General features: G+C 32.9%; 3 protein-coding genes across 9 annotated transcripts; all 3 read right to left on the bottom strand.

Moving 5' to 3' along the window:
* Positions 1 to 2,819: 2,819 nt before the first annotated feature.
* Positions 2,820 to 3,467, bottom strand: LOC123684921 (fungal protease inhibitor-1-like). Its single transcript, XM_045624438.1, has 2 exons — positions 3,175 to 3,467; positions 2,820 to 3,097 (listed from the first exon to the last, which is right to left on the bottom strand). Exons 1-2 carry the CDS (start codon positions 3,362 to 3,364, stop codon positions 2,991 to 2,993), a joined length of 297 nt encoding a protein of 98 aa, XP_045480394.1. The 5' UTR covers positions 3,365 to 3,467; the 3' UTR covers positions 2,820 to 2,990.
* Positions 3,468 to 6,997: 3,530 nt separating this feature from the next.
* On the bottom strand, positions 6,998 to 7,594 carry LOC123684920. Its single transcript, XM_045624437.1, has 2 exons — positions 7,299 to 7,594; positions 6,998 to 7,219 (listed from the first exon to the last, which is right to left on the bottom strand). The coding sequence occupies exons 1-2, from the start codon at positions 7,486 to 7,488 to the stop codon at positions 7,119 to 7,121; spliced, it is 291 nt and encodes a 96-aa protein (XP_045480393.1). The 5' UTR covers positions 7,489 to 7,594; the 3' UTR covers positions 6,998 to 7,118.
* Positions 7,595 to 9,763: 2,169 nt separating this feature from the next.
* On the bottom strand, positions 9,764 to 45,237 carry LOC123684918. 7 transcript variants are annotated; one of them, XM_045624429.1, is made up of 8 exons: positions 45,112 to 45,237; positions 27,870 to 27,999; positions 24,580 to 24,714; positions 21,615 to 21,854; positions 18,118 to 18,333; positions 12,786 to 12,887; positions 10,779 to 10,964; positions 9,764 to 10,563 (listed from the first exon to the last, which is right to left on the bottom strand). In XM_045624429.1, exons 2-8 carry the CDS (start codon positions 27,969 to 27,971, stop codon positions 10,498 to 10,500), a joined length of 1,047 nt encoding a protein of 348 aa, XP_045480385.1. In that variant the 5' UTR covers positions 27,972 to 27,999; positions 45,112 to 45,237; the 3' UTR covers positions 9,764 to 10,497. The 7 variants fall into 7 exon arrangements, with proteins under 7 accessions (XP_045480385.1, XP_045480386.1, XP_045480390.1 ...); XM_045624430.1 differs by lacking the exon at positions 45,112 to 45,237 and adding an exon at positions 33,482 to 33,664; XM_045624434.1 differs by lacking the exon at positions 45,112 to 45,237 and adding an exon at positions 31,298 to 31,320.
* Between the last annotated feature and the right edge of the window lie 7,070 nt (positions 45,238 to 52,307).

Genomic DNA, 52,307 nt, shown 5'->3' with positions numbered 1-52,307 from the left:
GGCCTGCATGAAATAAAGATATCAAGGTGATATAAAAACTGAAAGATGGTGATGAGAGTGGTCTGTATAACTGAAGAAATTAGACTACAACTACATGTTTCTTTTTAACCCTGAAAAAATAAGCTACCAACAATTTTGGAAAACTTTTCTGGACTTTTTGAATACCAAAGAATTTATCTTCAATTTGGCGTATAAACCATTGAAACCGATGAAGTATTACGGTTAACGAATTTCAGCAAAATTTTGGGTGAGCTAGCTTTTTTGCTGGTGAGTGTAAAAAATTGTGGATTAAAGTTTTACTGGCCCTATGCAGCGTTTTTTGTTCAAACGCCCTCGGAGGCGTTCATTCAGATCAGGAAGCAAAAATTCATATTCTGATATTGAGGTCCTTAGTAATTTTTCTCGTTGAATCGATTGAGCCCATCAGATTTTGCGTGCAAAAGGGTCTTATACAAGATAAGAGGCCCAACATTGATATTTCAAATGCACACCCATCTTTTTTATACCAGATTTCAAAGTTGGGCCTCTTATCTCATATAAGGTCCTTTCGCACCCAAAATCGGATGGGCTCAATCGATTCAATGAGGAAAAATTAATAAGCAACTCAGTATCAAAATATGAATTTTTACATCTTGATCTGAATGAACGCCCCCGGATTTTTGAACAAAAAACGCTGCATAGGGCCCAAAAATGGACGAAAAAATGTTGATTTCAATCAATTCGGATGTGAAATATCCCGCTGAATACGAATTTGCAATAAAAAAGATGGGTTTGTATTTGAAATTTCTTAATTGGGCCTCATATCTCTTATAAGGCCCTTTTGGGTCCGAAATCTGATGGGCCGGCCCATCGATTCCTCGGGCGAAATTACTAAAGACCCCAGCATCAGAATTCCTATTTTCCACCTGTGCGCGAAATAAATTCACCAGTTCCAGACTTCTGAACCACCCGGTATATATTGCAAACAAACTGAAAACTAATAATCACAACAAAATTATGGTATTAGTGTCGCCACCTTTTAGGTGCAACAGGAACTAATTCAGTTAGTTTCATACTCATTTGCAGAACTCTGTAATGAAGGACACGAAAGGAAGGATATTTTATAAATAGAAATCTTTAAATCACACTATGTCATAAACAGAATTCTATTTTTCAACGATTCCTTTACAATTTGAAAGAGGGCCTATATAAATTCATCAATTTTTTAATTGACATCACATGAAAACATAATTGGAAAATGGTATGTTAAAAATAAAGATTTATACTTTGGAGCATATTCCTCCTTTGCATTTCAACCCTTTTCTACATCCAGAAGTTGGTGGTCCACCACCACGGATAATAGGTGGACATCTCTCTCCTTCATCTAAAATTGAAAGCATGTATGAATTTATTAGCACGTGATTCACCGTCTTGGACCAGAAAAAGTAGAAATGCACTTACCTAAATAGGTGAAACAAATTTTGCAGCATCCGCAGGAACCGTTTCTAATTTCTTTGTTTGGTCCACAGCAAGTATCAGGAGTAGCGTTGTTACATCTCACAATATCGCAGGTATCTGGTCGACACACAATACTATCTACATGCTGAATAGCAGCCAGAGCAACAACAATAATTAGGATTAACTTGATCATTTCGGTTATTATGGGAAACACTTGAAAGAAATTTCTTTAAATAGGTCAAGAAATCATGTGTAATGACTCTTCTTATCTCTGTAACAGGTTTTGGAGTAATAAAGATACATTTCAGCAACCTTTTATCTACATGAATATATATGTCCAACAATTTATATTCACCATCATTAGCAGTGACGGGTCCAGTGGGAAGTAAAAGGGGTAATTACTCCTAAATCAATTATTTGCATTATTTCTTTCCTGAAAATGTAAAAGTACATAGTACAAGCCAATTGAAAACGAATGATTGCCTTAGAACGAAATTACGTACAGATAAATACAATAACTACACAAGGCCACAATCCAAAAAGAAGTCACAACTACAAGAAAGGTGACAGGGAGTTGCTTTCAGGTTTTTTAGATACCCTGAAAATATCGAAGACACTGTATGATGAAGTTGCCATGAATTATAGAAACTCCATTTTCACTTTGAATCATGCGGTTGATTTCACTTTATAAAATATTTGTATCTATTTTGAAGAGTATTCTAAAAACTTGTATAAAATGTATAAGTTCAGCACGTTCCACAAGGCCAATACAAAGAAAAAGTTTACATTAATTAAGACTTTCAAAGAGCAATCCCTATTTTCTACTTCGGAGGCAGTGTTCTGTTTTTTTATGTTTAGGAATGGAAATAGGGAATATTTCGATATTATACCATCTCAAAATATCGATCTTAAATTATTTCATTTGAAAAAACTGTCCGATTTTAGTCTAGATCTGCTAGATTACCATACTCGAAAGAGTAAATTTATCACAAGTTTTATTGTTTTTAGATTAACAATTAATTCAATGAAATTCAAAGCTTCCTCATAAAAAAGGAGTAAAAAATACGTTGCTAGCAAATTAGGTAAAGTAAACATGAGAGAAATACAAAATTACTGATTTTTTAATTTAACTATGTTCATAATGTATAAGTATTATTTAGTTGAAGACTTCAATTTGTTATATTTGTAATTTATGTCGTTTCAACATGAGTAAATAAACGTAAAATCCAAAAGATTCCTTTCGTTATAATACTGCAATTTATTACTTCAAGTATAATACTTTATATGTTCTGTTTTTCTATTAAAATTCTATTCTATTATTGGGAAAAAAATGATTTTATTAACATCGATAAAGAGATCTAAACAGCAATAATTATTTTTTGCATCAGGTATTGTTTTTATTTTATTTAGAGATGGAAAGTATTCTCAGAAATTCATAATTCCATTTCTCAATACGTTACAGTTCGAAAGAGGGCCTATGAAAATGTATAAATTTCATTAATGATTTCAAATGAAACCATAATTAGAATTTTGTATGTTAAAAATAGGGAGAATTAGACTTTGGAACATATTCCTCCTTTGCACTTCAACCCTTTTTTACATCCCGCAGTTGGTGGTGGACCTCCACGGACAATAGGTGGACAAAATCCCTCTCCTTCATCTGAAATTGAAAGCATGTATGAATTTATTAGCAAGTGATTCACCGTCTTGGATCAGAAAAAGTAGAAATGCACTTACCTAGATAGGTGAAACAAATTTTGCAGCACCCGCAAAAACCGTTTCTAATTTCTTTGTTTGGTCCACAGCAAGTTTCAGGAGTAGGGTTGTCACATCTAACATTGTCACAAGTATCTGGTAGACACACAATACTATCTACATGCTGAATAGCAGCCAGAGCAACAACAATAATCAGGATTAACTTGATCATTTCGGTTATTATGGGAAACACTTGAAAAAAATTTCTTTAAATAGGTCAAGAAATCGTGTGGAATGTCTCTACTTATCTCTTTAACAGGTTTTGGAATAATAAAGATACATTTCAGCAACCTTTTATCTACATGAATATATTTGTCCAACAATTTGTATTCACCGTCATTAGCAGTGACTGGCCCAGTGGGAAGTAAAGGGGGTAATTACTCCCAAATCAATTATTTGCATTATTTCGTTCCTGAAAATGTAAAAGGACACACCATTCCTGAAAATGTAAATGTTCATACAAGCCAATTGAAAACGAATGATTGCCTTAGAACGAAATTACGTACAGATAAATACAATAACTACACAAGGCCACACTCCAAAAAGAAGTCACAACTACGAGAAAGGTGACAGGGAGTTGCTTTCAGGTTTTTAGATACCCTGAAAATATCAAAGGCACTGTATGATGCCATGAATTATAGAAACTCCATGTTCACTTGGAATTATGGTTGATTTCTCTTTACAATATATTTGTATCTAATTTGAAGAGTATTCTAAAAACTTGTATAAAATTTATAAGTTCAGCACGTTCCACAAGGCCAATACACAGAAAAAGTTCACATTAATTAAGACTTTCAAAGAGCAATCCCTATTTTTCACTTCGAAGGCAGTGTTCTGTTTTTTTTTATGTTTAGTAATGAAAATAGGGAATATTTCGATATTCTACCATCTCTAAATATCAATCTTAAATTATTTCATTTGAAAAAACTGTCCGATTTTAGTCTACATCTACTAGATTGCCATAATCCAAAGAGCAAATTTATCACAAGTTTTATTGTTTTTAGATCAACAATTAATTCAATGAAATTCCTCATAAAAAAAGGGTAAAAAATACGTTGCTAGCAAATTAGGTAATGTAAAACATTAGAGAAATTCAAAATCACTGATTTTTTAATTTAACTATGTTCATAATGTATAAGTGTGATTTAGTTAAAGACTTCAATTTATTATTTTTGTAATTTATGTCATTTCGACATGAGTAAATAAACGTAAAATCCAAAAGATTCCTTTCGTTATAATACTGCAATTTATTACTTTAAGTATAATACTTTATGTTCTGTTTTTCTATTGATACTACATATTAGGAAAAAAAATCATTTTTTTAACATCGATAAAGAGATCTAAACAGCAATAATTATTTTTTGCATCAGGTACTGTTTTTATTTTTTTTAGAGATGGAAAGTATTTTCAGAAATTCAGAATTCCATTTCTCAATACGTTACAGTTCGAAAGAGGACCTATGAAAATGTATAAATTTCATTGATGACATCAAATGAAACCATAATTGTAATTTTGTATGTTAAAAATATGGAAAATTAGACTTTGGAACATATTGCTCCTTTGCACTTCAACCCTTTTTTACATCCAGAAGTTGGTGGTCCTCCTCCAAGCAAAATAGGTGGACATCTCTCTCCTTCATCTAAAATTGAAAGATTACATGAATTTAGTAGTAAGTTCGTCACCGTCTTGCACCAAAAAAAGTAGAAGTGCACTTACCCAAATAGGTGAAACAAATTTTGCAGCACCCGCAGAAACCATCTCTTATTTCTTTGTTGGGTCCACAACATGTTTCAGGAGAAACGTTGATACAATCTAACCTGCTGCAGATATCTGGTTCACACACAATACTATCTACATGCTGAATAGCAGCAAGAGCAACGATAAAAATTAGGATCAACTTGATCATTTTGATGAATTATGGAAAACGCTTGAAAAAGAATTCTTTAAATCGGTGAAAAAATCGTGTGGAATGGCTCAACTTATTTTTGTCACAGGTTTTGCAGTAATAAAGATACATTTCAGCGACCTTTTATCTACATTCTACATGAATATATTTGTCGAACTATTTATATTCGCCGTCATTAGCAATGGCGGGTCCAGGGATAGGGTACAGGGGGTAATTTACACCTTTCTCCTCAAATATTTCTATTTTTATAACCGCGAATCGGCTTTCAACGAAGAGTGAATGATTTCAATATGTGAAGAATGTTGTTTGTTTGAAAAATTATTGAAAAATGATTTTTTTCAATTATTTCCATGATGTTGAGGATTGATATATATTTTTATCTCCTTTTGGTGAATGTTGACATACCTACCAACCTATTGTATTTATTTTCATTATTCAGTATGTCTTTTGGAAATACATTTCATATTTTACTTTGGTCACATGAAATTTTTTATATCCATTTAATCCTTCAACTAAAACTTGTTGTAAAGTGAACATTTTAATGAATCTCACATATGAGCAATTTCAATTTTCTTCAGTGAAATTTTAATTCAGACGTTTGTCATGTGAATGCATCATTGAAGCCAATATTTCATAAAATAATTTAAATCAGACATATTTTTTTTTGTTAAAATTACATAACCTTTCATATGGCAAAGTTTGCCAGTGAGCTTATAAATCACCCTGCGCCTATAGGTATCTCCTTAAAATATTTTGCTCTTTTAATTTTCACAAATTTTAACTACGCCACTGAGTGTAAACATATACGTTGTTTGTTTGATTGTTTGTAAACAAATAGCACTTATTATGAGGACAATTCTATACTTCAAAGATAGGGATCATGGATTAAGGTCCTATAGATTAAGCGCGGTCCCAGGAGGAAGGTCAAGGGGGTCATCACTCCCTCCCCCCAAAATGGAACCACCTAACACTCAATATGCTTTTGAAGCAGACAATGTACGAAACGGTCCCATAAAAAAACTTGAAGCCCATAACGGTGACCCCCTCCAAAATTTAAGGCTAGGACCGCCCTTGCTATAGATCAAAAACTATGTTTCGATTGAACATTATATTTCGCACCACCTGCTAGCTTTGGGAGGGTACCTAAACAAGTGCCTCAGGCAATTGAAATGTATTTTTAATATCATAAAAGTTGGACTCTCAAACCGATTCTTGTAATTTTATTGATTTTTGAGTCAATACAAACCGATTCTTGTAATTTTATTGATTTTCGAGTCAATACAAATATCAGTTATGATTTGTTTCCAATACCTTCCATATAAGTCTTCAGGATCGCCAGAAACGGACTGATCCTAGCATTTTATTTGATTTTATTGATGTTGAATACCTATCAGCGAAATGCACCGTTTTTGAGTGCAGTACATTAACTTGATAAAACACAGTGACGACAATACATTCAAATTTAGCCTAGGAAATATGAAGAAGCGACCAGCACACTGGGTCGAATTGCCGCCCCTCAAATAGAGGCACCTAAAACGGTCGCTTCACTGTTTCACCCCTTACGCCGGCCCAGAGAAGAAATCAGGTGAAAGGACAATTTAAATAAAAAGCCGAAATTTTTTGGTAAAAACCAGAAAAACGAGATAATCCGTGCCACCATTGTGTTTCATCAAATCACTATAGAGTGCAGCATCATACAACGATACATTGAAAAAAGCCTTTTAGTTCACTCCAAGTATAGTACTTTCTTACCTATTCGTTAGTATTCAAATAAATGAAACAGATGCTCTATCTTGTAGTGAATCCCATTTGAAAATTACGGTACAAGTGTTCTCATTTTCTAGACCAGGTGTGTACTTTTAGTTTCATAATGCACTACAGATGTAATGAAAAACGTTCTATCTATCAACAGAATTTTATTTCTCAACAATTAAGTTATACAGTCTGAAAATGTATGCATTTCATTAATGAAATCATATGAAACCATGATTGGTGTTTGGTATGTTGAATATAAAGAATATTATTTGCAACATATTCCTCCTTTGCACTTCAACCCCTTTTTACATCCTGATGTTGGTGGTCCACCTCCATACAAAATGGGTGGACATTGCTCTCCTTCATCTAAAATTGAAACCATGTATGAATTTCCTAGTATGAGTGTTTCACCTTTTTGAACCAGAAAAAGTAGAAAAACACTTACCTAAATAGGTGAAACAAATTTTGCAACAGCCGCAGAAACCATCTCTTATTTCTTTGTTTGGTCCACAGCAATTTTCACGAGAAACGTCGATACATTTCACGAAATGGCAAGTATTTGGTTGACACACAATACTGTCTACATGCTGAATAGCAGCCAGAGCAACGATAAAAATTAGGATTAACTTGATCATTTCAGTGATTATGGAAAATACTTGAAAAAAATTTTCTTTAAATAGGTGGAAAAATCATGTAGAATTGCTCAATGTATCTCTCTATAACAGGTGTTGTTGTAATAAAAATAAATTTCAGCGACCTTTTATCTACATAAATATATTTGTTCAACAATTTATATTCATCGTCCTTAGTAATGAAATATTTGCATTATTTCGTTCCTGAATTAATGTTGAAACTTGAAACGATATATATGACCTGGAAGTTTCAATTGAAGCGGTATGTAGGTACTTTATCAGTGATTGTTATTTGTTTTTCCGCAACAATTTGCAAAATCCCTGAAAAGAATTTCAATAATTCTTATATAAATAAAGTTGCATCCGGGGTTCCAAGAATTAAAAAAAAAAATTGAAAAAAATAAAAATGATATTTTTCAAAGTTGAAACAAATATTCATTTCTTTCTTTATAGGTTGAAACATACCAACTTATTGAATCTGTGATATTTTTAACCAGAAGTTATTGTTTCTCGAACTCCGAGACTTAGGATAGCCGTAGGATTTATGATTTAGATTTCCTATCACATCAGCAATCAGCAAATAATGTCATAATTAATGAGGTTACTCTTTTCAACATATCGATACTTACATTAATGAGGAATCATCTGCAAATAAAATTATAAGAGGGGCAAATTATTTAGGAGGAATATAAATAAAAACGGTCCAAGAACTGCGCCATTTAGAACTTCAACATCGACCTCAATCTCATCAGAGTATCAATAAGTTATATTGACATATTTCGATTTGTTATATAACTTTTCAGGCAATTGAAGAAAATAACTCTCTTTCAGTGAGGTCAAGAAATAATCCATCTAATTTATCATAATAAAAACTTATTTTATGTGAGGCAAAATTTTTTGTGTGAACCATACGGTAAGTTCCTTTAAATTGCAAAAAAAAGGTCTGAAGAAACACATTTTCATAACATTAATACATTTTCATAACGTTAATACATTAATAATACATTTCATAACGTTAATACAATGTACTCTTTCCCTCTGCTGCATTTTTTATTTTTCTATCAAATATGTCATTTCATACTACTGCCTACTTTGATTTTCAGAAGAAAGATTTTGCATTATACAGACATGGAGCTGCTTTTACAGAAAGATAATATTTGGTGTCTTAGCTAGTATTCGAATAATTATCAACTTTATGTAAATTTGAAACTATTTGTTGTCATTTGCATTCAATTTGAATTTGCATTTTGGACATAATAGAGGAAAATTGATCTTGATTGACTTCGTGATTGACAGTCGTGCGTAATGTGTCTTTTTTCAGTATTTTTTATAAGTAGACTAAATTATAGTTGATTAATTTTGTCAGATTTGTATATTCTAATGATTCTTCACTGCAAATATTCGAGTATATCAAGTGTAGATTTTTAGTTAGTTATCACTAACACGCCTATTTCAGGTGTTAACCAATTATTCAGAACCTTTTTTCATCTTTGACACATTTCAAAGCACAACATCTCTCGATATTATACTTAATTATGGTGATGAAATTGAATATATTAATATACACATACATCAAATATATCACGAGAGATATATTTATACATATATCAGAGAACTTATTCTTTTGGATCATTATTTTCAAGGAATTTGAATTTACCTAAGTGACAATTCTTACATGTTATCGTATTCTGTTTTCAATAACATTAAGCACGATAGCTTTGAAGGACGAATAGAAATATGTCAAAGAGATTTCTCTTTATTTTACATAATTGAATGCCTGCATTTGTCAGTATTTATGTAGGAATAGTCCAGTGGTGTAAGAGTCTTAGTGAAATTATCCCCTATTTTTCTCAACTGAATGAAAACGTATCAAGATTCTTTATATGATCAACATCTTTCATAAAACAAAAATTAATTTTCATTGATTAGATAAGTACCAGAATAGGCATTCTTTGAAAAACCTCAATGGTGGACCAAATGGATTATCCTGATATAATTCTCCAGAGCAGAGAATCATTAATAAAAGTGGATTAATTTCACTGAACGCACACAGGGTGGACAATGCAATAAAGTCGCTTTGATGTCTGCGTCATGGAATTCATCTTAGTCCTCTGAATATTACTAGATCGTTTTTTAATATTCTCAAACGTTTTCGTCGGCGTCCCGAAATACTAGCTTATTAGAAGGTATTATATTCTTCTTTTTTATCTTCCTGTAAGATCTTTTTCATTCATGTAATCATGTTGTATTCGGCTTTTTGAGGAAAAAAAGACGATTATTAACGTAATAATTTTATTTTTTCGATAATTATTCTAGACAACGTACATGTAATTTATATCTCTTTCGAATCGATAACAATGTAAAACACCAAAACAAAAATTACAAATTTATATACACTACATACACTTAAAGAAACAGAATGAATCCAGCTTTCTAAGAACCCAAGATTGTTGTTGTCATTATTTACAAGACAATATTCAATTGAATTTTCTGATGAGCAAATGTTCAGGCCTTGAATCATTGACAATTTATAACCTACAGAACTTAAAATAAAATGTACTAAAATGGATAATTTGACTAACAAAGAATCATCAAAGTATTGGCAAGGAGCAATGTATAAAACGAAATAGAAATAGAAGGAATTTTACAGCTATTTACAAAGAAAAATTAAACTTAATTAAATAACAACAAATGAAGAGAATTGATAAATAAACCACGATCATCATGTACAGAATGATTTTCTACAATGCTGGTTTGTGCGAATTTTAATTGATGCTGAAGTCATAAGAGTTCGATTTAGAACAAGGGTTATAAAAGCAATACTTGTATTTGGTGAGATAGTAGAATGTTTTTATGCCTGAGTTAAGCGTTTCCTGTTTCGTTAAGTCAAATTCAAACTCCTCAAATGACTTCTTCATTCGATGGTAATTAAATTAACGGAATGGTGAACTGCAAGAATGGATGAATTTTCGAATGATCGGTGATTGTCTTCCATCAGTGAAACTTCTAGACTTAGATCAAAGCGGTGATGAGACGTGCTTTGAAGTTGACTAGTCTTTCACTGGTTTGGGCCAAACGCTGAAAAAAAAAAGAAATCGATTAATCATCGGGTATTTTTCACTTGTAAAATCATTAAAAAGAGTGCATTACAACCCGAGTTAAAAATGAGGTGAGAATTTATTTTTTTATCCATGAACTATTACAATGGTTTAAATTCAAAGAATTTAGCTTTAAGAATTCCGTCGAAGAATGTAAAACAAGAGGAGTTGGAGTGTAAGTTTGATTCAACTTACCAGGATCAAATCTTGTACTAGGTTGGCGATTCCTCTGTTAGCAATGACGAAGAGCCTTGTGATAGGTCCGGGTATTCCTTCGGTGTAACCGTCAGCACCTTTGGCAATATCAATTTCAGCAACACCTCCTACACCGGCATGACCACTGTCAGTTCCATCTTCAGTAGCTCCTGATCCTGCTACCAACTACAGAAAAAAAAAATCAATAAGAATATAATAAAGAAAATATCATATGCATATATTGTTTAATTTGAATGTATTTTATGTATTAGTTTATTAAGTATGTATGTATATACAGATTTACAAGTTTCGCTTCTTCAATATATTCAGATTAACATCTACAGATAAATTATATGGTATTCAATATCATTCGAAGTTCTGTTCCAAAGGTTATTCAAATTATTAGGTGTACAACTTTGCTTCCCACGTTTTGCAATATTGGCCAGCGATAGACAATATTTTGAATCATAAATAAAAACCATAAATAATAACCATAATAACCAGTTTTTTACAATAAAGTCTGGAATTTCAGAAAAAAACGGAGGAAGCAAAGTTGTACGCCTATGTACATATTTTTTAGATAAAAAGAACATTGATATTTGTATTAATTTTCTGACTTATGTGAGTCTAGGTAAAGATGAAGTTCTTCCTCCAATGCAATTAAAATATAATGGACTATCATCATTTCTTGAAATGTATTCAAATCTCTAACTGGCGGTAGAAAGAACAATATTGACATATATCCCGTTCGAATACGTTACCGATATTGTTTTTAGATAGAACTGGCCATGCATAAATGATATAATTGCCTGTAATAACATGAATTAAGGGAGCAATGAACAAAAACAACAGTTGTCAAGACATGTCCAAATATTGGCGGTATCCTCACCTCAGTATTAATCAATTTGGAATCAAAAATTTCATGGTTACAATGAGATTCGATATTTTAATGATCTAAAAGAATACGCAATTTATGAATATAAAAATAACATCAGGAACAATAATTAGAAGTGTAGGTAGTAAAATTTTGGACAACAAAGTATTTCAATGATATTTGGTGGGAAAGATAATCTTGAGGAAGAAAAACGCAAGTGTGATTTCCTCAATTTTGGACTCTCTGTGTGATTTAGATAGTCCTTAAAATGCTGAAATATTCACATCGCAAAACCTTCGAGAGATTGAGAATTTAAAAATATTTTTAACGATTAATGCTTTTCATGCATAAATTCATCCACTACTGAACTACAGTTCTACATACATATTTACATATTGATCTAGGTATGCTACATTCCTTTCCTATTTTCATCTATCGTAACTACAATTAAGTTTTGTTCACATGCATAAATTTATCGTACCTAATTACTATCACACACTCCTATTCCTTATAGTTAGCTTTCAAAAATTAGGTATTTATTATTTTACAACTGAAAAAGTTTTTATTGTGTTGTTTTCCAATAATCAACTAAAATTACCTTCATCTATCAAAGAATGTTTGTTGTTATGCAACTCATATTACAATCATTAAGTATTAAAAGTTGCCTGGGCAACTCATTCTGAACGTAAAATGTGGTTTACTAACGATTTCGCCAAAACCCTCTATAATTTACTCTGAGCTTGGTTGGAAAAAAGTTTAAATGAAATAAACTTTTATAATTAGAAATATATTCTAGCGATTCCACCATTTGTTGCTCTTTGCTATTGTACAAATTCTTTATATTCTAACTAACTATATGTTTCGCACATGCTTCTGAATATGGAATAGAGACTTACATACTCATTTACCCATTATGTGATTTAATTAGTTATCTACCAAACTTTGGTATTGCCATATCCTTTCACCACTGTAGGTAATTAATAATTATGCCCAACGTTCTGAAAGTCAGCTGTACAACTGGATTGATTTTTACATGGAAATTTTCTACCAAAATGCTACTTCTATAACTATTCTAATTCTCTCCTGGACACAATTTTACAATGGAGAGGGGGGTTCAAGTTAACGGTAGATACCTGTCTTGAATTCGTATTGTTGAAAGAGAATCCAAAGCTTTGAGTTCCTGCAACAATTCGGTAGAGGGTCCCCATGGCTCTGCCGGTCATGTCAGCTGTGTTCTAAATACTAATTCATTATATTTCTTTTGATTTCCTGCGTGATTTTTCATGCAAACAATGGATACTTTTTATCTTATATGTAAATAGTTTTTATTGATTTAATATGTCAACGAAAAATAATTTTGCACCATTATAGGAACTCTACTTAATATTTTTAATCAAATTTATAGTGCTTTGAGTGATAAGTGATCCATAAACAACATAAAACCATCTATAATTAATAATTGGCAGGAAATTATGACGCCACTGTGTTATAACGGGTGTTTTTTTTCGAGGTATATAACTTTAAATTGGCATTACTGTTCAAGATGGCGACCGATTCAACAGCTGTCAAGTGATTTATTATCAGTTTGGTTTGGCAATTCATCGTGAATAGACTCAAGCCTGAACAACGCGTGCAATTTCATTTCGAAAATAATGGTTCTGTGCGGAATACGTATCGCGCACTACGTCCATTTTATTTTGTTTAGCGATGAAGCGCACTTCTGGTTGAATGGCTACGTCAACAAACAAAACTGCCGCATTCGGAGTGAAGCTGATCCTCAAGTGTATGTCGAAACACCGTTACATCCAGAAAAACTGACTGTTTGGTGCACTTTATGGGCTGGTGGAATCATTGTTCCGTACTTCTCCAAAAACGATGATGGCCAGAACGTTACAGACAATGGACCTTTGAATTGGCCTCCAAGATCTTGTGATTTAACACTGCTATACTACTTTCTGTGGGGCTATGTAAAGTCATTGGTCTATGCGGATAATCCACAAACCCTTGACTATTTGGAAGACAACAGTCGCCGTGTTATTGCCGATATACGGCCACAAATGTTGGAAAAAGTCATCGAAAATTGGACGTCCAGATTGGACTACATCCGAGCCAGCCGTGACGGTCATATGCCAGAAATCATATTTAAAATGTAATGCCACAAGATTATTTTGCGGACAAATAAAATTCATGTCAATCGAATAATCCATCGTTGTTTTATTGCAATTTAAAGTTCTATAGCTCAAAAAAAACACCCTTTACAAGCAAAATGACAATTGATTTGGTTTTGAGCATCAATTTCTTGGAATCGTAATTCATAATTTATTTGCGTAATATCTTTTTGTAAGAGATAGATTCTCACGATTACCTTTAGTTCATTTATCTTTGAACCATAATCACCCAGATAACTTAGGGGAGTGGTTTTGCTTAGGTTTTACTCTGAATTCTTTCGTTTTTAGAATTTTCGTTCGAAATTCAACTTTTGGACTTAAAATATTTTCGAGGGAATTTTTAGATTCCCTACATTATGTTTACTTTTGTTTCCGTGTATCAATTGAAATTAACTTTAATTCGATTCGAAGCATTAATTTCTCATTCAACAACGGTATCATATGAAGTACTCTAATTTCTCTCAAAGTCAAGATATCGAGATATGATGCAGCAACATTTCAGTAATCTCGTCTGTTAACGAATCAGTATGTTCTGAATAAAACTTTACTTTCCATTTTTTCTGTTCACCCCTGTATAAACACATCTGGCGAGTTGTGTTCCTGAGGAATCAAGTTATTTTTCAAAAAAAAAGGTGACTGAAATCGGCCAAAGGGTTCAAGGGAAAATGAACTACATACTTTGTTAAGATTTTGTCCCTTCCCCTAATTTTACTGGTGTGTGCATAATAATTGTCGTATACATTTTATTGTGATATGCATGTATGACATTACCCTTCACGTTTCTTTTATTTTATGTTTGGTTTCCAGGTCTTGTAACAGAACCAATAATTTATACTTGATACACAGAGACAATGAGTGATAATTGCAGTGCTGTAGAAATTATTTGGTAACAATCTGGAAATTAAGTTTTCGATTTCACAAAATACATATATTGTGAATACTTATGCATCTTAATCATTCTGAAGAATAATTATTGCACATGAGTTATTTGATTCAAACGATAAAATGTGAAAGTTTCATATGGTTCAATATGTAAACCACGTAGTAATTCGACAATAACATCTTTCATGACCATCTATCGTGAAAATTCAATGCTTAACATGTGCGGTTAATTTTATTATTTCGCATATTCATGAGGAACCTATCCCAATTAAAAACTTTTGACTTCTTCCACTTATCTCTTCATCTATACTGGAAATTTCCAAGAACGTTCTCAAAATTACTTAATCTTCGATTTGTACGTAACCACTGGACTACTAAATAATGTATTACCAAGGAATTTCTAGACCGCCTTGATGAAGTATATGATTTAGGTGGTCAAACCTACGCTCAATGTAAACCGACTGGATAGTTACTATTCACATTTGGCGGTGAAAGTGTTGTGGAAAATATTTCGACCAAGACTGGAATTTAAAATCCACCACACAATATCAGTTTTATTGTGGAGATGCAAATCTTGAATACATTGGGTATAAAGGCCAAAACGATTTTAAAAGTACACAAAAAGCATTTTATGTTGGTGTCTAACTATTAAAAAAACCAGTTAGATTTTATTTTTAGTGGTTTTCAAGCAGTTTTTGAAATAATTGAAAGGAAGTGATTTTTATAAATGAAAAATCTTACAATAATTTTGAGTTTCTATCGTTTTAAGGTTTAAGTTGAAGCTTTCCAAACCTCTCAAGTTCCTAATGCCCGCCACTCACGAAGCGTTTCTTCAAGCGTTTGGTAGCAAGCGTCGAAGAGATTCCAGTCAGACAGCTCGGGACACGGCCGTACGACTGTAAATCAGAGTATGAACTTGACTGCCCGACTGGAATCTCTTCGACGCTTGCTACCAAACGCTCGAAGAAACGCTTCGTGAGTGGCGGGCATAACAATTTCAATACTCTCAGTCAATATACAGACTGTACCTAAATTGCAGGTATCTACAAAAGAAAATGACAGATTCCTCAAATGATTTTGGGAAAAAATTCTATATATGAGTCTGCAAATGATTTATTTTCGAGATAAAGGATGCTGAAGTTTTTTTTTTCTAGTTTTTTTCTCATAGCTTCTTTCCTTCCCAAGATATTCAACTCAAATTTGGCACAGATATCCCAGTTTGAAGTTTTTATCATGTGATATGCTTATTTTCAATGTAAATCTACAGGGTAATATTTTCTCTGGAACAGTGCCTGCTTCTTTCGTTCAGAATTTTTTTGGAGGACCACTGGTAATTCAGAAAATGTAAAAAGAAATTTCGGCCCAGTACAACAGTTTTTGGTTTCTTGTAGTTTTGTCTACTACCGATTTCGAGAGAAAAAATTTCATATAATTCTCTAGTTATCGCCAGGAAAATCTGAATTCTAAATCTTGTCACAAATATCACAAAAAAATTGGACTACAAAAAACATTCTGTATTCCACAAAAAAAAGCATTTTGCATTATTTATAGGAATTTTTTTCTTGAAATTATTCATTGGATCGTTAATTATCCTTTGTATCTCCAATTTAGAAACACCTTGTTCTATAATACCTACCGAAAAATAAAAAACTATGCCAATTGTTGAGGTACTATGCTTCTTTAGCTGTCTTGTCAAACTATTATCTCCCAAAATGTTTAAATTTATTTATACGCAGATTCTATTACAATATTCCGAATTTTCTATGCCTATTGCAAATTTAACTAAAAATGGAACGAGTAGAATGCAATATATTGAGGTTCAAATACTATCAAGTTTGCACTTACTCAAGGAGCACCCTTCATCTGAAAGAGCTGAATGTTATATGGGACCATTTTAGGACCAAACTGAATAACTTATTCAAATTTATACAATTGAAATCCTAGGCTTGAAATTTTTTTCTGCTATTACTTTGTTCAGCGGTTGAGATTTCGCTCATCAACATAAATTTATATCAGTTAAATCAAAATGAAAAATAAAAACGAAACAAGAAGTCGGTAAAAGTTTGAGAAATAAGATTTTTAACTGAATCACATTTTTAACGCTCCCCTGATTCTCCAGGTGAAACGCTGCCATTTACAATGAAATTATTTCGTTTGAAATTACAGTTATAACCGAGGAATGTATAAATTACAGTTCGACATCGACAATTTAGGTTTTATTCACTTCGTGATGTTATTGAATGAGTATAATCTTACGAAGTGGAGTGTCATCTTTTCCAATTTTTTTCTCCTCCTACTTTACCGTTTAAGTTGGACAATCTGCGGTGGACTTTAGCCTTGATTGCTTGATCTACATGGCTGACGAAACGCAAACCTTGTTTTTATTACTTTCGATTTCGTACCAATACTCAGTACCAATACGAATTTATTATAATTATATGAAATCACTTAATTCTGGGAACGATTTCCAACAAATTCTTCTACAAAATAAATTATTTCATATGCCATTTTTCCTTTTCCTCTTTACATTTTATTTTAAATTTGACTTAAACTGTGTCTCTTTCCACTAAACTAACTGAAGTTGATTTCTATATCCATATTAACGCATTAATGCTTCTCGAAAATCTTATATTCTTTCAAACTTTCAACATACCTTATAATCAGGGAAATCAAGATAATCAAAACCGTACTGAATATTATTTTCAAATTTGAATAATTATTGCACTATAAGACCTAGAATATATGTTGAAAATTTGATTATGTAGGTAATTGATATCACACGGATAATTCGAAGTTATGGTTTTGTTTTCGTAAACCTGTATTAGGAACTTTTATAATTTTTTCCATCTTTATTTTATATATAACTCAAAAACATTTTGTACAATTATTCTTGTGCAACAATCTTAGATAATGATATGATGAAGAAACAAAATCTTTATTCTGAAGTGTTTTTGATGGAACAATTATCTCATGAAGAAGTGAAATGACTTACAAAATTTCATTTCTCTTAATATTATATGGATATGATTGATATTGACGAATGAATTATAAAAATTTATATGATTGAATGACAGTGTTCTTATAAAATTTGTGGCGATTTGGTATCTATGCGAATGCGATAGATGTTTAGAAAATATGTGATGTGATGGAGGAAAGAATGACGCAAAATTCCAGTAGAAGATATCTCTTTACCAAAGATCTTATTTTAAATAGAAATAATTCCTCAAATAATCCTTCAAATGACCTCATAGAGTTTTTCATACATCTCACTGTGGCTTGGTTGATGGTAATGGTGATGAATTATACAAAAAATTGAATTCTTTGGCTTTGCTGCATTTAGGACCTAACCTAACTTAACCTAATTCCGTGTTTGTCTTTGATCTCTTCGATTGGCGAGATCCAATGATCTTCTTACCCGAATGACATCGAAAAGGAAGTTTCCTGATCCACCTCCATGACCATCACCTCCGAAAGGTAGGAACCTTTTGCCTCTGTCACTGTCACTTTCGGTGTCTACGTTGCTGAGGTCTTCTTGTGGCTCTGGTGCTGATTCTGCAAGCTCTTGATCGGTTTCAGCTTCTCGCACTACCCTAACATGCCTTTTTGCGACTGTGTTATCATCTGCGGAAGCCTGTGAACAAAAAAAAAAAAATATTAGAAACTGTTCATGCAACGAATTTCTTGAGAACAAGAAAAAAAAATATTGTCGACAATATTAGAGTCGATTATTTTTATCGGTAAAATATCTAACGTTTTACCACTTTAGTCTCATATTCCATCAACAACTTTATAATAAATATTATCCGGCAAGGGGGGTATGTTCTCCAAAATCTAAATGAAATATTTTCAGAAAAGTATAATTCCGAAACTATATTATACATGTTTAATTCTGCATTATTGTTACAATGAAAGGTTTGTAATTTCATCATTATCATTGTTTTTTTGACATATGATTTTTATATTTGCTTCAATAATAATTTAAAACCAAGATTACTTGATCGAAATTTTCTTCCGGTTTGATTGTTATTGTATAATCTCAAATTGTTGGTAATTAACTTCTTAGGTTCAAAGAGTAGCTTGTTTTGGAAGAAACAGACTTTTTCAATTGGATATTTCTATTAGATTTTAACATTCCAAAATGTATTATTTATTATTATTGGAAAAAATAAACTAATAAATTTATTTTTGAGATCAGAAACTACTGTCCATAATTATGAATATTATCATCTCTACTATATCAGTGAATTTGTGAAAGTAATTTTACAGCAATACCTGATCTCTTCAATGTTGATGAATATGGAACGTTGAATGTTTTTAATTGAAAATTTCGCGTTGAAATATAAGTAAGAACTTGAACGAAAACGCAATCTGGAAAGCAAAGTGAAATTTGTTATAAAAGCATTAGACGTTGTTAATATACTTAATAATAATGAAGAGAGGTTAAAAGTTGATTAATAAGCAGAAATAAAAGAACAACATCGAATGAATGCTTTATTTTTCCATTTATTAGGTAGAAAGGTATTTGGTATAACTCATCAGAGTACCTATTTCTTTAAGTCTCTTCTCAATTCGTATAGTTTTGATGAGAAGAACTCATAGATTGAAGAAGTACAAAAATTTCAGGAACGTTGTGATTTAAAAATTACATTACATGATCACCATGTTTTCAACAAATTCGAAAGTGTTTTAGTGTAGGTATTCATCTCCCATCACATTGAAAAAAATTGGAATAACTTCGTCGAAATGACAAAGGTGGGTAAGACTTAAAATTTATATGTCTTTACTTTCTCTACCGATCTTACGCAATATAGATTACCGTTTAGGTGCTCATAACATGATATTGAAAATCTGTAATTACCTGGTTTCAAAAATAAAACGAAATCTCAATGTATCAATACTTTTCTTAAGAGCTGAGTACCTAATCGAGAGAAAGCTTTATTATATCTAACTTTGATTTTTTTAAATGAAGACATTCATTCATTTCAGAAATCTTTTATGTGAACCTATCCTGAACTTGTACCAAACTAAGCTTTCAATGTAAAATCTTATTGAAATTCCATTCAGAATCTGAAATAATTAATAATTTTTTTCAGTTTACTGTTACTCTTATGGGTGACTATGTCTACCTTTTTTGTATTTTTGAATCCGCAATTGCTTTTTTTTCACCTTGTATTGAAATTTATCTTTTGATGTCTGCGACTGCTGTTTTGTATGAGTTTTTCATGAGTCGGCACAATTCATCTTACATCATTCGGATAATTATATTTTATGAACATGGAATTGTACTCACATCAACAAGATTTGTTGAATATCTTTTAATGTGGATATTATGTTCTGAAATTGTTTACTTAGCAAATTATATTGAACTTAGTGAATGAATCATACTAATTTCGATCATTAAGCGTTATAAAAGTCCAATATTGTGAAAAGCAAAAGAATCTTTTCACTCTGTCTTTAGAGTGTTGTGTTTTTTTTATAAATTAACTTTTTTTCATACTGGTCAACAAGCTAAATCTCTTTATAATGATATGAGGGAATAGTGTGTTCCTTAATTTGAAGTACAAATAAAAATGACAGATTTCTCGGATCAATTCAAGAAAAAAATGTCTTATAAACATGATCCCGCAAATCTTTGTTATCGTGATATGGAATGTTAAAGTTCGATTGTTTTTTCATAGCACCTTCTCTTCACAAGATATTTAACATGAATTTGGCATTCTTGATCCAATTTAAAGTTTTCATCATGTGATATACTAATTTTAAATGCAAATCTACAGGGTGATATTATTTCTGGAGCAGTGCTCACTTCTTTCCTCCAGAATTTTTTTTTGGTGGATAACTGGTTGTTTGGAAAAATGTTAAAAGATACTTTGGCCAGTACTATTCTTTCTTTTTTTTTTAAATTTTTACTGGTTTCGAAAAAAACATTCAAATAATTCTCTAGTAGATAATTCTCACAAAAAACCTGAATATTATGAAGATCCAGATAGTAAACTGTGATGATTGAATTAATTATAGGTTTTGGTACTTCTCCATCCAATCTGTAATGAAGATTAATGAAGATTCTATGAAATGTTACAATCATCACAAAAAAGTAGGACTACAAAAACCCTGTGTCTCGAAAAAAAAACGTTTGCAAGCCCATGTTTAAGGGACTTTTTTTCTTAAAGTTATTCAAGAAATCTTCCATTTTACTTTGTACCTCCAATTTATGAACACCCGGTATATTATTTACATCTTTATAGAACGAAAAGAACAATATTTATGTTTATTTCGATATTAAATATTGAATATTTATTTCGATATTAAATATTGAATAAAAAAATAGCAAATACTAATTATGGTTTATTTTTATAGGTATCACTACTTTGGATCAACATGCGAAAAAACATCAAAATGATTACAAATTTTCTGATTATTACTCTAGTGTCTAGTGTTCTTTATTTCGCAGATTTACGAGTTGTTTTGTAGTATGGAATAAAAATTTATTATTGCCAATTTTCCGTCTAGGCTCATTGTAACCTCATGACTCCACAGGGTATTTCCTCCTTTTATTTCAACAGAGGAATTTGAATCATATAGAGGTGAAATAGATTCCATACATAATTAAATATGAATTTTAGAACGATCCAAGACAAATCTACTCTGCTTGCGTTCGAATGAAAGACTATCACTATGATATAGAAGAGGAAAACATGGTAATGGTATGAAACTCCTTTGAAAAAATATGATCTTTATTCGAGCTAGTGATTTTTTGATATTCCTGAGATTCGTGCAATATGGCAAGTAATGTTGGTGTCGTCTTGCTTGTATTTAGGCAAGATCTTAATCTGCTGACGATTTGGGGCTCAAACCCTCGTCAGTAGATATAGTATTGGAATCCACAACCAAGGCCGGCGATGAAGTAAATACCGAAGATGTGGTGGTCTCTTGTGATGGCTTTCCTGCTCTAGTGTCCAAGTCTACGGTTACTGGGCCAGATTCTTCTTCTTCATCTTCATCATAATCTTCATCTGGAGGGAACGTTGGAAGAACAACATTGACCTTTTGGGTGCCTCCAGCACCTCCGCCAAGTCCGCCATTTTGTAAAATGGCTCGACCGAATATCCTGAATGCTTGACTCGTTACATTTTGGATTACGTTATCTAAGATCTGGAAGGTTAATTAATTGTTGAGGCTTGATACGAACTCTCATGGGGGGTGATTCATGGGTCTGTGTTATCGAAATTTGGAATTGCTTCTGGAGTTCAGTTGACATATTGCCATTAGGATAAAAAATCTGATGTTGTAGGATTCTTTGAAAGAAATTAATTATTCAATATAAGCAACCTAATTGCTTAAATATTCAGAATTTATTATTTCAAGCAAAAAAGAATTCGCACTGATTTTTAATTGAGTGTTGATTGATATTCATCTTCAGAAATTACTCCCACATTTCCATTGTTTTTTTCTCGTCAATTGTTGAAGGGTGAGATTTGAAACGAAGCGTTTTGTATTATGCTAATTAAGAACAATATTTTCAGACCGATTTTCAATCTCTTTCACGCAAGAGAAAATTTCGTTTTGTGGCCGTTTCAAATTATCGGCAAATATCTACAAATTTGTCTGCCGACCTAACCATAGTTAATTACCTGGGGAAGTCCATTTAGATCGCTTCAATGATTTTAACACACTTATCGTTTCAGAAAAACGAAGTGGTCGTGTTGAAAGTTTGATGCGAAATGTTTATATTTTTCAATACTTTCTCAAAGCTAATTGGGTCATAGGATAAATACGAGAAAAATCTCTACAAAGAAAATACTAAGCAAAAAGTCCGAAAGAATTTTAGGAATATAGTTATCAATCATTTCATACGTCTTATTATTGCTTCTTATTGAGTATTTTATGAAACACCATGGATTCTAACAATCCCATTCTTCTGACACATTGAATTATCAATTTGAACAAAACAAAACTAATTGGAAATTACTATTTCTCTGAATATGATTCGATCAATAACGTGTAGTGGGTGTGCATTTTTTTTCTTAGAATTATGACTAATTCAAAACTGTATCAGCGTGATAAACATGCAAATGCGTTTTGTTCCTTTCCCTTTCGTGGTTTTAAAAAGTTGATCTACAATAGTCTGAATAAAGTAGGTGTTGCACAAGATATATAACGTCATTAGGGAATAAATGCAATGTTATAATTCTTGTTCGTGGAATAGAATGTTCGATTTAATCAATCACATTTGCTCACCTGTTATGAAGGTTGTTATCACTCAATAAGAGATTAATTTGTGACTACAGTGATTTACAGGATTTAGATAATCTCTTAGTGAAGTATGATATATATCAGAATCATTAATCATTAGGTATATGTGCTTCAAATTGATTTATAGGTTGTTTATTAAATATTTTAGTGAATTTCTATCCAGCAAGCAACAAAAATTTACCTTTTAATAAGCTCCTTTGAAGGAATTTTTTAAATTTTGGTATATTCTTAAAAAAGTTGCAGAATGGGCCACTATTCCAACACGAATGCGAAATTGAGCAACGAAGGAGCGAGTTTTCGAAAGCATGAGTGTTGGAATTGTCTTTTGCAATGAGTATTAGACGATATTTTCTCTATTTCAGTCAAGTTTTATGAAATATTATTGAAATTCAATAAAAAATTCAGATTATATATCCTAGTGACTTTTGTATTATATCTTGGCAGTTGGTGGGACTGTTACGAAAATTGACAGATTACGGAATTCGAATTTGAATCGAACCTACGTTTCGAATTTTGAAATAATTTGTAATTAGTCATCGAATTCGTGAATTTGTCTGACGAAATAGATTCAACACTACCAGAATTACGAGAAATTGTGAATAATGTTGCCAATCAATTCATTTCATATAAATTATATTATATTGACTATTGACATGAATTGAAATTTGATAGGATAGTCAGCGTTGACAATCACAAAACGAAAAATATAACTGAAAACAATGCTGCAATGAGTTCATTACTGCACTGTTTTTATTACTGTAATGAACTCATTACGATACTGAAATAGAGAAAATGTAATTACTACTCAGTAAGTTTTTTTACAAAGCCGAAATTTCTAGAGCCGAATCCCTAATAATATTCTGTGATTCGTCAAAAAGAAACATATTTATATAATAAATGAAAAGAGGACCAATAACAAATTTCCGGAAGTTCATGTCTTTGATGACTCCAAAACTTTTGTAATTAAGGCAATCTGTTGTACAAAATTTGCAGAGCTCTGGATGAATTTGTATCATTAATTTGCCCAAACATTTGCGTTGCAAGAATAAGGTGTTGGATTAAAATTTCATTTTGAATCCTAATATTAAGGAAAATATACAAATTCATAAATAAAATAAATTCTTATAATGAATTCATATTGAAATGGATATTTTAGACAACCACTAGACTTGTAGATGTAACTTCCAACTGAAAAAATTTAAATTTGTTTACGTTGTAACAGTAGTTGCTAAAATTTCCAAATTTAATAATGAAGAGTTAAGTACCCAAAGAATTCTACAAAGCTCAATTTTTTTCAAATCTCTTCGGATGAAAGAAAACATTCGAATTCAGAAGCAATCCATGTTGAGATGCAACAGAACCCATTACAATCATAAAAAAAAGTTAATGGCTGTAGGAGTTAATTCGACAGGTGAATGTTCACTCATGAGGACACCAGCTTCGTGTGTTGCAATATTCTCTTGACGAACCGAATATTTGAGAGCCCTCTCATCCCAGACGTCTTTGACTCACTTTTTTCGAATCTGGTTTCCACATTCCATGAACTTTAAATGAGGGAAAGGGGATTTCAAAAGGTCACGATCAGAACAAGGATTGGGGATTTGGATATTCCATTCATAGTTACCTGTGATAATGGAGGACAGAATTGTCTGATTAAACCAACAAAACTGTTTATTCCTCTAAGTAGGCCTGGCAGATCGATATTTTGTAAAATATTCGTCAAGCCTCCTATTGGTGATGCTGATGGTGAGGTTCCTGCCTGTTTTCAAGAGAATCAATACATTTCCTTCGATTTTATTCAGTACGAAATGATCCCTTTCATGGATTCTGACCACTTTATGAGATGGAGGTGTTAATGGACCTTGATGAGTGAAGAAATGTTCATTGGATTGTACTACGTTCCAATTTCTACATGGTGGTTTTAGTCATCCTTTAGTCTGTCTGTTGTAGGTCGCATCAATTTTTGGGTTTGTGAAATATCACGATGTTCGCTGAGTCTAAACCACAATATATGTGGCCTGACATGGATTGCCCTTAATTTATGGCATTGCATAGTCAGAAATAAGGAATTTATATCCCATTACGATTATCTTGAATCAAGATTTATCAAGATGTCGTACATCGCCCAGTAAAAAGAAATACACTACTGGTAAAGTTTATTCGCTCTCACCATGATGATATTTTCAATATGTAGTCAAAGTTATATTAGTTGTCTGATTCATATTATTGCTTGGGGTTAGTCAAAAATCAAGGAAAACCAATGAAAACATTGCTATTTACTCTTATTTCTCATTTGAGTATTGAGAAGATAATTCGTAGCTCTCCAATCCATAAAAACTCAAAATATATCAAAATATATATAAGTGTTTTGGCTTCACTTAATAATTCGATATTTCTGGCAATTGTTTTTGAATATTTGATCATTTACTTAGTTCATAACTCATTATTTGCTTTGATTTGATCTAATTTTTCAATACTTTCGACGAATGGCCACAAACAAAATCAACTTGAATTTCAACGAATTTCCCATTCACAAATCGAATACATAATTGCCAAAATCTCCTGGAATATTAATTATCGCAAACAAATATCCGAAATATCTGTCTATTAGTATGAAATTCCACCTTTTTCTACGTTAACGAATCCTGGGAAATATTCCATAGAGTAATTATTACATTCATCACAATATTGATTGACATACGTTATATCTGAATACCTAACTATCATATGTCGCATTTTTCCACTAATTATTTTCTCCTAACTTCATGAGCAATGCGAATGTTTGTTTTCTCTCCATTCATTCAATCAATAAATTCAAATGGACAAGTATTTCGAATACTATTAAAAGAAAAAACCACTTAATGTACCATACATTCATTTCACACATTCAACTTACACTTCCTCATATGACACAAATCAATTCGAATAACATTTGAATACGATTCTGGAGAAGCAGCCTATTAAGGTATTCTGAGAAATGAGAATAAGATTGCCTTTCCAACAATAAAAAGGTATTTGAACGAATGAATGATGTAAGTGATAAAATGTTGAAAATGACACTAGGAAACCAAACTTCCTACTTGAACCTCTCACTTATTAGCTAGATTTCTCAATGTATTGAAGAAAGATGAAATTCTATGCTGGCTTAAGCTCACACCCACTATCACGCATAGAGACTGGGTCATAAAGTTCTTTTAAGTATAATTCGATACTATCTGAAGATCATTAGTATTTATCGTTTCCTACAAATGAAATATTCTATGATGGAAAATTTTCTCAGCAGTATTGAAAATTTTAGTGGGATATAAATCATTAAGGAAATACGCAGAATATATCAGATGATATCTAAGCTACTAAACATAATTCATTATGTTACCAGTCTGGACAGTCTGGTTTTTCTGGAATTGTAGGTGAAGAAAACTTTTGAATGATGGAGTTAAGAGAATAATAATCTTGGAGAAAAATTGGCAACTTTCTAAGAGAATGAATGTCTCTGTATTTTTTTTCAGAGATCGAAGAGAATCAGTTTTCACATAATTTCTGCCGTGTGTGGTTACCTTAATTCTGAAATAATCGAAATATTGAAATATAGCGTGTGGATGCAAGGTCAAGACAGAAGAAAGTTAGAGAAAGTTTCAGACCATAGGTATAGATAGACCAAACAGGTCTTCTGCACAGTTGATCATAACCTATTATGTCATTAAGATCAGAGGCGTCTTATCTAATACCCATTAGCATCTTGATTCAGTCGAACTGAACTGCTTCCACCAGCCAGAATCAGAAATCGGTGCTTCGGATGTTTCTTAAGATTAGGAGATTCATAACTTTCAAGAAAGCTCTCAAGGCAATGAATCTTTGTTAGTACAATAGCAGTGGTGACCTTTAACTTGAAGATTTATTGATATGTAATAGGAAACATCAATTACGGGTTTACCATTAGTGAAACAGACATAAGGACCTTAAAATTGATGTCACAAAAAACTGAAGAATATTGAAAATATTTCCCAATTCATTTCTAGCCTGACCAAACCTTCTAGGAAATGAAGCATATAATTTTTACGAAATTATTTCAGAATTCCAAACTATACACCTATTTCAAACAACACGCTTCACTCTATTCGATCTTCTGGGTTGAAATTTCTGCAATTACGATTATGAAAGTAAATGAAACGTTCAACTAGGTACGTGACAACAGATTGACGACATAGTTTGGAAGGTCACGTGATAGTCGACATGTCTCCACTCTAAATGAACGTTATAGATTCTGATCAACGATACAAAGTTTTTTTTTACCTAGTATCCAACTTCCTTGAGTATTTCAAGGTGGGGTTTTCTTCAGTTTCTTCACTGAACGCTAGTCTTTAACGTTTTAGTTATTCTGCTGTTGATGAGAGAGAGAAGAAACAGAAGAAAACTTGTTGTCAGATCCAGAAGATCAAATTTGGTATTTTTTCCAATAATAAAACTTTGGACAAGAAATTAGCCACCTCGAAAAATTAAGTTTTGGAAAGTGTTAAATCTTAAAATCTAATAGAAAAAATTGTCCGTTCGCCGTCCAGAACATTTCACGGAAACTAGAAGAGAAACTACATTGACATTCATTTTAATGAAATCAGTTTCTATATTCGAATCCTGAAGCTGTATATTTTTTATATATGTTTTATAGTTGTAGATGCACTATTTTTTTATCTTGAGAGCTAATGTATTAACTGATTTAACTAAACTACTGTTCAACTGTCAGTAATTATGAGATGAACTCATTATGTTATGTTAATATGAAAAATGATATTTTGTTAATTACTAAATCTATACATATGTCCCATTCATTAATCCTCCAAGTGTATGAATGCTCGATGCAACTGTCGAAGATGCTGATGTATGGATCTGTTGCCCTGAAGTTTAAAATGAACATACCTGAACCGATGCTGAGAATGATCCTCCTAATTGTGGAGCTGGGGCAGCACATACGAAGACCACCAACAAGCTAAAACACGCGAAACTTGCCACACACTTCATTTTGTTTTGACTAGACTAGGTTACCGATCTGAAACATAAGAAAAAAATATTTTCATGGGGAATAAAAACACAAATGAAATCAGAAGTCAACCTCAGTTAGAATCAACTTCTGATTGTTTCAAATTTTTGATAGAAAAACCTCCAAAGCTGCTAGACTTTACTACATATTGGAACTTCTCAAGTGAAAGTGTAATAAGAACTTCAAAAAACTGTTTTCAGTTCAGACTAGAATTCAGATGAAATTTCTCATGAAGTACGTCAAGAGTATATTCGAATGGTATGTTTTGATAAGGATAAACAACTAACTGTTATGATATAACATCCTTTATGTCGATATGTTGTTACAATGCCGTTTGAGTGTTTATGTCAGTTGTTTACAGCGCTTCATTTTCTTCTATTTCTTGAATGAATTGAAATATCGAACAAACAATAAATCTAAAGTTACCTCTGCATTCCAAATTCTTTTATCGCGGCATATGAAATCTTACATAATTCGTTAAAAAGACTAGATTTGAATTATTTATTTTGCTGCATGACAATGAATTTCTGGACAAAAATCACCATGACTTATATCAATGTAATATAAAATATTTAGTTTGGAACTGCCTTTGAATTGAGATCTAGGTACTCTCGTTCACGAAATCTTGGAGTTAATCACCATTTGCACGATGTTATTTTAATCTTCAAAAACTCAACATTATTGTATAAAGACAACTTGGAATATGAAATATTTCTTCTTCAATTGAATATGTTATCTTTGAATTCTATCTTACAAACGGGCGATTACACAGACAGTATTAGTTAGTCTATTGGAATCATCAGTGATCATTATTTACAAAAAATTTGAAAGGGAAAATGCAGGCAGATAAAACAATGAAAAGTCAAAGCTTCCGGCTGAAACAAATTTTTCTTGAGTTAAATAGGTTTGAAATCGAAATGACGTGTACATACTCAATTTATCAGTTGAGGATCTCATAAATAATACTGACTTAAGGACATAAAATCATGTATGAACATGAAATATTCAATATGTATGGAATATTTTATGATTGATCTTATTTAAAAAATCAGGTCAAGATTATTGAAGGTCAGTTCACACGAAACACCTGAGGCAAAATATTTCCGCTGGATTCTTCAAGCAGAGAACTTTTGATTCTACACGAGACCAAATAAGCTAAGAATAATTTCGAGCAACTGTTAGATATCATTTTAGTTGGAAAGAAAGTAATGTGGACATAAATGATTCATAAGATGTTTCATCAGCAAGTCTTAGTATTTTTGGTAAACAACATCTTTAAGTTGTTCATTCAGAATTCCGAGTTTATCTTCCGGTGAAAACGTTCAGTTCGAGTTCCCAGGATTTTCCACATAGAAGAGCATTTCAATATTTTATTACGAATCTGATGAATATACCGGGCGAGTGTTTTTCTCATGATAATTGATTTCCTGGGACATAAGGTAACCGAATGAATTGTTTATTTTGCGAAACTTATGCTCTGAGCGTATACTTTATATCGGAACATGTAAACTGCCATTTCGTGCAATGTCGTCATGAATATTCTTTTCGACAAATTCCACAGGAGCACCTAGTTTTAAGATGATCCATAAGCAGAATGTCGGGAATCTCCTGAAACATCATGAATATTTCAGCACGCAAATTCACTGTTGCCGTTTGAGCAATCGATCGGATGCGGAAACAGATGAGTCGACCGAAACAACAGAATCTATGATCCCAACTATTTCATAAAAAAAAATTCCGAAATTTTTCGTTCGGAAAAAAAATGTTTGATATATTTTTTTTTGGCGTGAGCTCAGAGTAATGAGGGAGCATATGTCATTTTCTGTAATCAAATTTTGTGCCCAACGTGAACTATCAAATTTGATATGAAGCCCGCGGAAATGAAAGCATATCAGTGATACGATATTTCACTCAATTCTCGAGTTTCTCCACAAAGAACGTACTTCTTATATCCCAAAGTGAATTAACGTTTCATATTGATTCAAAATATAATGAAATTAATACCTTGATATATCAAAAATTGAGAATACAAAATTGGTGCGCGCCAAACGACGTGAAAAAACCGATGACACTAGGAGAGCAAAAGTTGCTTAACCTTGGACTTCAGCAGGTAGATACAGAAAATAATAAATACTAAAAATTCGACAATTACGAAAAAATCGGATTTCAAATATTCAAATTCGGATATTTAATCGGGAATCATTGAAATAAATATATTTCATTCAATATAATATACTTTCCTACGTCACATAGTAAAATTGTGAATTTGAAAATATATCACAATCACAACATAATCTAACCATGTTGGGGACTTGTAAAAATTGCGTATACTTCCTCTATCTATGCTTATTACTCTATGGGCGTAACCGTGCATATGAGCTGCAAAAATTCGGGACGGGTTTCGAATGAAGATTCTCAAAATTGGAAAAACTTACTTAAAAAGCTGAATTTCTTCAAACTGTATCGTGCAGAGAAACCTATTGAATCCGTTCAAAAAAACTGACTGCACAGTTTCACTCATTCACGAAATTAGTCTGTACATTTCTCTTATTACTAATGGATTATACTTTCGAAGGAAGAATTCGAAGTGAGGTCGAAATTTTCAGTTGAATAACGAAATATCTTTGAGAATGATATTCTCAATCTATAAATGACATAATTATAGTAAACAATAGCATTTTCTCGAAATAGTCACTCATTCTGTTCAAATTATATTAAATAACAGCTTGACACCAATATAATTGTGAACATAATTGTTTTTCTAATGAAAGTTAAACGAATATTCCTATTCTCTCCGGATATGTACACATTAGAATTGTTGTAATTATGAAATCCTCACAGCTCAATGCTAAATAACACATTAAATAATCGAAACTACATGAAAATTGTTTTTCACAAACTCACGATAAGATTTCAGGGTTAGATGCTCAATTTAACTTTTTTACGATTGCATAAAGGTACAAGGAATTTTTTGCGATAGTATTATTCCATTGACGGAGCAATAATTATAGAGAGAGCAAACTACAGAACAAATCTTTCCAGTGAAATGAGGTCTTAAATGTCAATATCGAAAACAAATTTTAACAGAAATGATAAACCCCAATCTTCATAAAATGGAACACGTAAAATACAGCACTGACTAACCTAGGAAATAATGAATTAGAACAGTCTTACTTGAAGATATAACTGAAAATTCTGGCTCAACCAAAAATTAATCGCCTTTTACACTAGTCCTAAGAACATATTACAATAGCAAAATTTGGAAAGACAATTGAGACACAATAAATTCCAATGAAGACAATCTTACGCTGCTGAGCTCTCAAGCACCTTACTTTTAAGAAACAATCACTTCGACTGATATATTCGATAGGTATCTACCCAAAAGTTGCCTGTCTTAATAGCATGTTTCGTGGAGGAAGTAACCTTGAAGGTTTTCTTTTTTTTATATTACATATTCAAATGAGAAAAAGATTTTAGGATGATATTCGAAATGAGGAAGAATGAAAACACATTTAAAAAAAAAACAGATTTGTGGAACTTCAATTTGTACTTGAAGTAGTTTTCGGAAATAAATGGTTTTGAAATTAATTTTTTTCTATGTTTAAGTACTTTGTTTTGAAATTTTCTTTCGCGTCAGCTTTGGAACCGTTTCATTTTACTTCAATCCAATAATATTAAACCTTTAAATTGATGGATCCGATTATACATAAAACTAGGAAGATTAATTAAAGCTTTTTGTTGTGAAAAATATTGTACACGTTACCCATAAATCTAACAAAACACGTTTGACATTTGATGATATATTTTCAAATTTTCAATAGATTGAAAGTTTTGAATTCGATTCAGTTTATGAATTGATTTCATTGGAGGGGATTATTCCAAATTAGGAACAGAAACACGATATTGAAACCAATTTACTACTGAATGTCATTAATCTCGTTTTTATTGTCGATCATTAAAAATGAAAAAATGGAAATTGAAAGGAGCAAATTTGGACCCTCCGGTCAATGAAATCAAGTCGAAATCTCGAGGCCAGCACAATAATTCAAAACCGTTGGTGTATCCAATCAAGAACACGGACCGACAAAATTAAATCTTATTAAATTTTCATACATTGAATATCAAGGTACCCCAACATTTCCGTCAAATTTGCAGAACTGAAACCTATATTTGCATCCACGATCGCAACACCTCTGATTACGAAAGGATGACATTTCAAACAAGATTGTATTTGGATAGGATTCAACCTAGACCCACAAACTCACCCACAGATTGGAATTATTTTGCAATTGATCGAGATCAATCTGTACATATTATACGAATCAAATCCGGTTCACAGGAACCACTAAATTATTGTAATTAAACTGATGGTTGATCAGAGGAATTCCAAAGTCGTTGTTGTTGCGCTCTGAAGGATCTCAGGGGAAGTGACAGGATGTTGGATAGAGATTGATGGTGGTAGGACCTTCGGGAATCCATATATTTTCTTCCTAAACACATGGAGGTCCGATTAAAGTATCTTATCATTCGATAGAAAGTCCAGTAAGAGGAGCAACAACGGGAAACATTTTTATGGAAATAGATGAGAATTTGAACAGATCGATATCGCCACTGCATTGTTCACTGCATAGCCCTCTATCACTCTATTCAGGTGGTAACAGGATCTTGGGAATGCTAATGATGATAATTCATCTCTAATGTTAGGCTCCTTTGGATCTAAATTTGAATTAATGCATGATCTATTTGAATTGTCCACGCATTCTCATCGAGTGATTTAAAGCATGTTTATAATGAAACCATTTCATTTATGAATAATAATAACTTGAATTTGAAAACTACACGAAGGCTGTGTTACGCCAACGTATGTTTGGGAATGAATTTATCATAGAAAAAATCAATAACATGATTCACTTGCTAGCAAAATAAACAAATTCGGTAGAAACTAACAGAAATAATTATTTATCAAGAGTAGATATGAGTTTTTTGTATACCAAAGTCTAATCTAGTACAATTTGTGAATATCACTGAAAAAGACACAAATGACTCTGAATTCGTAGCAATTTAAAATCGCATCAAGAAAAATCGCGGTTATATTACGCTATGCAATCAAGAGCATAGATTCTATTTATATTGCAATCAGTTCCCAAATTTGGCAGAATTGCCTTAGACGACAATTGATGAATGATAAAAATACAAACCACTCAAAAAAAAATAGAATTGAATCATCCTGAAACACAATACGAAATATATTCTTCCCAATCTTGAACAATTCGAATAAATATGCGCTGAATCAATTTCACTCAAAATACCATACAACATTCCGATCACATAATTTCATGAATGAAAGTGGAATGCTCTAGGACAGATGTCAAAAATTATCGGACCAAACTGAGAAGAGAGATGTGAAAACGCAGGAGAATGGTACCCAAAACCACAGAGATGGTGAAACGATCGTATGAAGTAATTGTTTTGTGAATAAATAGGCTGAAACCTTTGATCTTTGGATAATTGCACAATGCACTTCTTGCCCGTACAACTCGAATCTTGTAACACCACTTTTTATTTATTAATGCTACGTTTATGATCTCGCTGCACTGACTATTTTCATCTAACCATCCTGTACACAACAAAAGAACACTAGGATGTGCACAAGCGAAAAACTTGAAGTATAATAACTTTAAATGCTGTTGTTCTTTTAACCAGTATAGGCTCTTAAAGATGACAACACGCGGGGGTGGGGATGAAGTTTTCATTGAACGTTGATCGTTGAAGGCCTAGACCTATTAAGAGTATTCAAGCTAATATATCGTGATAGAGATCAATTTAATATTTTGCGATTATATTCGAAAATTATAAAATTTGGCAATTATCTCATTAGAATACTAGATTCCTAGATGTTGGGGTCATTTTTTTCATGCAATTATGCAACTGAGCAAATTCAGATATTCAAAATTGTCGATGGCTGATTGAGAAACACCAAATTTACGATCTCTAAGGAATCTTCGAAACAATTGATGGTTACCAATAAAACAAGTTATTTGAATAGAAATGAAGAAACTTCTACTGTCATCTCGTCAACCATCTGTTGATTTCAGGAATAGATTCTATGAATGAGTTTAATATCTTAGTATCATTTCAAATTTACAAAATTTATGCATAATTGGTGCAAAAACTTTGAAATCATCTCAATATCATAAAAAATTTTTGGTGTATCATCTCTAACTAACTTTGGAATCATTTAAAGAAAATAAATATAAATTACTTGAAATTTTTCACAGTTTACGTTCGTTTCAGAATGTAAAACCTAATCCAATAAAAAATATCAGACTGAAGGAGGTACGCCATTCAGAGCTTATCTTCAACTCCGAAATTCATTGTAGCATCTAATTGGATGAAAGTTGGTACAGAAATCAATTGCTATAAACAACATTGATCCTCCTAGTTCGAGAACAATATCCATTAATTGTTTGAGCAAAAGTAATGCAATCAAATGAAAGAGATTATAGGAGGATTGTGGTCACATGAAAAAACATGCTTATTAAAGATGGAAATAAATTGAGCCCTCATTGTTAACGGAGTCATGAATTTTTGAAAATTGTTTCTAATAATGGGACAAATGAATCCAAAATCGAATCATTCCTCCTAATATCCATAAATTTTTTTTATTTGATAACAATCATGTATGTTTTATCTGGCGTCAATAAAGGAAATAATCAAATAAACCATAGTGTATAATTTATAGAGTTTTATTGAGTAATGGTGCTATAAAAGCAGTGAAAAACTATGAAAACCCGAATAGATTTCGCGCAAATTTCTCAATGCACAATATTGAAAAAGAATTGGAAGAACTTTTTTTGGGGAGCATTTTCTGTATTGGACGTATTGGTATGAAACAACACGATTAAACAATAAAAGCCCTTCAAATAAAAACTGATGATTCTCTAAAAAATATGAAGATCATTTGTATTTGAAGATCAGTTTGTATTCGGAGAAATGAATTTAAAGTAACTACTTTATTTTCATGATTTTTTATTATTGGATTCATTTGACTGTCGAGTTTACCAAAGAACTAAGAAGGACTTTAATATTTTGTGCTTACTTATATTATTTCCACGAAATTTGGAATGAGTATTCAGGTTGACACATAAATGGTTCCACAGAAATGTCAGCTCTTTCTACTGTAAATTTCATATGCTTAAATTAAAACTTTTTGGGAGATGACGCAAGCCGAATATAATTTCTTGTGGAGGGTTGTTTTTTTAGGATGCATACTGGCATAGTGTTTTGCGTATACATTTTCATGTATTCATAATTTGTTCATTTTCATTCGAATTCAGAATTGAGTAATACTGAGCTATGAATATATGCACAGCTGCCAGTTGATAAATGATTTCAAAATTCAGCATCGACCATTTAAGACCGCTTCAGATGGCAATGCCCTATGAATATTCAAGACTCTGATTATTCTTGCCATTAAGAATTAAAACAAATTTCATTACTGTTTCAAGGAAGAAATGACTATGATGAAAATTAAGCGTAGATTACGTGAACTGTATCACTAAATAATACTTGAGTTATACTATACCAAGTGATACCGTAATTAGAAGTTAATTCGTGAAATGAAAATCTTACCCTTTGATTAAATAATTGTATTATATTGTATTGAATCGATAATTGAAATTTAAATTCTACTTGCTGGGTTATTCAATAAATTTGGTATTTGATTCTTTGACTATGAACTCAGGTCGATTCTCAAGCTAGGATAAAATCGATGCATACTTTCAAGGGACTATATACATGTTTACTTTTTGCCTTGACGTTGATTAGATACATTCGAAAGACATCACAATCTCAAAAGTGTAAAAATGAATTGCGTGAATTCATCCAAGCAAAAATGGTATGCATAGCAAGTACCTGAAGCTTTCCTTCTCGTTGCATGAGTTTTTATTTCATTTCATCTCAACTTTCCACTGGAAAGAAAATCATTCTGATGATCTTCAGTTTTCAGCAATATGTAATGCCTTCTGGATTAATATTTTTGAGTGTTCATATAGAACAACCCGTTCTATCTTTTCATCACAATGTTCCAAATTCGACTGGGCGTTTTGTAAAATACATATATCCGTTGAAAATGTTGCTTTTCTGTTCATTGCAAAACTGCATATTGGATTATTATATGACGAAAATGTGTATTTGGATGTTAAATGACACTTTCGAACTCAGTACGAAATTTAATTTTGACCGCGTGACCAGAATCATAGAAAATTCAAGAAGATATCGAAAGAAATTCAAATTTCTCTGATCACAGAGGCAACGAAGTTACGATTTTGAGTATTAATATTTTTCTCATAGCATCTTCCCTCCACAAGATATTCACCTCAAATTTGACATAGATATTTCAATTTGTAGTTTTCATCTTGTGATATGCCTATTTTGAGTGCAAATTCAGGGTTTCCTGGGAAGAATGCGACAAACGAATACCATGAATTAGTCATCAAGGAAGACCTGTATCAAGAGGTTTCAATCGCCTGAGTGCCTTCGTTTAGGATATACAGGGTGATGTTCATCTTATGAGTGAAATTTCACTGTTGAATAACTCTTTAACTAATCGACCGAATAATTTCAAATCTTGAAGTTTTGTCACCCTTGCCTATCGCCTTCCTTCACTATTTCTGAATTCGAGTAAATCAGATCCGGACTAGGAAAATTTCAGACTTTTCCTATTTTCGTGAATATTGGGTCACCCTGTACGTGAACATTATGATTTTTTTCCGTTTTCGGAACCACAAAGAATCAATTCATTATAAAAATTCTGAATCTCGGCTTGGCACAGTCATACAGGGTGATCAATAAACATTCCCTCATGAGTGAAATTTTTTTAGTTCAATAACTCTTCAAGAAATCCACCGAATAATTTCAATTTTTGAAGTTTTGTCTCCCTTTACTATCGCCTTCCTTCAATATTTCTGAAATCGAGTAAACCAGATCTGGACTAGGAAAATTTAAGACCTTTTCTATTTTCTTGAATATTGTATAACCCTGTATGTTGATATCATGATTTTTTTTCGTTTTCGTAATAACAAAGAATTAATTGATAATAATAATTTCAAATCTCTGCTTGGCGCCATTATTCAGTGTGATCAATAAACATTTCTTCTTGAAAGAAATTTCATAGTTCAAGATATTTTGAATTTATCGGTAGAATTATCTCGAAAATTGAAGTTTCACCCTTCACGAATGTCTCACCTAAATTTTCCTCAAATAATTTAGGAAAACTTTCAATCAACAAGCTGGATAAAGAACAAAAACAGCAAATTAATTGAAAATATTTGATCTTGAAAACAATTAAACATAAATAAAATATTTTCAGTTCAGCAGGTATTGTTCAAAATGATATTCCTCCATTTTAATGCATTTTTGAGCACGTTGAAATGATATAGTTGTTTCACAGATTTTGCTATCTTATTCGGTTGAATAGGTTGTATTTCTTTCATGAGGGAATGTTTATTGGTCACCCTGTATGACAGTGGCAAGCTGAGTTTTAGAATGTTGATTATGAATTAATTCGTTGTGGTTACGAAAACGAAATTATGATATTGACGTACAGAGTGATCCAATATTCAAGAAAATAGAAAAAGTCTAACATTTTGTTAGTCCAGATCTGATTTATTCGATTTCAGAAATATTGAAGGAAGGCGATAGGAAAGGGTGACAAAACTTCAAAATTTGAAATTATTCGGTCGATTAATTAAAGAGTTATTGAACTGTAAAATTTCACTCATAAGATGAACATCACCCTGTATATCCCCAACGAAGGCACTCAGGCGATTGCAACCTCTTGATACGGGTCCCCCATGATGACTTCAATTCATGGTATTCGTTTGTCGCATTCGTCCCGGGACACCCTGTATAGTGTCATAATCATTTTGAAGATGATTAAATCTACCAAATTCCTACACCGCCCTAACTTTAACCTAAATTTAAAAAATATAAAGTTAAAAATAGCTTTCATCATTGACGCAGTAGGTACCCTTCTAATAAAAGAATTTCCAAAACCCGAAATTCAGCTGTATGCACTACTTTTATTGGCGGCAAATTGGTTATTTGACTGAACTTCTCGGACCAGCAAATGAAGAAATTGGCAGTGATACTGCGTGGGTTTCAACCCCAAATCGTGAAATCAGTAAAATTGGCTGGGAGTTCAATTAGAAAATGTTACGGTCGGCTGAAGTGGCGCAAAATGGCGCTGGGATTAGATAGATAGAGCAGAATTATGCTATTTCAGTGGAATTGGACGTGAAACAAACGGCAAAGTTATGATAGGTCCCAAGTGAACATGGGATATTGTCTGTTATTCGACAGATAAATTTTCACAATGATACAGTTGGATTAAAAATTCACTCAAAAATTAGATCATTCGACAAAAACAATGTAAACGCTACACCACGGCCTATGATTTCCTTTTTGGTCATCAAATATCTCAATCGGAAAAGAGATTTCATCAGGTTGATAAAGGGTGTTTTTTTTTAGAGCTATAGAACTTTAAATTGCAATAAAACAACGATGGATTATTCGATTGACATGAATTTCATTTATCCGCAAGATAATCTTGTGGCATTACTTTTAAATATGATTTCTGGCATTTGACCGCCACGGCTGGCTTGGATTTAGTCCAATCTGGACGTCCAATTTTCCATGACTTTTTCCAACATTTGTGGCCGTATATCGGTAATCACACGGCGAATGTTGTCTTCCAAATGGTCAAGGGTTTGTGGTTTATCCGCATAGACCAATTACTTTACATAGCCCCACAGAAAGTAGTCTAGCTGTATTGAATCACAAGATCTTGGAGGCCAATTCACAGGTCCAAAACGTGAAATTAGGCGGTCACCAAACATGTCTTTCAATAAATCGATTGTGGCACGAGCTGTGTGACAGGTTGCGCTGTCTTGTTGGAACCACAGCTCCTGGACATCATGGTTGTTCAATTCAGGAATGAAAAAGTTAGTAATCATGGCTCTATACCGATCACTATTGACTGTAACGTTCTGGCCATCATCGTTTTTGAAGAATTACGGACCAATGATTCCACCAGCCCATAAAGCGCACCAAACAGTCAGTTTTTCTGGATGTAACGGTGTTTCGACATACACTTGAGGTTTAGCTTCACTCCAAATGCGGCAGTTTTGTTTGTTGACGTAGCCATTCAACCAGAAGTGCGCTTCATCGCTAAACAAAATTCGCTTATGAAAATCGGGAACAACGGCAATCTAATTTTGGGCCCATTTGCACTATTTGCAAGCGTTGTTCAGACGTGCGTCTATTTATGATGAATTGCCAAACCAAACTGAGATCACTTGACAGCTGTTGAATCGATCGCCATTTTGAACAGACATTCCAACTTAAAGTTATATACCTCGAAAAAAAACACCCGTTACAATGTGAATGTTACACTACGGCCTATGATTACTTTTTGATCATGAAATATCTCAATCGGAAAAGAGATTTCATCAGGTTGATATTAAAAACAGAGCTACAATATCCTTTTCATGAAATTTTCTAAGACTAATTCGCATATTTGCAGCTGAAGGCCCTTGATAACTACACGAATTCAATCTTTAAGGTTTTAAATCGATTGTGGAGTATTTAACCATTGTTGTAGTGAATTTTAACAATTTCAATGCAAGATTGAAACGCGTATTGTTCCATTCTTAGTATTAGCGTACGTTTTACTTGTCAAATGTCTAAAATGGCAGCTTCAAAAGTTTCAGCCGCCTAAGTAGCGGGCTATTCAAAATTAAACCTCTTATTATTGGAAAACCCTTTAGGTCTAGAGGAGGTATTGTAATGCCTCTATCCTCATCAACTATTCGGCATCAACTTTCGAATGATTTTTTACATGAAGATATTAGAGTAGACAATGATTCATTATTATTTATCCATATAAAGAGAAAATTCCAAGCCCTTTGATAAACTTATATTTTGAATAAATGGTAGCAACAAAGTTTCTAGTTAGGGAGGATTATTTTCGAAGTTCTATAAAAAGCTTTTAATTATTAGAAATAATACCTGACCGTCATATCGAATTCAGTGTCTGTATAAAGGTAACTAGTGAAGGTAATTATATGTTATGTTGAGAAAGAGAAAGATGTCTAGGAGTGATGTCTAAAAATCATAAATCTGATTCGATTGTGACGAGATATGCAACCATTGATACACGTTATTTCGAACCGTGAATATGGCCAGAAAATAAATTCAGGCTGCACAAATTCCATGCTCTCTTGAGTTGTCAGATAGATATGCAACACCTAAAACGCAGAATTCTCAAAATTCAACAATGTTCTTCAAGAACATATCGTTGTTTGAGGAGTACTAAATATTTTCCCCATTAAAGTTCACATAGAGCATTCAAGAATAGAAGATCAAATTAATCTAGCATTTCTTTGATAAATGAGTTCCTTGTCATATCATTAGTAACAACAATCAATTATTTAATCCATTTTATTCCATCAGGTGCAATGAAATGAAGCAATCAATTCAAACCAAGTGATTTGATTATGACAGTATTATCCTATACAATATATTTATTTGACTGAAACATGACAGGTACAAGTAATGTATGAGTTCTAGGCATACGAGTTTTAGGTAAGTACATATATCAAAAACTTCAAGAAACAAACAAGAAATCAATAGATGCATTTCCTGTGCCAAGTATATATCTAGCAGTGAAAAGCTTGAATCGTTAATTGACATGAATATCTAGCTTAAGTTATTTTATGGATAGAAATTAATTTTGTATTTAATTTTTTTAACAATATAGGTATTATTCAAGTGATTCTTGGATAACTTCACTTTTTAAAGATATGATCAGTACTAAAAGGATGCAAAAACGAATTATTCACACTAGTGATATACGCTCACGAATATAGCGACAAAAAATAATAATTTACGTAACAAGTCCGGAAAATAGGGTTTTTTTGGACGAATAGACAAAATTCCAGTACGAGCGTAAGCGAGTCCTGGAAGTCTGTGAGTCCAAAAAAACCATTTTCGGGCGTGTTGCGTACAATATTTTTTCGGAAACCATGTAAAATAACACTATCGTTGCTGCTTTCCATATTTTATTGCGATTGCGATCAAAAAACATGCAAATTTTTGACAACTAATTTCATATGAACTGTCAGCCGTTATCTCGGTTGCTATGGATTCTATGATTCTTTTCCGGCCTAGTCCGGGAAGTACGTACTTTCCGGACTAGGCCGGGAAATGCTACTTTCTCAGAGAAAAAGCGTCCGGGAAGTGAGCACTTCTCGGACGGTTGCCGAAAAATAATATTTCCGTAATAAAAATTCGATCGAGTTGAGATTTTGGACAATGAAATCAAATAAAATTTTTGAAATAATACTTTGAAGCTTCTTGCAATGATAGCGTCGTCATAACCATATAAAATTCAAGCAGAATATCTAAAAAAAATGAGGAAATCACTCATATGAAATCAGGTGCTTTTGAGCACTCATTCAGGCACCAACTGTTCTGTGGTCACTAAGGGAATATGTGACTCATGTATGAACGAGCTTTGGACTTTACTTCAGAGCTTTCCTGATTTTTTATGATTTGCAATGTTCTATGAGAAAATAGCAAACTTATTACACTGTATTAATTTGCAACTTTTGTTTTTGAATTCTGTCAAAGGAATGTGAAAAATAAAGCAATTGTACAACAAAATGTGTTAAGCTATTTATAGTGTTTTCGACATAATAGTATTTCTCATGAACAAAGGACATATTATTCAAATGCCTAGGTATTAACTCAATATATTTCTGGGAAGCAGAAAGCTGAATAATGAGTGTCTAATTTTTGACAATCAATCTAGCTTGATAGAATGGATATAATCTAGTTGATGACTACAAAACCATTAATTAGTCTGATACGCTACCCCATATTTTGATTAACAAACTGATATGTATATAATATGTATAGTGATTAATCAGCATCCTCTGGATAATCCTCTTGTATAGGTATTCAATATTGAAATGCAGGAAATAATGCATAAATTGTTTCGATATCCCGCAGCTTTCCAACTGTTTGGTTGTAATGCTTTGATAGTCTCCGTAACAAGAGCAATTGTGATATTATCTTCATTATCCACAGGACAAAATGATTATGTTATAGATGTTATCCTCCATTTCTTTCTAAGAATATAGTTTCCTTTGGATTGCAGTTCGATGATTATACGTCGAAGAGAAGCGCCTGAATGAACGAGCGCCCAAAGCTCCTGATTTCACGTCAGTTCTTTTTTCTCATTTTGTTTTCATCTTCATCTTTTCTGTTTTATAATTCCAATGGCGCAGTCAACACGAAAGCTCAAAATTATTATTTTTATTTACTTGAAACATTCAAAATCCAAATTATCAGATTACATTACAATTCTGCAATTTTTTTTTCTTTGGTTTTGATGACTCTATCAACGCGAAATTTTGTAGGAAGGTTTATATGGATATTCCATATACAGGGTGTTCCAGATTTAAGTTCAATAACTTCGGCGTCAGATGGAACAACTTTTCATGAAAAAAGTTCATATGTTCATATGAACTTTTTTTATGTAAATGATTGTTTTATCCGACACCAAAGTTATTGAACTAAATTCTGGACCACCCTGTATTATATATACGCAAAAACTCCATCATAACACGACACAGTAAAATGACAATTTTTATGATGTGATCAGAATCATAGAAAGTATAGTATGATTTGATATGATGTGAAATAACAATTCGAGCTCTGAACCAAATTTCAAGTTGATCACATCATCAGAACCATAGAAAATTTATATATAGGGTGTTCCTAAATTGGAGTTACAAAGGAAAATGAGAGATTCCTTGAGTAATTTTAAGAAAAAAATATCCCCCTGCATTAAAAATTAGCATGTCACATGATGAACTTTGAATTTGAAAATCTTCGCCAAATTTAAGTTGAAAATCTTTTGAAGAGAAGGAGATCTGAGAAGAAAATTTGAGAAAAAAATTAAAGTTTTACACACTATATCTATATCTCGAGAACAAAGCGTTTGCGAGTCTATGTTTATAGGATTTTTTTTCTTAAAGTGATCCGAGGAATCTGTCATTTTGATTTGTACCTCCAATTTAGAAACACCCTTAATAGGATTCCAATTCGTTCAAAATTTTGCTTTCAAGCGATCGATTATTCCTACACCAATAAGGCCCTTTGGAGATCACATAAATATGCATAGGTAAATATGTGAGCTCCAAGGGTATGAGCGCTTAAAAACGGATTCTAGGTCAGTGCACTGATATCATTTTGTCGTTTCTTCATACATTAATAACAATTTGACAGAATACATCTAAGGATTTATTCCAACAAAAGTCTTACCAATCAATGTAATGACTGGCTTTTATCTAATAAAATTTTCAATGTACGTTCTGAAACCGAGCAGAAAGGAAAAATAAACGGCTATTTCGTATTTTCAACCTGTCAATCAGTTGGTATAATCAAAAAACCTATCAATAATAACACAAATTTCCACCAGAGCGTACAACTTGAATTGAATTCAGTGGTTCATACTCTGAATTTTCATTGATTAACACGAACAATGGTTATGAATGTGTTATGAGAATTTCAAGAGGAGATAATACCTTGAACGTGATCTGGATTTAATATTCGAATGTCAGTCATTTAAATAATGATTCCTCCAAATTTCGAAACAATTTGTTGTCATTATGATGATTTTTAAGGAGATTCAATGAATATAGTGAGGATTTGAAATCGTTGCTGGACACTAGATCCTTCTAGTGTCCAGGACGTTCTTGAAACTAAATTATATTTGTTTTGAGGATTTTGAAGGTGTGTAATTAGAACTTGAATGCACCTTTGAATGGTGATTTGTGGAATCTAAAACGAAGAGGAAAATGTGGAATCTAAAACGAAATGAAAAAAATTGAAAGCAATTGATTTTTGAAATTGCTAGTGATATTAGGTACACTGAAAAGAATAGTTTGGGTATTTTCCAACATATCGGCAGTAATCAGTGATATGTCAAGGTAATGATTTGTATAGTCCAATGGATTCGTCGCGAATTTTTTAAATTGTAAATTCTTTTATTCAGTACCCAGCTCTGTTTTGACTTTTGAGAGCTATCTTCTCGTGTATGTTTTCTTCTAAGCATATCAACCCTTTAAGAATTGCCAGATTAACTTTTTGTACTTGTTTAATAATGTTTACCAATCGATTAAATAGGCATTTTATTATTTCTTTACAGAGGGTATAATGCTACTGCCTTCCGGAATAAGTTTAATTTCAATTAATTCAGTTCTTGCCGACCTTTTTAGAGATACAAAAGGCTTTTTCCATTATTTTCCGAATGGTTCTGCTTCGAATATAAATAACAAATGAACTACAATGCATAGGACACCAAGACAACATTATATCAATCGATTCAATTTAACGAAAAGAAATTCAGTTCGATGAAAATGTACTGTAGCTTTTTTTTGAAACAGGAGATTTTAATCATTCAAAAATAAATTTCACGAATTCGGTGAAAGAAATACTTCTAATAAACAATTCGATGTTCAAGCTTTCACTTCCTTCTTTCATTTTTGGGATAAACATATTCGATACTCCAAGATACAGTGTGACATAATACCTACAGATATTTCGTTTGAAGAAATACCACATTTATAGAGTGAATTGATTAGTTGTCATTGAATATGCGAAATTAATTAAATATTATTCAACTAAGCTAATTCGAAAGGCCACTGATTGGCCTAATCACCTAGTTAACAACACTTATTAATAATAATTAACGATATGCGGTCAATATATTGCGTAAATTTATCAAAAAAGCTCACAATGAAAAGTAGCATTCTACAATACGAGGGACTGAATTAACACTTAGACCAACACACTTTTGATCAAGAAGCCCGATACCTCGGAATGTACCGAGTAAAAGTAAAAGTGGATCGTCAACCGAAATTTCACTTGACCGGTTTGGTATAGCGTACTCTTGGTTCTAGCAGCTTTGAGGTTATGTCCGATAAGCGTCACTTTAATTTATGGCTCATCGATGCAACGAAGCTACAGGAAAAAGGAAGAAAATCCACTTACGTCTTAAAAAAAATATCTTAACAAATGCACTCGCTTCGAACACGACGAAAGGACTGAAGATCGAAGTAGCATGAGAGATTTCTAATAGAATTCGACGGTTTCTCCCACTTCGACGGAACCCACCACCAAGTCCGATGGAGTTAACAAGAAGTGAAATGGTTCAGTTGACGTATCCATGGCATATCCTTCCAAGATTGGTCTCTTTGGGTTATTTACATTGTAATTATGGCATAATTTCAACCATGTCCGGTTATCTTTTTTATGATCCTTTTCCATATGTAATAGTTTTTTTTGCCGAAGTGAAAAGTTCGGGATTTCAATGATCATAGAAGAATTCGGGCAGTGAAAAAAGATTTTTTTCTTGTTATGATTTCCATCAATTTCACTTTGCGATTATAAAGAAGAAAAGATTTTTTTCTGCTATTTCATAATATGTATGTATTCAAATTCATATTTGAGGCAATAGACAGCGGTTGTCATTTTTATAACTAGCGAAAATATGACAGATTTTGAGTAACGCTCAATATAAGGATAAGGACAAATTGACAGGACCTCCTTGGACTATGCTTAAATTATATATAGGGTGTTTTTTTTGAGGTATATAAATTAAAGTTTGCATTACTGTTCAAGATGGCGACCGATTCAACAGCTGTTAAATGATTTATTCTCAGTTTGGTTTGACAATTCATCATGAATAGACTCACGCCTGAACAACCCTTGCAAATAGTGCAGTTTTATTTCGAAAATAATGGTTCTGTGCGGAATACGTATCGCGCACTACGTCCATTTTATTTTGTTTAGCTATGAAGTGCACTTCTGGTTGAATGGCTACGTCAACAAACAAAACTGCCGCATTTGGAGTGAAGCTAATCCTCAAGTGTATGTCGAAACATAGTTACATCCAGAAAAACTGACTGTTTGGTGCGCTTTATGGGCTGGTGGAATCATTGGTCCGTACTTTCCTCAAAAACGATGATGGCCAGAACGTTACAGTCAATGGTGATCGGTATAGAGCCATGATTACTAACTTTTTCATTCCTGAATTGAACAACCATGATGTCCAGGAGCTGTGGTTCCAACAAGACGGCGCAACATGTCACACAGCTCGTGCCACAATCGGTTTATTGAAATACACGTTTGGTGACCGACTAATTTCACGTTTTGGACCTGTGAAGTGGCCTCCAAGATCTTGTGATTTAACACCGCTAGACTACTTTCTGTGGGGCTATGTAAAGTCATTGGTCTATGCGAATAAGCCACAAACCCTTGACCATTTGGAAGACATCATTCGCCGTGTTATTGCCGATATACGGCCACAAATGTTGGAAAAAGTCATCGAAAATTGGACGTCCAGATTGGAATACATCCGAGCCAGCCGTGGCGGTCATATGCCAGAAATTATATTTAAAATGTAATGCCACAAGATTATCTTGCGGATAAATAAAATTCGAACCAATCGAATAACCCATCGTTGTTTTATTGCAATTTAAAGTTCTATAGCTCTAAAAAAAACACCCTGTATATTTCCAGCAAAAACGAAAAAAAAGAAATTTTACTCTGAAAACCGCTGCAATATAGAAGGAACATTCAAAAATAATCACACGTTTGTAATACATGTAAGAGGTCATTTCTCGGAAATTTTTGAGAGAATCCCACATTCAACTCTCCATGAATGTCTCAAGCCTAACTAATAATCACCGTAGATATAAAATTTTCAGCGTTTCTTTCAGCTATACAAAATTATGTCATACGTATTAGTATACTTCCTTCAATATTTTTATTCGTTGTGAATCCCAATATGCACTTCAAATTATGATCTGACAAAGGCCGCAGCAAAATATTTAATGATAATAAAGGTGTTTATTTTAAGCTCTAACTTTGCAATTGAGGACCAAACGAATTTCGACCATTCTGGGAAACTCATACCCTGCTCCTCTGAATTGGCTGTCACAATAGTATTTTCCTCATTTTAGGCACTCACATCTGCAATTCCCTTGTAGCGTCAAAGAAAGAGATATTTCAGTTGCTATTTCAGGAAATGAGAGTAGGTCCTATCTGTTCATTTTTTGTTCTAGCGTCGGAATATCGAATTTTTGTCGTCATCTTTGTCATTTCTATGTGAAGCTGAGGATAAGTCTGGCGTTGATGTTTTTCAATAGATATTGCTTCGGTTTTCTAGAGTTTCATATTCATAAAGGTGTATTTTTGGGTTTAATGTTCGATTGTCTTCCATTTTCGAATTTATTGTGTTCAGACCAAGTCTGTTTGAAGCTTGATGTAAAATGACAACCATGAAAAATTTAGATAGTATTGAAAGAGAACCGATTTGATATTTTAGGAGAATATGTAATGATTTCAAGTTATGCATAAAATTTCATTTTTATAGTCAATAGAACCATAGAGAATCAAAGAAAACATTGAAAAAATCCCAATACCTTCGTATCATTACATACGACAAGGTTAAATTTCTGAATGTATGTATAAAATAACTACAAGAATGTTCATACCAAATTTCAAGATAATTCTATCATCAGAACCTCTCAGTGATGTACCCATAGCTGTTAAGTTTTGACATTTGGGATCAATCAATCTGGCACACAATAATACTGAGTTATCCATGTCCGGATTTCACAGCCCTGTTTTATTAACATATGTTGAACAGAATTGTCATCCGGAGCGTCATATGTTTAGTTGAAGGTTAGCTATTTACTGCTGAAAGTGTGAAAATAGTGAAAACTCGTCACAAAAACAATGCATTACAGCAAATTATGGTCGATATAATCGTCCATCTGAGATTACAGTTGGTGAGACAGTGAAAAAACTCAAAGCGACTGGATCCGTTACTGGCCATCTGTTACTTAAGGCACATGCATCATAGAAATGCATTCTCGACTGAAAATATTGCGGCTGTAAATGGATATGTTGAAGAAGAACCAAATTTATTCCTTACTCGGCGCGCATAACATTTGGGCCTCTTTTACGACACGCTATGGCTAGGGTTCAGTTGACACACAGTTGAACTAAAGCTAGCTGACCATGGAATGTGTAGAACATATGCGGATTGGGTGCTTGAACAACAATGTTTGGATCGAATATTCTTCAGCGTTGAAGCACATTTTACTCGGTGCCTACCTAAATTATAAGGTTTCCTAATTTGAAGCAAGTTTTCATCCCAATGGCAATATAAAGCTACACTTGTTTCAGATAGTCCAATTATAATAATTCACAAGATTATTACATTTCACGGATATCTGAAATAAATGTAGCTTAATATTGCCATTACTGGGGTGAAAACTTGATTTTAATTAGGAAACCTTACATTACAAATGTAGATAAAGTCATAGACATTGTCGAATCCGTCTATCATGTGAGCAGCGTTTCGATTATCCAAGATCCAAGATCTAAAGATTGTACAAAAGACCATTTGGAACCATCTATATAACGCTGGTCTCAAGAAGAAGCTCGATATATGGGTAAAGTTTATACAAAGTCACTTGAACTAGTCCAAAAGTCGCTTGGCCAGATGCCCCTTTGAAGTGGATACCGCGATCCGCTAAAAACCGGGGTTTATTTGGAAATATTGTTAGGCAATAAATTCACTAGCCTCAAGATAATTTCTGGGAACTTGGAAAACCCTTGTATAATCGAAATATGCTGGCTTCCTCCAAATGACTTTGGTTAAACTATACCACACGAGTTAACGCAAAAAACCGTCATGGGCCGAATTTCCATCTGTGAATCGCAACAAAATCGACCATTTTAGAGGCGTTTGGTGACTGGTGATGAAAAATTTATCACTTACGACAACCTCAAGCGAAAACGGTCGTGGTCGAAACGCGTTGAGCCGACGAAAACGGTGGTCAAGCTAGGATTGACGACCAGGAAGGTTTTGCTGAGTGTTTGTTGGGATTGGTAACGAATTATTTACTACGAGCTGCTTCCCTTCGGCATAACTCTTAACTCAGAACTGTACTGTTACAAATTGGACCGTCTGAAGGAAGCAATCGCCCAGAAGCGGCTATCTCTGGCCAATAGGAGAGGAATTGTGTTCCATCAGCACAACGCCGGGTTTGACACCAAGTGATTACCATCTGTTCCTGTCGCTTTTACAGAGGCTTGTGAAAATCGACTGTCTCAATAGACTAGTTTAGTGATGTTGATAATACTATATTTGACACGATAGAATTAAAATACAGAGCAAAACTGAAAAAAAATTGAAAATCCATCAATAAATGACTGAGAAATAGATTTATTTTAGCGCGAACCTCTTTGGTCTGTGACGTCACGCCACTTGCCTGTGATCGCTACACCATAAATTTCATTTAAATACTTAGCCGCGCCAAGGCTCTCGCGCCGTTTGTAGTTGTACAGTGTAGTTTTAACTCGAGTTTTGTTTTTATGTCACCATAATGAAAGAATGCTTCGTGAAAGGACAAAGTGACAATTTGCCTAAAATAGATATATTCGCAGTCATGGAGTTTTTTTCTTCAAATCCATCTTATGTCAGTGCTGAAATAAAAGGAGTTAAACCTTTCAAGTAAGTATCTACTTTTGAGTTTGCTTCATCATGGTTCAACTTATAACGATGATTTATTCAAAAAAAGTTTTATAAACAGTTTGCAGTTGAGTACTGGTTGTTGAAGTCTATCAATGGCAAAACATATTTATGTGAGGAGTAAAAAGTAAAAAGAAAAAAAAGTAATTTATATGTATGTATATAGTAAGTTATTTCAGCCATTGTGTAACGAACAAAACACGACACGAATGGCACAAGTGATTGTACACCAATGAATTCGTAAGCACTCTGCGAATACCAGTCGTCTCGTGTGTGACGTCACGCCACTTACACGTACTATGAAATTATTCTTCCAAGCGCAACTTCAAAGTCCCATAACTTTTTCATTTCTAGAGATATTTCAATGGTTTTTCCACATTTTTGTTTCATTTTACTTAAATTTTTAGAATTAATCCTTAACAAAAAAATGAAAACTAGTCCATTGTTTGCCAATGGTGACGAGGGCTTCTATGAGAGAGGCATAATGACATTACCTTCATTAACTTATCGAACAAAAGGGCGCATATTTGACCTGAATCGAATCACTCCAACTATCATAATTAAAGCTTTGTTTTCATGCAAAAACAATGGATTTTTTTGCTACACCTTCTATATGAATATAGAATGCTACGGATTATATCGACCAGTTAATTATTAGTCTCTCCATTGAAGCCCCTTAGAGCATTGATTCCATCATCAACTAGGGATCCGAATTGGATTAATGATTCATTAGTTTTCGAATCAGGCCGTTTTCCCATCAGCTTCTGCCCATCCGACATAACTTGTCCTAATCCTATCTGATCCACTTTCTGCTATATTATCGGTTAACCGGCTTGATTTAACTTGTCTTCATGCAAGTTGGAATCGGGCAGGATCGTGCTTTATCTCATTTATACTACTGAATGTGCTATGCAAGGAATGAAATAACCACCTTAATTGCTTGTCCATGTCTTGAACGTCTCGATGAATGTATTCATTTTTTTTAATCAGTTCGTGTTGTGTAGGCTGGGTCTGATTGTGCAGGGTTTCCGAAATTTGGTGCTCACTGAAAGCATCTCGAGAAATAAAAGACTTTTCAGATTCTTTAGAGATCATGAACGTGCACAACTAAAATTCATCAAAACTAAAGATTTTTAAATTACATCCTATATTTTTGACTATTCGAGTCTATTTTCTACGTATACAAAAAGGGGGATACTTATAAAGGGTGTTTTTTTTAGAGCTATAGAACTTTAGATTGCAATAAAACAACGATGGATTATTCAATTGACATGAATTTCATTTATTCGCAAGATAATCTTGTGGCATTACATTTCAAATATGATTTCTGGCATATGACCGCCACGGTTGGCTCGGATGTAGTCCAATCTGGACGTCCAATTTCCGATGACTTTTTCCAACATTTGTGGCCGTATATCGGCAATAACACGGCGAATGTTGTCTTCCAAATGGTCAAGGGTTTGTGGCTTATCCGCATAGACCAATGACTTTACATAGCCCCACAGAATAGTCTAGCGGTGTTAAATCACAAGATCTTCGAGGCCAATTCACAGGTCCAAAACGTGAAATAAGGCGGTCACCAAACGTGTCTTTCAATAAATCGATTGTGGCACGAGATGTGTGACATGTTGCGCCGTCTTGTTGGAACCACAGCTCCTGGACATCATGGTTGTTCAATTCAGGAATGAAAAAGTTAGTAATCATGGCTCTATACCGATCACCATTGACTGTAACGTTCTGGCCATCATCGTTTTTGAAGAAGTACGGACCAATAATTCCACCAGCCCATAAAGCGCACCAAACAGTCATTTTTCTGGATGTTACGGTGTTTCGACATACACTTGAGGATTAGCTTCACTCCAAATGCGGCAGTTTTGTTTGTTGACGTAGCCATTCAACCAGAAGTGCGCTTCATCGCTAATGGACGTAGTGCGCGATACGTATTCCGCACAAAACCATTATTTTCGAAATAAAATTGTACCATTTGCAAGCGTTGTTCAAGCGTGAGTCTATTTATGATGAATTGCCAAACTAAACTGAGAATAAATCACTTGACAGCTGTAGAATCGGTCGCCATGTTGAATAGTAATGCCAACTTAAAGTTATGTACCTCGAAAAAAAACACCCTATACAAACCCTATACCTTAAATAAAACTTTAAAAGTTATGGGGGAAAACATGAACGAAGGAACAACCAAAATTGATTAATTACAATTCAAGAAATGTCAAATTTAGTTATCGAAATATCGACTTTCTGTTTCTTTATACGTTTTCCAGAAGTCACAGACTACTCCACTCAGAACTTGTGGTTTGTACTTCATGCTTTTCCTCTATAACTCTTAAAATTTTCATTTCAGGTATTGGATTTGCTTGAGTAACCTCCCCTCTCTTTCTAAGTAGAATTGATCTTAAGAATGCAAAATATAGTTTTGTTGAGTTTATACCCAAGTTATGGCATATTACTGAAATTGTCATCAAACAAGCTATCTTATGATGGAGTAATTTACTGGGTTGGCCATTTCAAGCAAATTGTAGTATAACCAGGAATTGTAGAGGTCTGAAATTATTTTGGAAAGAAAGATCATTATCTCAAACCCCAATATGCAAATTTTCAGCACCAAATTACATTTAGAAGCCGATTT

This window comes from Harmonia axyridis, chromosome 7 (assembly GCF_914767665.1).
Source record: "Harmonia axyridis chromosome 7, icHarAxyr1.1, whole genome shotgun sequence".
Classification (NCBI taxonomy): domain Eukaryota; kingdom Metazoa; phylum Arthropoda; class Insecta; order Coleoptera; family Coccinellidae; genus Harmonia; species Harmonia axyridis.
The sequence above is the reverse complement of the archived record's forward strand: the minus strand, read 5'-3'. Positions and strand labels throughout refer to the sequence as shown.

Coding starts and splice junctions, on each gene's coding strand:
- LOC123684918 (XM_045624429.1), bottom strand. CDS start 27,971: ATGAAGTGTGTGGCAAGTTTCGCGTGTTTTAGCTTGTTGGTGGTCTTC. Junction 24,715..27,869: donor CATTCTCAGCATCGGTTCAG/GTATGTTCATTT, acceptor TCTTGAAAACAG/GCAGGAACCTCACCATCAGC. Junction 12,888..18,117: donor TCCTTTTCGATGTCATTCGG/GTAAGAAGATCA, acceptor ATTAGTATTTAG/AACACAGCTGACATGACCGG.
- LOC123684920 (XM_045624437.1), bottom strand. CDS start 7,488: ATGATCAAGTTAATCCTAATTTTTATCGTTGCTCTGGCTGCTATTCAG. Junction 7,220..7,298: donor AATTTGTTTCACCTATTTAG/GTAAGTGTTTTT, acceptor TTTCAATTTTAG/ATGAAGGAGAGCAATGTCCA.
- LOC123684921 (XM_045624438.1), bottom strand. CDS start 3,364: ATGATCAAGTTAATCCTGATTATTGTTGTTGCTCTGGCTGCTATTCAG. Junction 3,098..3,174: donor AATTTGTTTCACCTATCTAG/GTAAGTGCATTT, acceptor TTTCAATTTCAG/ATGAAGGAGAGGGATTTTGT.